Source organism: Caloenas nicobarica, chromosome 5 (assembly GCF_036013445.1).
Source record: "Caloenas nicobarica isolate bCalNic1 chromosome 5, bCalNic1.hap1, whole genome shotgun sequence".
Taxonomy (NCBI): Eukaryota; Metazoa; Chordata; class Aves; order Columbiformes; family Columbidae; genus Caloenas; species Caloenas nicobarica.
In genome coordinates, this window is record NC_088249.1 from 4,288,891 (window position 1) to 4,348,070 (window position 59,180).

Here is a 59,180-nt window from a genome sequence, read left to right on the forward strand (position 1 = left end):
TTTATGCTGAGGGTGGTGAGAGCCTGGCCCAGGTTGGCCAGAGAGGTGGTGGCTGAACCATCCCTGGAGACATCCCAGGCCAGGCTGGACGGGGCTCTGAGCAACCTGAGCTGGTGCAGATGTCCCTGCTTATGGCAGGGGGGGCACTGGGGGAGCTGGGAAGGGCCCTTCAACCCAAACTATTCTGTGATTCTACCTGAGGTCACATCTTTAACTAACATGGTGCAGCACTGACCCCCACCTTTCTCACTGCCCACAGTGTCTCCTCCAGGTTGGGGATCCCCCCTGACCCCCACCACATCAAATCACCAGAAACCAGGATTGAAAGGATCAGCCCATCCTCACCCAAGGCAGGAGTTGTCTTAACCTGTTCTCTGGAGCCAGGTGATGCTGGAGCAGAGAGCACAATAATTATGTACAAAATTCATTAAATTCATCTGTATTTTATCACTCACTTATGCCTGGGAGCATTTTTAAATCGCCAAGAATCACAGTAATGCAAACAACTGTCACTTTATTCTCATTTCCAGCTGTACTGCAAAAGGCACACAATAAACTTCATTGGTACAAAATCATTTTGCTGAGGGGTTTTTGTATAGTTTTCCTTGTGGTTTTTTTTTTTTTTTTTCTTTTGCAACACAGTCACTGGCTCTCCCATCACCCCCGATGGGAAGATCCTTTCACAGAAAGGACTATTTCGTTCCTGCAGACAGATAATAGCTCATTATTGCAGGGGGGGAAGCGGCATGAAGGGCAGGCGGGTACGGCCGCCCCGTGTCCCCCGGGACCCTACACAGCCACCTGCGGGATCAATGGCACCTCTGTGTCCCCCCTGCTCCCCGGCACGGCTCGGTCAGCTCAACCAGCTCCACTCCCCCTTGTTCCCTCGCAGCCCCCAGCATCGCTCCAGCCCCCTGGCTGGGATGCTTTGGTCTGGGTTTGGCTGCAGGATAATGGGGGGGTGAGGAGGGGGAAAAAATGGTCTAGCTGCCCCCCCCATGCAATGCTTTCTGAACTGCACTGAGCATTTATTTATTCAGTTTACTCCCAATTTACTCCAACTATGCATTTCTGCAGAGCAGCGGGATGAGGGTCCCATGGAGAGACCCCAGTGGAGGGGGGCCAGCAGCAACCCCCAGCTGGGTGCTGCAGCCCCCCCACCTCGCAGGGGCTGGCAAAGGGGAAAAAAAAAAGAGGCTGGGGATGGATTTAGGGGATTTTCCTGCCCATTCCAGCATAGATGCTGGTGCACACACTCACCCCACTGCACACTGCAAACCCGGCCGTGGAATGGGGGTCTGGAGTGGGGGTGCCACTAGCGAACCCCGACATCCCACCCTGGGATGTGCTGCCCACTGGAGAGGTTTTTGGGGTGCTTGCTGCGATCCCCCCAAAACCAGAGTGGGGCACGTAGCCCTGAGGCCCGTGGGCAGCATCAACCCAGCTGCCCTGGGCAGGTTTCCTTGGCAGCTGGTGGCCCTGGGTGGCCACTTGGCCACCATCGTCCTGCTCCCCTTGCCAGCATCTGGCTATCTACCTCATTTTCCCATAATATCCCTCATGCCAGCTCCCCTATGGCAACAACACCCAATTTTTTCTTTTTTGCACTGTGCCAATAGCTATACTCCTTTTCTTTTGGTACCAGTTCCCCCTTCTCGGCTCCCTCGCCCAACATTTCTTATAAAAATAAGATTGTGCTTATTTATAAAATATTTTTTTTAAGAAAAGTTTCCAGTTAAAAAAAAGGTGATATATCAAAATATGGCAACACTTTGGCTGTCAATCGCTAAACTCTAATTAAAAATATCGACTAAAAAGGCATTGTGCTATGAATATTAGCTGCTGTAATGCTTTATCCTCCGGTACCGATGGTCAATGTTACACCTGGGCAGGTTAAGCTTCCCTAGGACATGCTCAGAAGCCACCTGTGTTTTTTTCTAGCACATCACCATCATCCTTTAGCAGAATTATTCAAAGTGTAAGAGAGTTAAAGACACATGAAAAGCCTTGGTAAAATACAACAGAGACTGCACTGGGAAGAGCCACACTTACAAGGCAGTTGCATACTGATTCTTCTCAAGAGCAAAGTCTATTTCCTCACCTTAGTGCTTAGAAAAAAATATGATTGTTTATACAGTTCATTAAAGAAGAGAGGCAGATCCTTTGTATAAAAGGTATTTTAGAGCAGAAGTAAAAATGCAAATGGGTCTATAAGATCCAGACATATATAAACATACATACCTCGATCTATTTCTATATGTAATTTCTAGCTATTCAAAGTTTGGGATGCATTATTGCAATATCCTTACAGGTGACCTGTTCTTTTCCATTCTCATTTGCTTTTGGTTTGCTTGGGTGGGGTTTTTTTTGCTAAAAAAAAAAAGACAAAAAAAAACCCCAAAAAACCAACCAAACCAAAAAAACCCCACTCCAGCCTGACCTCCAGCACATGTTTCTGGAAGAACTGGGTTGATACTCAGCCCCAGCAGCCTCCATGGTTCATGACCTGCACCTGGAGCTCCCCAGCTGGTTATTGCTTAATTCTCCCCTCCCATACTGGCCTTTAGGGTATTTACATTTCTTTGGCTTGACTTTGAAACGCAACAGTCTGGCACTTTTCTCTCCAATGTCAGTTGTCACTAAAGCCACCAGTGGAGCCATCAGCATCATGCTGAGGATGAGGACAAGGAGGAAAAGAGGCCACCTCGTCACGAGGCAACGAGAAAACACGGGTTGGCTTCTGACAGCTCCGAGTCGTGCTTCTCCCAGGCGATATAAAACAACTTGTGTTTTGCCCAAAATCATCTGGAGAGGACAGGACACTGGGGCCCACCAGTGAGACCATGCCCAGGGGTCTCCATCCCACCCGCCGCCGGGCTGATCCTCCGAGCGCAATGGTTTGCAGGGAGCGGTGCGGGGAATGACGGCGTTGATGTCCCCCGATGCCGGGCAGGGAGCCCCAGGGTCCCACGCCAAGTACGGGGAGCCAGTCCTGCCCCCCATGGCACTCAGACGACGAATTCAGGGACTTCATCATGGGTGAGATCCAATGAGAAGTATTTGCTGGTTCTTTTGCCGGGGAAGGTCTCCTGGATGTTGATGCACTGCTGGGCCAAGCAGCCGTTGCAGTAGAGCCCGTCCTCCTCCAGCCCGTGGGCGCAGCCGAAGGTGAAGCTCTGGGCCGTGTCCTGGCAGAGGTTGGCCAACTGCAAGAAGTCCTTCTGGTAGAGCCGAATGTCATCCAGGCTCAGGCTGTGTCGGTCCGTTGATGTCTTGGGTTTCCGGCATGTTGTCTAGGCAAAGCAAGGAGGGGGCTCAGGACCTGCCAGAGAGCCAAGGAGATCAGGGAGACCCCAGAATCCCAGGGCCAGAAGGACTTCGGGGTTCCTCAAAGCCCCACCAGCACCACATACCTGGGGTAAGGAGTCGGTGCTCTGTCCCCGCAGCTTCACCACTGTCTCTGAGGAGCTGGAGGTGGAGGAGCTGATCTCCTTCACAATAAGCCCTGTGTGGGGGAGAGAGCAAGAGGAGGGTGCAAAGGTTATTTTGAGGCTTCTTAGTTCACAGGATCCATACCTGCTGCCCTTGGGGGCTTGCCCTTGCTTTGGGGCGAAGGCATCCGCAGCTCAACCAGACCCCAACGGCTCTGCTTGCAACCAGTGTTACCTAAAAAGCATCTCAAATTTGCACTAAAACAGCTTCTCCACAGGGAGACTGGCACTCCGGAGACCTCCCAGTAACAGAGGTCTGTGATTTCAAGAGCTGGAAAACATAAAATCATTTTGGTTGGAAGAGACCCTCAAGATCATCGAGTCCAACCATTAACCCACTCCTGGCACCGCCCCATGTCCCTGAGAACCTCATCTCCACGTCTGTTCAACCCCTCCAGAGATGGTGACTCCACCACTGCTCTGGGCAGCCTGTTCCAATGCCTGACAGCCCTTTTGGTGACATGGGTGACTCTCTGGGTGCAGGCACAGCTCCAGAGAAGCCAGGCTCACACGTGTGATAACAGCACTCGTGCTCATAGAAACAAGTGAGTGGTTGTCATGAAAACAAAAGTGGGGGCCAGCAATCGAGAACATGACCAAAATTCCTTCCAGTGCCCATGGGCAGCTCCTGCCATTGTCCCCTGGTATCTCCAAACAATCTGACGTGCCTGGGCACACACCCCCGTGCCATGGGCTGGCTGCTCGGAGCATCAGCCCTGCTCTGAGTAAAACCTGCACCTTTCCCCTGCACCAAATTAACTGCATCTCTCCTTCAACCCACTGGGCAAATGGCTTTTCAAGGTGTCCCAAGTGGACACCTCGGGCTAATTTTGTTCTGCTGAGCACCAAATGTGCAACTTGCATTGGGGAATCGGAAATAAAAGCAGCCACCGCCTTACCCGAGTGCCCGTTGAACTTGCGGGACAGCAGCATGTCCTCGGTGATGTAGACGCACATGTCAGGGCTCACCTCCATCTCGCCAGCCTGCTCCAGCTCCCGGGGGTCGTCCACCAGCATCTCAATTTCTGCAGGTGAGGAGAAGGTGGGACAAGTCATTGATGTGCATCTCCAGAGCATCCTCCAACCCCAGTTCCCTGGTGAGACCCAAGCTGGATCCCTCAGCACAGGACAGACATGGACCTGCTGGAGAGGGGCCAGAGGAGCCCCAGAAATGATCCGAGGCTGGAACAGCTCTGCTGGGAGGACAGGCTGAGAGAGTTGGGGTGTTCAGCTGGAGAAGAGAAGCTCTGGGGAGACCTTAGTGCAGCCTTTCCTTACTTAAAAGGGGCGAATAATAAAGATGGGGACAGGCTTTTTAGCAGGGCCTGTTGCGATGGGACAAGGGGTGATGGTTTTAAACTAAAGGAGGGGAGATTCAGGCTGGACATGAGGAAGAAATTGTTGGCCCTGAGGGTGGTGAGAGCCTGGCCCAGGTTGGCCAGAGAGGTGGTGGCTGAACCATCCCTGGAGACATCCCAGGCCAGGCTGGACGGGGCTCTGAGCAACCTGAGCTGGTGCAGATGTCCCTGCTCATGGCAGGGGGGGCACTGGGGGAGCTGGGAAGGTCCCTATCAACCAAAACTATTTTATGATTCTATAAGCTGGAAAGCTTAGCTGGTGTCTCACCATCATCCTGGGAATCCTCCTCCAGGCGGTCCTTCCCCCCACTCTCCACCCCGGAGGTGTGGGAGCTGCCATGGCTGGTCATGGAGCTGCAGGTCTTCAGCTTGCGGTGGGCGCCGGCACCTGAGAAGCCATCCTCGGGTCCCATCTCCCTGGGTTTGGGGTCCGTCTCGATGCCCGAGGTGTGGGAGCTGCTGTGGCTGGCGGTGGAGTGCCGGGACAGGCGCTTGTGCCGGATGCTGCCGGCGCTGCTGCCGCTGGCGCGCGAGCGCTTCTCCAGCTGCTCCATGTCCAGGTCCAGGGTGTCACTGATGTAGGACTCGCGGTACTGCTTCTTCTCTGCGAAGCCAGCAGCACACCGTCAGCACACCAACGCCTCGGAGTGCCACGGCCACCCTCAGAACCCAGGGGCACCCAGAGACACTGTCGCCCAAGCCCAGCGGGGTGGCACACGGGGAACCAGCCCTGTCCTGGTGGCATTTGGGGATGGTGAGGTGGGGTGGGGAGACTCAAAGCTGCTGTGCTCTGTGCTGTGCCATCCGTCCGAAGGAGGAAGAGGAGGAAGAGAAAGAAGAGGAGTAAAAGAAGAAGAAGATGATGATGAGGAGGAACAAGATGAGGAAGAGGAGGAGGAAGAAAAGAAGGAAGAAGATGAGGAGGACAAGGAGGAGGAAGAAGATGAGGATGCTGAGGAGGAAGAAGAAGATGAGGAGGAGGAAGAAGATGAGGAGGACGAGTGGAAAGAGGAGGAGGAGGAGTTGAAAGAGGAAGATGAGGAAGAGAAAGTGGAAGATGAGGAGAGGGAAGAAGATCTTACGTTGGCACAAGGACTTTCTGAGCTTGGAGACGGGATGTGGGGCACTGGCAGCGCTGCATGGAGGCACTGGGAGGAACTGGGCCGCCAGAGACCACAGTGGGGCTTGTGCCCATCTCTAAGCAACCAGGGGAGTCTGTGAGCCCCCAGCCCAGCCAGGAGAGGGTTTGCCCACTGGGGACAGCCAGAGTCGAGGGGGACATGGGGACACCCACCCCCACCACGCTCCCAGCCACAGAGCTGGCACAGTGACCAGGTGCTGGTGCAGACAGTAAAGCCGTGTGGGTGCTGGTGGGATTTACACCCCAGGGGGGTCACCTACCCTCGTTCTCTTCCAGCTTGCGGACCTGGCGCAGGACGGGCTGCAGGTTCATGTAGAGCCGGTGGCTGCTGCTCAGCAGCTGCAGGAGGTGGCGGGAGCGGAGCGGGCAGCCCGTGTAGTAGATGAGCTTCCTGGCCGAGGGCAGCCCGTCCGGCAGGATCTCAAACTTCTTGCCCTACGTGTGAGAGAAAAATACTCTAATTGTCACCTAGAACTATTGTAACCCACCTGTTAGAATCGTAGAATGGTTTCGGTTGGAAGGGACCTCCAAAGCTCATCCAGTGCCCCCCCTGCCATGAGCAGGGACATCTGCACCAGCTCAGGTTGCTCAGAGCCCCGTCCAGCCTGGCCTGGGATGTCTCCAGGGATGGTTCAGCCACCACCTCTCTGGCCAACCTGGGACAGGCTCTCACCACCCTCAGTGTCAACAATTTCTTCCTCACGTCCAGCCTGAATCTCCCTCCTTTAGTTTAAAACCATTACCCCTTGTGCTATCGCAACAGGCCCTGCTAAAAAGTCTGTCCCCATCTTTCTTATCAGCCCCTTTTAAGTACAGAAAGGCCGCAATAAGGTCTCCCCGGAGCTCCTCTTCTCCAGCTGAACAGCCCAACTCTCTCAGCCTGTCCTCCCAGCAGAGCTCTTCCAGCCTCGGATCATTTCTGTGGCTCCTCTGGCCCCTCTCCAATCCCCCTGGATTGCAACCACCCTGCCTGGGGTCTGGGCAACACCCTCCTGTGCCCAAATCAGAGCCCAGGAACAGCGATGCTCTGCCTGGGGACAGTGACACTCACCACAAACACCAGTTTCCCCACGTTGGTCCAGGGGAAGTCGTAGAGCAGTTGCTTTTCTTCATCCAGGTTCTGCAAAAAGAGAAGGGACAGGCTGAGGACACCAGCAGCGGGCAGGGAGCCGAGCTGTCACCCTCACTCTGCTGCCTACCTGGAAGATCTGGATGCCCCGTGTCGTCAGCCCCAGCGTCAAGGAGGCTTCCACCTCCCTTTTGTCCTATCGGGAAAAAAAAGATGCTTTTAAATACATGATTTGCACTGTGAAGTGTATAAATCTGCCCCTCCCAGCCCAGGTATCCTCCTGTAGTCACCCCAGTTGGTGTCACATTAATCATAGAATCATTTAGGTTGGAAAAGACCCTTAAGATCATCAGGTCCAACCACTTGACTAATGATGCACACACACTGCACAGCCGCATCCTTTAACAGTCTCACACCCAGGCGCCTGCCAGCTCCCTCACTGCCCAGAAACACCCCAGGTCAAGGGTCTGGAAAAGCAGTTTAACCTCAGAAAACTGGGAATGACCTTCAGAACCAGAGCTGGGGCACTTTTATGCTTGAACCCAACCTGCTCCTGCACTGGCACAGAGTGGGTGGCAATGGGGCAGCCTACTCTGCCCTGTCCCCCATGCACATCTCCCCAAGGGGCTGGAAACAAGCTTTTTATTTTTTTTTACAGCCCCCTTTAACAACATACCCCCTTGCCATTCCCTGTGCTCTCCCAAAGGCTTCTCCTCTTGAACCTAAGGATGCTGCAAAATGCTCTGCGAAGCACCAGGCTCCCAGCAAACAAATTGCTTTGTTTCCAGGAGAAAAACCCAGCCTATATTTCTTAGAGGGGAAAATACCAAAAAATAAGATCCCAGAAACCTTACGGCTGCCTCCTCACACCTCAGCACACCTCTCACCTCTCCATCACTTGTAGAAAACGGCAGGACTATAAAAAGCTGCATATCCTTGAGATCTCTCTGCTCTGGCCAGTGAGTGCCAATTCAAACGCAGCAATTCCCAAAATACCTTAGAAATTGCTCAGCAGTTGATCCTTCTAATAAAAACCTGCCCTGAATCCAAACCCCAGCCTGGGCTTACCTTGTACAACCTGTAGTAGTGCACGGCCACGTCGTCCAGCCGCACGGCCTCCTTGATGTACTTGAGATGGGCTTCGGATGCTGTCAGCGCAAACTGGTCTTTGTGCATGTTGGGGACGTGCTTCAGGATGTAGTCCTTGCCCCTCTTGGCAACCACCTGTTTGGAGGAGAAGAGAAGCTGGTCCAGGGGAGCTGCTCCATGCCAGCCCCGGTGCTCCCAGACAGCAGCGATTTCCAGGGGAAAAGGGAAATTGGAGCAATATGCCCCATTCCTGGAGACATCCCAGGCCAGGCTGGACAGGGCTCTGAGCAACCTGATCTGGGTGAAGATGTCCCTGCTCATGGCAAGGGGGTTGGACTAGACGAGCTCTGAAGGTCCCTTCTAACCCAAACTGTTCTATGATTCTGTTCTATGCTCCATTATAGAGACCTGCAAGCAAAAATAAAATAGATACAGCAGCCAACGACTTCTCACCAGAAGGATTTCCCACTGGGAAGTGCTGTCCCATGGAGCTCCCACCACCGGTGACACCTGTGCCGGGGCAGGGAGAACCACACACAGGGTCCCTGCATGGCTGGGGACATGGCCCCAGGGCCATTGCTCCTCAGCGATGTGTACAACGAAAAGAGAAGCTGGCAGATTTCAGGTAAAACCCCGAAAGCACATAAAGTAGGCAATGGTGCCTCCAACTTTTATTAAATCTTCCCCTTGCCAGCACGTGCTGGCAGCCCTGGCTGCAGGGAACCAACGGTTGGACGCGATGATCTTGAGGGTCTCTTCTAACCAAAATGATTCCATGATTTTAAGAACCATGGGGCAGGTTCAGCTGTTTGGGGTGCAAGAGCACATCACACGTGGCCATGCAGCCCCTCGCTGCTCCTCTGAAACTCATATTTACCTGTCTGGGAATAAATGGACTTGTTTCTGGGTATTGCAGATGGGTCGGTGTCAGGCACTTGCTGTGGGGATGGGGGTCCCTGCAGAAGGGGGTCCCAGCCGGGAGCTGCCTGTGCCACTGCTGTGCCATGAGGAACCGGTCCCTGCTCTGCTCCTGCATGAAGTCATCACGACGGCATCGCCCCAGTGCCCAGCTCTGCCTGCTGGTCGGAGGTGACCTCGGGCTGGGTGTCGTCCCATATCCTCCCTCGGTTTCCCTCCAGAACTATCCCATAGAGTCATCGAATCATTTGGGTTGGAAAAGACCCTCAAGATCATCGAGTCCAACTGTTAACCCAAGCCCGGCACTACCCCATGTCCCTGAGAACCTCATCTCTGTTCAACCCCTCCAGGGATGGTGACTCCACCACTGCCCTGGGCAGCCTGTTCCAATGCCCGACAGCCCTTTCCGGGAAGAAATTGTTCCCAATACTCAACCTAAACCTCCCCTAGTGCAACTTGAGGCCATTTCCTTTTGTCCTATCACTTGTTATTTGGGAGAAGAGAAGTTGCCTATACCCATGGCTGCTGCCAGCATGGAGGACACCAGTTCCCAAAAGGCTGCAAAGCCTGTGTGGGTGCCCACCATGATGGCTCGGGTGATGCCGCGATGGCACGTGGCACACAGAGAAACCCCCACGAGCATCTCTGCAGCACGCAGGGAAATCCCAGCCAACCCCCGACCCCAGCCCTCCCTGTCTGCAACTATTTGCAGCCCTGCAGTTGTCAGAGGTTATTAATAATCAGGATTAAGCCAGAGACAGGGATGCAGCAGGAGCACTGGCTGCCCGCGGAGCCTCCAAGCAGCCCAGCATCAGCAGCCTCGCAGGGATTCATGTGAGCTTAGAGCAGGGACTCCATTAAATTTGCCCAGAGAGGTGGTGGCTGAACCATCCCTGGAGACATCCCAGGCCAGGCTGGACGGGGCTCTGAGCAACCTGAGCTGATGAAGATGTCTCTGCTCATGGCACGGGTGGCACTGGATGAGCTTGGAAGGTCCCTTCCAACCCAAACTATTTTATGATTCTGTGACCAAAGCGCACTTACCCAGGCAGGGAAATAGGCTTCGGGCTCGAAGTACTTCCCATAGTGCTTGTTACGTTTGAAGTCGCCCAGGTCGGCTTGGAGGGCGAAGGCAGTGAGGAGGAAATACGCCTCCTCGCGCAGCACGCACTGCGAGTGCAGAACTTGCTTCCGCAGGTGCCAGTAGTAGTAGTAACGTGCGGTCCGGTCACTGTGGAGGAGCAGAGGAGAGAAGGGAGGAGAGAGGAGTCAGCGAGACTCCCACCCACTACCCAGCCAGAGGGTGAAAGACAAGTCTGGCACCTTCCTCCTGGTACAAAGCTCTTATGGAGGGAGCAGGGCCGGGTGCGGAGTTGTTTGCTCCCTTTTTCCCTGATCATTAAAGCTCAGGATCCCATTAGGTGGTGCAAAACCACAGCTGCTTTGTTGTGCTGAAGTTCCCAGGCTTCTCACAGCCAGAATAAATCCCCCTGAAAGCATCCTTGCGTGGCTGCAGATGCCATCATGTCCCCACATCCCCAAGACCTTGAAAATCATTTTTGCCCTGAAACACAACCTGACACTCCCTCCCAGCACAAGCACATGCATGAATTATAATCAGGCCATGCCGTGGGTTAAGCTGTGACAAAAGCCTGAACATGATGTCCCTAGCCCCTCAAAAGGCTTTGTCATTTCTGGCTGAGAGCAGTGTCCCCACCTGTCCCTGTCACAAACAGCCCCAACAGAAGGGGTGAGCTTTTGGGTGCACAAGCAGCATCTCCCAGTGTCTTGCAGTATCCTACAGCATCTTGTAGCATCCCACAGCATTGCAGAGTATCCCACAGCATCCCGCAGCATCCTACAGCATCCCACAGCATCCTACAGAATCCTGTAGCATCCCGCAGCACCCCACAGCATCCTAGAGAATCCTGTAGCATCCCGCAGCATCCCAGAGTATCCCGCAGCATCCCAGAGTATCCCACAGCATCCCATAGCATCTCTCAGCATTCTACAGCACCCCAGAGCATCCCGAGGCTGTACAGCCCCAGAGAGTGGTGCCTCAGCCAGGGGCACCCCTGGGTGCTCCCCAACCAGCCGCTCGCCCTGGGGGGGTGCCCACCACGAGGAGGGGGGTGTGCACCCCACCTGATCAGCCTGCCGTTCTCCACGTAGTACTGCACTCGGAAGTGGATGATCATGGGGGGGCCAAACTGGTCGATCCCCTGGAACGGAGGAGACATTCAGGGCTCCTGTGGAGACCCCAGCATTGTGCCCCTGCCCCCAGGCCCTCACCTCAGTCACCAGGGGCCAGGTCCATCACAGCCACCCCCTTGTCCCCCATGGGGTGAAAGCCGTGGGCAAGAATTCACTAGCTAGCACCAGTCACATTTTTTTCCCGAATTGAGTTTGACACCCATTTTTTACCCCTAATATACTGAAACACGAAGAGGATTTGGATTTAAAGAAGCAGGCGGCTGGGTTCAAGACCACTGGGGGTCTGCAGCCCCCCCACGGCCACTGTCCCTCTCCAGCCCATCTCCCACCAGTCTCCGTCTCAGCCCTGGCACAAGGACCCTCATATCAACCCCCTTGGCACATTGCACTGAAATAATTAAAAGGTGCTTTGGGGGGAAAAAAAAGCCAAATGCTTGATTTTAGAAACTGGAAGAAGGGATACCTTAAAAATATAAGGAAACGACGGGGGGAAAAAATTCCTATCGACAGGGTGGGGAGCGAGAAGGACATGTCCCCAGCTGGGGCGCTTGGTGACACTTGGATTGACAGTCACCAAACACTATCTAGGTTTTGTTTTGCACACCCACCTCCCTTTCCCCACGGTGCTAACAGCCAAGTGCCCTCCCCACACCCCTCAGCTGCGTTCCCATGTCCTGGAAGTGACCTGCGACGGGGACAGAAGTGGCCTTAGTGCCGTCAGCTCTCCATGCAAGACCTCACCGCTGACCTTGCTGGCCTCCTTCTTCCACTCCTTGGGGCAATACTTGTAGAGTTTCTGGGCCAGGTCCATGTACACGTGCTCATTGTCTGGGTGGGACAGAGGTGGCATCAGCATCCCCCCGCGTGTCCCCTGCATCCCACCAAGCCCTGCCCTGGCCCCCATAACCCACCAGAGTGTGGTGTGGTGGGGTCCATAACCTCCTCGTCACCTAATGACAAGCCACCAAAGGGTTGGGTAAATTTGCACCCACTTTTGGGCAAACATGCACCCCGTGCTCGGTGGCACTGCGCCTTGCCAAGCTGTGGTGGCATCATGCCGGACCCACGGCGTAAAAGCCCCTGACTTACTCTGGATGACGCTGAGCCCAAAGAGGTGACAGTCCTTCAGCCTCAGGAGGTCACACACCTGCACCAGTAACTCATGGCACAAAATCTTCACCTGCAGAAAAAAAACTACATGTGGTCCCCTCTGCATCTGCACCCAGCCCAGCTGAGTCAGGCAGGTGCCACCAAAGCCCCCACCAAATCCCTGAGTAGGACCAGGGGGTGACAGGCCAGGCTACGGGGCTCATTTCTGCATGGGGACAACATGGCAGTCCCTAAAAGCAGGTTCCCACCCTGGGGTGCAGGACCAGAGCTCCCCCGGGGATGGGATGCTCAGGGGACCATGGGGCAGCAGGTGGTGGTGGAGACCTCTCTGCAACCAGCTTGTGCTGTGGAGGTGGCTTCAGGGGCACACAGCAGGTCATCCACCGAAAGTCCCAGTGCTGCCAGCAGGGCATCGAGTCAGGAAGAAGCAGGAGCATAAAATGCTGCCACAGCCTTCAGGGGGAATAACTCATGTGTATTTCTGCGGCAGGGCAAGAGCAGGCAGGCTCCAGATTAAAACCAGAGCTTACAAATGCACCTGGCTGCAAGCCCCTGGGTGTGATGAAAACACTGGTGCTCAGGGAAGGTTTCATAAAATCACAGAATAGTTTGGGTTGGAAGGACCTTCAAAGCCCATCCAGTGCCCCCCCTGCCATGAGCAGGGACATCTGCACCAGCTCAGGTTGCTCAGAGCCCCGTCCAGCCTGGCCTGGGATGTCTCCAGGGATGGTTCAGCCACCACCTCTCTGGCCAACCTGGGCCAGGCTCTCACCACCCTCAAGGGCAACAATTTCTTCCTCATGTCCAGCCTGAATCTCCCTCTTTTAGTTTAAAACCCCAACTCTCGCAGCCCGTCCCCCAGCAGAGCTGTTCCGTCCCCCCATAGCAAAGGTGTTTCCCTGGCCCCCGCGCTGCCTTACATTGATGATGATGTTGAGGGAGTCGTCGTTGGGGAGGAAGATGCAAACGCTGCGGCGGTCCTGCATGACTCTGTTGTTGTGGAAGGTCAGTTTGTTCATTGTGGTCCGGGCTGGGGACTCGGGTTGGGCGGTGGGCACCTCACCAGCGGGCCGGGGCGGCCTCGGTCCCCGCGGGTGCCATCCCTGTGGGCGAGAGGGGGGCTGAGCCCCATGCACGGCACCCCCAGCTTCCCACATCCATCGCTGCGTCCCCCCAGAAACAGGATTTCCCCCAAAACCCCTGAGTGCACCACGCCACGGCGACCCTGCATCCCAGCCCTGGCACCGCGGTTAGGGCAGCGCAGGATCGCAGCTGAGACCAAAAAACCTGACCCAGCAGTTTTATTCTCCCGGCTCGGGTTCAGAAAAACCTTAGGAAAGGCTTTACTGGCATAATTTTTTTAAAAGATAAAAGTTTATCCGCTGGTAACAGCCCTGGCTCTGCCCAGGAGGAGCAGTGCGGTGGCACGGGGGGTTTTGCTGCCAGCAGGACCCCCGTGTCCCTTCCAGCATCACCTCCCCCAGCTCCAGCTCTTTAGGGGGGTTAAATAAAACCAACCCAAGCGCTAAGAGCGATTTGCAAATGGGATTCACCATTTCTTGCCACTTCCCAGCAGTTGTGAATCCATCCTATAATAGCACTAACCCCAGGCAATTCTTATTTTCAAGAGCAAATATTCCTTAAGCACTTTTTACCCCACGACCATCCCTAGGGACACAAATGCACGCACGACACCATGAGCACGGATCTTTAAACTCTAAACTAGTTCCCCCTTTTTCTAACCCACAGATTTCTGCTGGCACTGAGGACAGTATAGTATCTCTCTCTTCATCAAATATTTGCTTTGGTCTAAATGAAAATGCCTTTGGCTTCCAAAACAGTTTAACTTGCATATTTGTACAGCGGGGAAAAAAGTGCCCTGAGGTGACTTTGTGTTCAGTAGTTACTGGGGTTTTGCAGAAGTTGGGAAATCCGGAGACGATGCCACTCTTGGTTTGCAGCACCGAGGCCCCGCGCAGCCGTGCAGCCGGCCGTGCCTTGTAGCCATGCATTGAATCCATACATTCTGGCGGTGCATCGTGGGCATGCATCGCACCCATGTGTCTCAGATGTGCATCATGGCAATGTGTTGCATCTATGCATTGCATCAATGCATTGTGGTGATGCATTGCAGCTGTGCATTGCACCCATGCATCGTGGCCATGCACTGTGTCTGTGTGTTGCATTTGTGCATTGTGGCCGTGCATGGTGACCACGCATTGCACCCGTGCATTATGGCCGTGCATTGTGGCTGTGCATTGCATCCACATGTCATGGCCATGTGTTGCATATGTGCATCGCGTTCACGCATTGCATCTGTACATCGTGACGATGCACTGCCTCTGTGCGTTGCATTTCTGCATTTCATCCGTGCATTATGGCCACTCATTGTGGCTATGCATTGCATCCATGCATTGCATCTGTGCATCATGGCCATGCATTGCATCTGTGCATTACATTTGCACATTATGACCATGCATTGCATCTGTGCATTGCATTTATGCATTATGATCGTGCATCGTGGCTATGCATTGCACCCGTGCATTGCGGCCATGCATTGTGGCTGTGCATTGCATCTGTGCATTACATTTGCACATTGCATCCATGCATCATGGCCATGTATTGCACCTGTGCATCACATTCATGCATTGCATCTGTGCATTGCATTTGTGCATTGTGGTCATGCATCATGGCTATGCATTGCACTTGTACATCGTGGCTGTGCATTGCATCTGTGCATTGTGGCCATGTATTGCACCTGTGCATTGCATTCATGCATTGCATTTGTGCATCATGGCCATGCATTGCACCTGTGCACTGTAGCTATGCATTGTGGCTGTGCCTTGCATCTATGCATCATGCTCATGTATTGCATCTGTGCATTGCAGCTGCACATCATGGCCACGCATTGCATGTGTACGTCGTGGCCACGTGTTGCATCCATACACCGTGGCTGTACATCGCAGCCGTGCCCAGACACGACTGATCCCAACTGGGAGCAAACAGGGCAGCGCACAGGTTGGTTTCAAGGTTCATTAAAGATCACAACGGTGAACGAAACAGGGCTGAAGGTATTTGGCATATGTCCTGGCCCAGGCCGGCTGCCCAGCAGCTCTCGTGCACCGACATGGGGCTGGGCATGAAGCAACTTGCACGGGCCGTGGCAGGGAGAGTGCCGCATCCCTGCCGAAGCAGCCGTGCCCTGGAGCACCCTCCAGTACCCTCCGCATCTCGCTCCCACCCAAAGCTCTCCTGCAGCCCCAATGGGTGCACACGAGCATCCTCCCACAGGCTACAGCCTGCTCAGAACTACACCCACAGGCACAAAATACCCCTGATTTACTGGCAAAACCATCACCACGAGGTCGTTCTCTGTCACCAGCACCAGCCCCACACACCCAAGGCCGGAGCGGCCGGTGGGGAACGGGTCCCTCCTCCATCACAGCCTTTGCTTGCAGTGGGATCCCCAAGGAAAACACCTTCTTAAAAGCACTTGGCAATGAAATCCAAGTCTTCAAGGTGCTGGCAAAAACCCCAGTGTCACAGCTCATCACCTCGCTGCCTCCAAATTGCCTTTAAAAACCAGGCAGGGGCTGGGCATCCAGCCCCACCGTGCGGCGTGTGTGTCCCCCGGGAGAGCTTCCCCGCGGCACCACGCTGCTCTTGGCATCTCGGGGCTGTTTGTCCCCATGCCAGTCAATATATTTACTCGTCTTCCTGCGGCCTGACTTGGTCCCTGAGCATCAGGGATTAAAACACACAAGCTGGCATCAGCGGAGCACGGGCATCGTGCGGCTCAGTGGGGATGGCAGCGCTGGAGCCAAAGAAAACAGCAGCTCTGCAGGGTCCTAGCTCCAGAGGAAAAAAAACCCAAGTATTTTGGTATTTGTAGAGAAAATCGTCCAGTTCCTGCTGCTGAATGACAACACCCCATTGGACCACCACATGGGGCACTATGGAGGTGGCTGGTGAGACCCCCCTCATCTCCAGGAACTTCCCCCCTGGGCTCTGCCAGCTCTCTGCAAGCCGGACCTACGGCAGATTTAGCAAATGGGCACAAAAAAGCCCTTTTCCAGGACGATGTGCCTCCAGGAGCCTCAGGCCAGACGCCGGCAAAATTCTTTCCGAGCATCTGTTGCTCATTCCGACAATGTCAGCTTTGATTCCCCGGGACCCCACGCTGCTGCCCTCCCCTAGTCGCTTCTGCTCCAGTGCAAAAGTCGACATGAGGCACGAACTTGCCTGGTTCTGAGATGGAAAAAGCCTGGATTTCAGGGAGAGACCCCCTGGAACGCTGCAATGGAGGTGGGGGACATGGGTCACTCCATAACCTAAGCAGGAACCTCCACCCTTGGCAGTTTTGCGAGGGGATTTCCAAAGAAAACCCCTTGCAAAAACCAAAGCAGCTGGAAAAAATTCTGGGAATGAGGACTCGGGCACGGACCAGCCTCCACAGCACTGGGATATCCAGGTTTTCCAGCTGCGCTTTCCCTGCTCTAGGCAAAAAAAGCTTTAAAACTCCATAGGAATGCACCGCAAACCCCTTATGCGCTTTGTAACTCCACAGCTATGCCGAGAAAGTTCCTCGATCCGCTGCGTTTTTCAGCCCAGGCTGCTGGAATATCGTCTCCCTCCCTTGTACCAACGCCACGGGATAAACCCCGTCGCAAAGCTCTGCTGTAAAGTAAACGTCGCGCAATAAAACCTGTCGGGCTTGGGAAAAGCAGCTGGGGCCGTCGCTGCTGACTCGGCGAGGGATTTATTCAGCACAGGGTCTCGCAAACACGGCCGAGGGCAGGCGGAGGTCCCGGAGCAGCCTGCCAGGCTCTCATAGGAAATATAAATTCAGATGCAGTTCCAAGGTTGGGGATTTAGCATCGCTTGAACTTGCCAGCTGAGGTGGGTTTTTCTTCCGAAGAAGCAAGGGCGCAGGCTCTGTGCATGCCAAGTGAGGCTGGTTTTCATGTGCAGCGTTCCCGCCCCGCTCCAAGGATTTTATTACATTTAAAAGAAGCGGCTGAACCTCCGTGCCCATGGTTTTGGGTCAGGTTCGTACCCCCATGCTACCCACCAACCATCACAGCACCGATGGCTCAAGCCAGCCCCAGTTTCCAGCCCCTAGACAGATCCAGCCCATATATCCATCACCCAGATTCATAACCCCCTTGCCAAAATACCAATTTGAAAAAAATAATCTACTTTATCAGATATCTAACCCATCACCCAGCTTTTGTTTCAGCCCTCCTGACCCACAAGAGGGGTGAGGGAAGAGATTCGGCACGGGCCGTCCCATGGTGAGAGGCAGCCCAAAGCGCCGGGCAAGATGGGAAGATGAATTCACAGGGCAGGAATTTCTTGTTTTTAAGAGTTTAGAGTCGGTTTTTACCCCACATCACAGGGCATAGGTATGCGCGAGCTGTTATTACAAGTTTTCAGGCCATCACTTAATGCAGCTTCTCCTAACCCAAAAGCTAGATTAATTCCTGCCTGTGGTTGCCCCGTAATTAAAATTGTCTCCAATTCTTCATGAACTCAACAGTTTCCTCCTAATGAAGAGAGGCAGATGAAAGAGACCTTCACTGGGAAAAAGGACTCGGTTATAAATATTACATTACTTCATCCACCACAAAAGCTATTTATTTGGATGCTGGAAACTCAGCCTGGGCAGCCGGAGGCCAACCCCACCATCCCCAGAAAATGCCCTCAAGTGCTGGAGATGTCCAAAAAAGCCTCTGGAAGGAAGGTCCCCCCAGGAGCAAACCTGTCTCCAACTCTGCAACACTCCTCCTCTTCCTCCTCCTCCTCTTCCTCCCCTTTGGCTGCTGCAATGGGACAACAGCAATGGGCAGAGTGGGTGCTGGGGACACCCAGGGCCAAGTGCATCACCCCAGAAATGGGATAACGGCTCCTTTGTCACCTCCTATTTGTGTCACAGCAGCAATCGCAGCCAGCACTGGGGACAATCCCCGCAGGACATCACACCAGGACGTGGGGAAACACGGGCTGAGCCATGGCAGCTCGGGAATTCTCTCCCCCCGCCTGTTCTGCCACGCACGGAGCCGAATCCCGCCTGGAAGCGGGGATTTTCCATCCGCCTGTGACCAACAGCGCAGCCACCCCAGGCCTCTTCATTCCTTTACTTTGGCGTACTAAAATATAAATAAAGCCGCCCGGCCTCTGCGGAGGATGCATGCAGAAATGGATTTCGTTGGCGCAGGCTCCAGCGAGGGAGGGACGGCGCCTGCTCTTCCTCTTCCCTCTTCTGTGACTGAACCAGCCCCTTCCATTTGATTTCCTTCCGGAAAACTTTGCCCCAAGCCTTGGGGACTAGAGAAATATCTGCGAAGAACATCTAGTTGCATCAAGAACACACCATCCCAACGCTGCAGAGAGCACAGCCCTGAGTTTCCAAAGCATGGAGCTCTCTATGTAATAAACTGCCCCCCAAGATGCTCCAGCCCTGGGCAAACCCTTCCTTCCTGGGGAAAAGCATTTTTGGGGAGCCCCACTGCCAGCACCCAACTCCCAGAAGCGCTCTCACGTTTGTGATCAGTGCCCAAATCCATCCCTGCTCCGGGACATACACACATGGGGAGGAAAAATAAAGGATGTGCAGCACTCTGCAGATAGCCAAGAGCCCCCAAACCATCTCCATTTTATGCCAAAATGCACAAAACTGTGCATGGACCATCCAGAGCATCCTCGCCTCCAGCTCCAGATTCAGCAAAATGAAGACAAACAATGTTACTTGTTTTTAATCCTGAAGCAGGCAGAGGGGGGATTTGTCTTCCCCTGGCAGCGCCGTTCCCCGGTTCTCCAGCTGGGATTGCTCCTCGGCCACGCCAGAGCCTCCATAAACTTCCCTGCCCCAGCAGCAACAGGGAAAGGCTTTTTCTTTTTTCCCCTTGAAAAAAATCCTAAGCCCACTTTTCAGACAAGAAAAAAAAAAGCCTAAAACTCAAATAAGAAGCAGGCAGATATTTTAACTACCGCCATCATTTGTATACTCCATCTGGAGTCCAAAGGCTGCTTTTTTTTTTTTTTTTTAGGAGGATGGAGCTGACATCATCTTAATTTGAAATTCACATTTATTTTTACATCTGGTCTGAATTAATCTTTTTTCAGCATACTGACTTTCATGTAATGGAATAATTGCTTACAGACTCTGGGTTTAAAGAGCCTGAATAAACCCAGTTTAAAAAAAGAACCCCCTTTACAAAACGATAGTAAAAAGCCAGTACCTTTAACCAAACCCCAATATGTTTTCGGGACTGGGAGTTTTAAACAAAACAACATTGCTTTCAAGCAAGAGAGCTCAAATTAATCCCCACTCTGGCCAAGAATCGGAGAGGGCGAGCGAGCTCCGTGGAAAAAACACCGTCACAAACCAGCCCGGGAATAAGGCAGAGCAGCAAAGCTCCGCGCGCCCGGCTCCATCACCGCCACGCAGAGCATCTCTGGAAAAGCAGAATTTGGCTTTGAGGGAAAAACATCCTCATGACCAGGAATGCAGGAAAAAAAAAAAATCTGATTCAGGACCGCAAGATGACAGCAAAAGGTGGCGGGGGCACGGCAGAGACGGGCACTGCCTTACGCCCACGTGTGAGTCCAAGGACACGGGAACACCCAGAGTGGTCCTCGGAAACCTTGGCCCCAATTTCCCCACTGCCACAAGGGCACCATGTCAGTTGAAGCCCAGCTTAAGAGCTGCATGGGTTTACCCTTGACACCTCCAGAATGTAGCAGGGATTCGCATCCCCGGTGGGAAACATGGAGAAGAGCATTAGTGGTACTACCAGGTACCAGCTTGCACACCGAGCCACAACACCCCCACAGCCAACCCACGGTTGAGGGGCACCCATGGGCAAGGGGATGCCACAGGTGACTGTGACCCAGACACAGAAGGATCCGTGGATGAGAGGACCCATGGGTGAGGGAACCAACAGATGACAGCACCCATGGGTGAAGGATCCCATGGGCAAGTGCAACCCATGGGTGAGGAGACCCATGGGTGAACACAACCCATGGAAGAGAGGTCACACAGACAAGAGGACCCATGGGCGAAGGGACCCACTGGTGAGCATGGCCCATGGGCAAAGGGACTCACTGGTGAATGTGAACCATGGGTGATGGGTAAGTGTGACCCATGAACAAGGTGTCCCACAGGCAGTGGGACCTGTGGGTGAATGTGACCCAGGGGTGAGGGGACCCATGGATGAGTGTGACCCAGGGATGAGGGGTTCCACAACTGAGGGGTCCCATGGGTGAGTGTGACCCAGGGGCGAGGGGTCCCAGACGTGAGGGGATCTGTGGGTGAGTGTGACCCACTGGTGAGTATGACCCATGGGTGAGGTGACCTGTGGGCAAGTGTGACCCACGAGCAAGGCAACCCATGGCTAAAGAGATGCATGGGCAAGTGTCACCCAGAGGCAAGGTGTCCCAAACGCGAGGGGACCCATGGGTGAGTGTGACCCATAGATGAGGGGACCCAGGGGTAGAGTGTGACATGCGAGCAAGGGGTCCCACGGGCAAGGTGACCGGTGGGCGAGTGTGACCCACAAGCAAGGGGTCCTAGGGGTGAGAGGACCCACGGGCAAGTGTGACCGATGGATGAGGGGACCCGTGGGCGAGTGTGACCCACAGATGAAGGGACCCATGGGCGAGTGTGACCCGGGGATGAGGGGTCCCGCAGATGAAGGGACCCGAGGGCGAGCGTCCCCCCGGGTCGCCGGGCGAGGGGCGGGCGGGGGCGGCGGGGCCGAGGCGGCGGCGGGGGCGCGGGCGGAGGTCCGGCGGGGCAGCCCGGCCGCCGTTCGCCCCCAGCTCCCCGCGGGCGGAGGAAATGACTCGCATTCCTGCAGCCGGAGCCTCTCGCACTTCTCCGCCACTAACTCATCCCCCAAAGCGCAACAAGCAGCCCCCCCGCCGGCCCCCCGCCGGGCCCACCCGTGGCAGCCCCCGCGAGGGGAACCGCGCCGGGCCGGGAGAGCGGCAGCTCCGCCAAGCCGAGTCTAACCGAGCCGGGCCAGGCTTAAGCCGGGCCGGGAGCGCGGTGCGGGGGCGCCGGGCGCGCACCTACCTGCGGCTCCGGGGACCGTGCTGCCTGCCGAGCCCTGCCGAGCCCTGCCGAGCCCTGCCGCGCCGAGCCGAGCCGCGCCGAGCCGAGCCTAGCGGAGCCGTGCCCAGCCCAGCCCAGCCCGGCCCAGCCCGCCGCCCCCGCCCCTTCCCGGCCCGCACCGCCCCGAGCGGCACCGGCGCCGCCTCCCGCCTGAGCGCGGTCCCCGGGACAGCCGGGGTGGGGGGAACCGGGCAGCCCCGCGGAGGGGACCCAAGCAGCCCCGGAGGGATTCGAGCAGCGCCCCTCGCTCCGTCCCCGGCGAAGGGAGCCGAGCGTTTGAGCCGGAGGGGGACTGGGAAGTCGCGCATCGCCCCCTCGCCCTGGTCCTGGGGGTCCCGTGCTCCCCTGGGGAGACACGAACCTGCCCTGGAAGGGACCTGAGCATCCCCTGGAAGGGACACGGGCCGCACCCCTGGGGGATTTGTGCATTTTCCAGGAGGGGACCCAAGCTCCTCCAGGGAATTATACTGTCCCCAGAATTATACCCGCCACAGAAGCCCAGAAAGAGGAGCTGAGCATCCTCATGGGGGGACCAGGACATCTCCCGGGGAGGAGACTCACATGTCCTCGGTGGGGACCCGAGCATCCCTAGAGAGAGGAGCCCAAGCTCCCCCTGCACCCAGCCCAGTATCCCCGGCCCTGGCTGTGCTGCTGGTGTATTAAGCCAGTACTTAAGAGTTGGGTCGAGGCAGGAGTAGAATTAGGACCCAATCCTGTTCCCATTAAAGCCACCGCCGATGTCCTGGCAGCTGGATCAAAGGTGAGTTGGGCTCGCTCGTGTGACGACCAGCTGCCACTCAGTGAAGGGAACGGGGCCAATGTGCACACGGGTCTCTATAGGTGACTCAGGACAGGAATCTCAGCAGCAGCGTCAGAAACACCATAAATTAGCAGCAAAGCATCTCCAAGCCGCTCCTTCCTCAGAAGTGACATATGGTGAGATTGTTTTCGAAGTAGTTATTTATTCCTCACTTTTAAGTGTCTATAGGCATTTTTTGGGATGACCTGTGAGGCTGCCTCTGCCCCCACAGTCTTTACAAGGCTCCGGGAGAAAACAGCCGCTTGTCCCCAGACCTAAATAAAGAGCAGCTCTGCTGCAAATACCCTGACACTCGTTTCTGAAATCCGTTTGCAGCTCAACAGATCGTGCTGGGTAATTACATTATGCGAGTGCGCGGTACCAGCACTGGGAATCCAACATGCTGCTCTCCTCATGGAAAAAGCCAGCCTGGCTTTCAGCAGAGCCAGGGCTGGAAAACCCTTGGCTTTGGGCTCATTGTCGTGCTCTTGTCCATCCCATGTGAAATTCAGAGAGCGTTTCTAGCCAGCAGCTCATTCCTTCTTGCGTTGTACCGCGTCCCCGCGAAGCCACCTGTGCCGAATGCCACCGCAGCCAAGGGCATGGGCAGCATCATCTGATCCCTGTCAGAAAGGTCTTTTTTCCCCCAAAATTCACTCTGAAAACACCCTTCCTGCAGATAACATGAGGTGATAGCCAGGTAGGGGCCAGGCATGTGGCAGAGCTGCGTTTCGGCTCATTTATTCCAACTCATAAAATATTTCAGGGGTCGGGAGGGCGCAAGCGGGATGCAGCCCCGTCACTTTGTGGAGGATGAGTTGGTCCTGCTGAGCATGTCCTGCACAGCCCCTGCCCCATCCCTCACCCCCCGCCCGGCCTCGTGTCATACAGAAATACAGAACACAGTGCTTGCCTTGCCGCAGAGGCTAAATAAAGCAGCAGGAAGAGCTCTCAAATACCAGCAAGGCGATATATAAACATGTATGCGGATGGCACGTATGCTAATGCTGTTCTATAGCTGAAGAGAAAGGCCGTGTCGCGAATTGACGTGAGATGCTCTCATGGTCGGAGATGAGTCTCCGGGAAAAGCCGCATGAGGTGCTCCAGACTCTGATTTTGGGAGAGCTCGGAAAGATGGACAATAGCCAGTGTCCGGTCTGCCTCTCCTCCTTGGGAAAGGAAAAGCCCAAAGACTCCAGTGACATTTCTCTTTAACAGTTCTGGAATTAATCTTGCTCAAAGTCCGAAGAAGCGGAAACACAGATGGAAAATGTAATAAATGGAACACTTTTTTTTTTTTTTTTTTTTGGACAAGGTTTAACTGAGCTAATGGCATTGCTAGGCGTATCTAAAAAAAAAAAAGGTGTTGTGGTTATGACTGAAAATACCATTCATATAAAATATACAGATTTTTCTAGCACTGGATATATTTATATTGAGAGGACGGGAAACAGCAGCTGTTCACTGTGATCCTGCGTTATCACCAGCCAAGTATCTTCCATCCCAGCGTTTCAATAACAGCATTGTTACTGGCAGGGATGGTTGCACAAACGTGTGAGCTCTCTTATCTTGTACATATTTTCCCTAGGATTTTGCTAATGGGATAAAAATTATAAACAAAGCAACAGAGTAACAACTAAATCCAGCCGGGTCTCAGCATCCCGCTCCCTTTCCCAGGAGCTGATGCTCTTACAGGGATAATTTGCAAATCTGGATCTGTGCCGATCAACTTGTGGTCGCTGTCGGTGCTCAGCATCCACCCAGGTGATTTTTAGGATGTTCTGTTCAGAAAATTTACCCCAGCCCAGCATCACGGGGATGTTGGTGTCTGTCTGCGATGCTGGGCTTTTGGGAGGGCCCTTTTGGGGTGCATTTGGGGACACAGGTGTCACTGCTACTTGACAACACCTGGCACAGCATCAGGGCTCCGGCTGCAGATGAGGTTTAGAAATTTTTCCCTGGACCAGACAGGAAAACAAATCCCAGCTACTGTGAAGGGGCCGTGCTCAGGCTGGGGATGGTTTCTCAGCCCATAATGGGAAGAAAATAAATAAAGAAAACCCCAGTGCGGAGCCACAACAGCCGGCGCGTTGCTATAAACTCCAGAGAGGAGCTGGACCTTGCTCCGTTTCTTGCATTTCATGAGGAATTTCCAAGGAAACTTTTCCTCCCTCCCCATCCTGGCTTGGGGTGACATTTCGCCCCCGGTAACCTGAATGGAGGGACCTGATCTGCATGCTGGGGAGCGGGTGCTTCCTCCAGTGCTTGCTGGGCCTTTTGGGAGAACGACCTCGGATTTTTGGCCAGAAATACCCACTTCACAGAGACATGATCAAGCTTTTCACTTAAATTTGGTTTATAACGAAATTCCTGGGCAGACACTGGGATCCCTCCGCAGGGTTTTTGCCCCGATGCTGCTCCACTTTGCTGTTAGAATCACAGAATCATAGAACAGTTTGGGTTGGAAGGACCCGCTCCCCCAGTGCCCCCCCTGCCATGATCAGGGACATCTGCACCAGCTCAGGTTGCTCAGAGCCCCGTCCAGCCTGGCCTGGGATGTCTCCAGGGATGGTTCATCCACCACCTCTCTGGCCAACCTGGGCCAGGCTCTCACCACCCTCAGGGTCAAAAATTTCTTCCTCATGTCCAGCCTGAATCCCCAGCTGGCCCCAGAGAAAGTGGGAGTTTCTTGGGGGGTGGCCTGGGGACACCGCAGCTCAGGACCCGGCTGGTGGCCGGCGGCAGGGTGACCCATTGAGCATGCTGGGGCGGCCGGCCATGGCACGCAGCCATCGGCGCCGGAGCAGGAATTCCAGCAATGCAGAACCACCCCCGGCTCCCCGGCCATCCCGGGGGAAGCTCACGGAGCGGGGGCTGCTGTCAGGTTTTGAACAGGGCGGTCATTAGTATATTTAACTGGAACCTCAAATCTCGCTCTGTATTTATGCTGCTATCCTTGCTCTTTGCCTGGGAAGTCAGTGAGGATGAAAATAGAAAGGGGTTTTATGAGAGCTAAATCAAAACAGGGCAGGAAAGAGAGAAAATCCAGCCTGAATACACAATATTGGAAACACGAAGAAAATTTAAGCGTGCATCCCGGTGGGCAGGCATCCCCCCTGCTTGCTGCTGTGCCAGTACTGCTGATACGCTATATTCTGCTAATCTACCCCACGGTATTTACAGCTGCCTATAGCCTGGGATCCTCTTTAACATCCAGCTGGACGCGACGCGAGCCTGTGGGATTCCTCGGGATGGCCGGATGGAAAACGGGATCACCTCCCCTCCACCAGACCCCCATCTCCTCATCTGGCCTGGGACCCTGAGCTGGGTTTTACTCCGAAGTTATTGATAAACCTGGGCTGAGATGGGCAGGGACTTGCCGTGGGGCAGGTCTGGCTTTGCTGCAGCCCCCCCGGCCCTTTGCATGGCGAAACACTTGTCATCTCTGCAGCCCCCCATAGAAAAGCCTGTCACAGCCCATCCCCAGTCTCCCATTCTTTCCCTTTCCTGGGGTCCTAAAGGGGCTTTTTTGGGTGCTCTGGGCCTGGGCGTTATTCCCAGGCTTGCTCTCAGCGTCTGAAAAACCCATGGAAATGTGCTATAATTCAGGAAAAGCAGCGGCCATTGCGGGGGGTGGTGCAGACGGGGAGGAAAAGATCACAGAAGCAGGGGAATATTTTTAGCCCGTCTGTGTGTCTGCTCGCCGAGCTTCAGAGCCGCCCGGCTGACTTCAGTCACATCAGATGGAAGGACAGACGTCTCTGGGATGCTCCCATCCCCCAAAACAGGAAAGAAAGCCCAGCGAGGGCCCCCCCAGTGAGGGTGACCAGCAGCCCCAATGCTACGAGACATCAGAGAATCCACAGCAGGATGGTGGAGCGGGTGGAAAACTGGTCTGTGAGTTTCTCTGCTGAAAAATAATTGCGATTTGTGCAAACAACAGCGACATGAGAAATGAATCGTGCACAAGGGGTCATGGACCAGTCTGCCATTGGCACTGGGGGAACTGGAGATCTTCCAATGCGCTTCCTCTGTTGGAGCGACTCCAGTCACACCCTCGTGCCCTAAGCCAACGCTTAGATTAGGCTCTTGCCATAAATATATTTAAACTAGCCCCAACTCCAGCACAGGAGGACACGAAAGGCCCCATTGCATGGGGCAGGGTGGGCTCAGCATCTGCTCCATGCCCAGCGTCGTGCCCCGGCGATGCCCCAGCATGCTGGGGAGAGGCTTTTCTTTGCCCAGCATGGTTTAAAGCACCCAAGGCAGGCAGCTGGCTGCAAACCCAGCAGCTGCCTGTGGCCAGCACAGGTTTCAGGAATCCATTGCAAGGTGGATGCTGATTTTAGGTGTCACCTGTATCCCTAGGGTGGGTGGGCAGCCAGGGGTGTGGGTGGGCACCTCTTTGCCCAGGGTAACAAGGCTCTGGCCTCCAGCTTCACAAATATGCAGGATTGCAGCAGAGAATCATAGAATTATCCAAAAGTTTGGGTCGGAAGGGACCTTCCCAGCTCATCCAGTGCCCCCCCTGCCATGAGCAGGGACATCTGCACCAGCTCAGGTTGCTCAGAGCCCCGTCCAGCCTGGCCTGGGATGTCTCCAGGGATGGTTCATCCACCACCTCTCTGGGCAACCTAGGCCAGGCTCTCACCACCCTCAGTGTCAAAAATTTCTTCCTCATGTCTGGTCTAAATCTCCCCTCCTTTAGTTTAAAACCATCACTCCTCCTTCTATCCTATGCTATCACGTCTGTTCCCATGTCCAAAAACAAAAGCCAGCCCAAACCACCCATTGTCCCCCCAGCCCCACCAGCCCCAGGGACAAACACCCCGGCGTGCCCAAGGCAGTGAGGAGCTTGGCCATGGCCCGATGTATCCGTCACCCATCTATCAATGATTTACTGCTGCTGTGAAGGGCTGTTTGTGCTGCTGGCGCTTCCCAGCGGCCCCAGCCAAGGTCAGCGCTCTGCTCAGGGGACAGACGGACACCGAGGGGGAGAAGGGCCAGGAGCCCACACAGTGCTGTTGAGGACGAGGCAGGGGCAAAGCAAAGCCCCCTCACATCCCACCAGTGCAATGGGTTCACCCCAAGCATCCCTCCTCCCCAGCATCCTTTCTCCTGAACATCCCCCCCCTGCCATGCTGGGGAACCCTGGGACAGCTGGGGACATCCAGCTAACGCTGCTCTTACACCCCAAAGGGTTACAGGTGCAAACAGCCCTCAGCAGGGCTCTGCATTACAGGGGAGTGAAAACATCTTTTGGAGGCACCATCTGTTGCAGCCAGGGCTGGGAACCGCTTATCGCCAGGGTCACCAACACAGTGGCCATCACAGCCTGAAACTGTCCCTGTGAGCACTGGTGGCTGCAAGGTGCTGGGGCTGGATGGTACCAGGTGCCTCGCACGCAGAGTTACAAAATGCCGGCGGTGCAGGGCAGGATTTGTGCAATTCCTCTGCTTTTTGAAGCAGCCGCGGCATCCTTTAAGTGCCTGACCAAATGCAAATTGATTTTTAGGAAATGGAGTGAGCAGGCCTCCACCAGGATCCATAGCTTGGCTAATATTTATCTAATCAGCTCTCACAAATAGCTCGTTAATCCCTTTGTATTTAATTAATGGTACACAGGACCCAGCCTGCTGCAGCTGAGTTCCCCAGACATGTTGCTGGGGTCCCTGCAGCCCCGTGTCTCTTCGCCCTGGCCACCTCTTCTTTCCTCCCCACTCCACCCAGTGCCTCTCCTTCCCCGCTTCCTCGCTCCATCTCACCCCCATCTGCACCCCAAGGAGATGCCCCTCTGCTCCACTGTCCCCTGGGGCCAAAAACCCCATTTATGTGGCCTCAGAGCAAAACAGGAAAGTCTTGAAACCTCATGGCTTCAGGCACCAACTGCAAATATCTCACCTGTCTTGCAGCAAATACTTCGTTTATCTGTTTATTTACTTATTTAGCTGTGAGTTAATACCAGAGGCTCGAGAGCATCCTTGCAAACCTACGACATGTGAGCAAATGCATTGGAGAGGTTGCAAAACTGCAGTGCATTATTTCAGTGTATTTGCCAAGGCAGTATTTTGGGGTGCTCCTTTTGCAGGGAACGCACATGCGTACGCCTGTGTATACGTGTATGTATATATATATACATAAGCACACACACACACATATATATAAAGGCCATGGAACTCAGCATTTTCCCAGTGAAACACACTGTTTTGTTTTGGTTTTAAGGGCAATTTTCAGTGGAAACATTTCCCAGACATGCCATTTCCCTGGGAAGCAGCAGCTGTGCAGCCTCCATCCCGCCGCGTCTTTCCCCTGCCAGCTCACACATGCAACTCCCAATTAATTGGACAAAGAAAAAAAAAACCAGAACATGTTTAAATGGTGAGTCAGGCAGGCGCAGGCAGGGCCTGGGCAGAGCACCACTGGATTTAAACTTGCTGGAAAAATATGGCCCTGAAATGGCATCATCTCCCCTCGGTTCTGGGGCGTGCGAGTACCCGGGTGGGTTGGGGGGACATGGAAGCCGGGTCGGGCTCGGGGACATGTTCGGGGAGGACCAGGTGGTTTCCATCCTGGATTCCTCCAGCATTGTCTGATGTGGATGGGAGGCCCCAGGGTGAACACAGTGCCAAGGCCACTCACCTTTGGGTGCTAAGGGTGCCCTGGCACCCTGCAGATGGAGAAGCGGACCCAGCACTGACGCCAGCCCAGGGTCCTACATCTCCTCTGCTCAGGTTTCAGACCCCTGAGAAACCCCCTCCCTCTCTCCCCAATCACCCTTGGGCTGGAGGAAGCCGGGGTGCTCCGCGGGAGCACAGGCGCTGGTTCCATTAAAGCAAACTGGGAGGAGAGGAGTCAGCTCACCCTTCCCCAAGGCTGCATCTGGGAGCCAGCGCAGGGTGGGAGAGAAGAACCACGGCTTTGGGGACCCAGCTGGGCCACCCCCTAAATGCCACAGCCCCTCCCCACCCCACCAGGCCCTTACACCTTTTTTGGGGTCCCACCCCAGCACTGGGTGCCTGGCAGAGGGGGGATTTGCACAGCAGCACCTGTGCCCCCAGGCAGGGCGTTATCAGTGCAAGCCCTGATCTGCAAAACCCTGATCCAATCTCACGTGTGCTCATGTTTTCATGACGCCTTGAAAATCCCTGGGAGGTTTTTGGGGTGCTGCATGCGGCCGGGTTCCCCCCATAAACACCCCCCGGCAGCAGCAGCAGCCAGGAGCACTTTGCAAACCCAAGCTGTTTATGAGCTATATGAGCACAATAAAGCAAAAGCAGCTGTGGCTACTACCTCCTTTTATGTGATTTTTTTTTTCTTCTTCCCCCCTCCTCTGAATTTTTATGATCCAAATATAAAACCCTGGGAAATACAGGTTTAGAGCACTGACACCCCTTAATGCAGGAGCATGAAATGCAGCGCCCTGACTCTCATCCGCCCCTGGAGCTGGACGTAGGGATGGGGATTACAGCGGTTTCCACCGTGCCAGTGTTCACAGAGCCTCTGTACCCCAGGTTTTCCAATGATTTTTTTTTTTTTTTTTAAAGAAAATACTAAAAATAAAGTGCCTGTAATCCGGTGATGGGCGCCAGGGCAGAAATCCCAGGTGTTTCTCATTCAGCCGTGCCACAGCTCCTGTTTGCACAACACCGCCCCTTGCCAACATTTCTTTGCCTGAGCTCTTACCTGAACAAAGGCGAAGGGGTGAAGGATGCTGCAGGAGTCCCAGGAAAGGACTGAGAGATAATACTGTCACCCTCGCCGAAACCCTGCTTTCAGCACCACTGCTGGCTCCAATTGCTTTGTCAGCACTAGCTGTATTTAGGATTAGTGTATTTTTTTCTCTTGTTGGCTTTTTGGAGAAGCACTCTCAGCTTCGGAGCTGCGAGCAGGAGAGGAAAGCGGGACATTAGTATTAAAACATCACCTCGTCCCTGCGGGAGGGACTGCGGGACAGGGTTTACCAGGGGCCATGGCCTGGCAGGGGAAAGCATGCTGTAACACATATATTTTTTCCAAAGTAAACCAGAAAACCGGGATTAAGCTGATTTTCCCCCCTGTCCCTTGCACCCCAGGCTGTGGCAAACCTGCTGTTTGCTCCCCTGGAGCCGCTTGGTCCTGGGGCTGAGCTGACTGCAAGTGGCACCGTGGGGACCATGACACACTGGTTTGGACACTGGCTCTGCTCCACCACCTGCCTTCTGGCACCTACGAAATATTGGAACTTTTCTAACTCAGTTGAGCAGGTTCCTAAAATCTGCTGCGAACCTGCCCGGGTTGTGGGTCCATAACCCATGGGCAAGCTCAGCTGTCCTGGTGCTCACCCTCCACAATCCCAGTGTTATCCATGATCTTGGTGTTGCCCCCTCCAGCTCATGGCAGAGGCACTGGGGTCCTCCTGCCTTATCCCACCCAATAAACCCCATTCTGCTGACCCACACACCCCGTCCTGCTCCAAAGCCCAGAGCAAGCAGCACAGATGACTCCTTCGTCTCCAGCCACACTTCTCTCTGGTACACAGCACCCACTTTGCACCCTCCCCTGTGCAAACGCAGCCCTTAGACCCTCAAGATAGATCATCAAGTACAACCATTAACCCAACATTGGCACTAAACCACGTCCCTAAGAACCTCATCCATACATCTTTTAAACACCTCCAGGGATGGTGACTCCATCACAGGTAAGGTAACAGCAGCAGCAGCATCCCCTGGAGCAGCCGGGACCCCCTGAGCCCGGCACAGGCTGTGTCCCCAAGGCTGTGCCGGAGAATGTCCCTGGAGCAAAGGCTGGTGCTGCCTCTCCCTGCCACCCTCTTGCCTGACCAGATGGGTCAGTGGGGACACACCAGTGCCAGGAGGCTCTGGGTGTCCCCAGCAGGGACTGGCCAGGCTTCATCAGCTTCATCAGAGCCCCCGTGCCAGCTCCCAGCCTTTTTGTGATGGTACTAGTACAGGGGGCTGTGGGCAGGAGCACCCCTCTCCCAGTGGGACCTCCCACCACTGCACCCAGACCAGGAGGGAGCAGCCCCCAACCGTGATGGGGATTTTCCCATTTTCACAGCACAGCCAAGAAGCAATGTGTCCCTTGGCTGGGGTTTTCTTAGATCTTCGGGGGTACGGGACGCTGCTGCAGATGTGCACTGGCCCAGCCAGTGATTCTAGTAGGTGATCAGGTAAACAAAGTAGAGAAAATAATGTTTACAATATATTTTTCCAAGTATAAGTCCCTATTTTTTATTATGAGGGTGGTGAGAGCCTGGCCCAGGTTGGCCAGAGAGGTGGTGGATGAACCATCCCTGGAGACATCCCAGGCCAGGCTGGACGGGGCTCTGAGCAACCTGAGCTGGTGCAGATGTCCCTGCTCATGGCAGGGGGGGCACTGGGGAACTTGGGAGGTCCCTTCCAACCCAGACCATTCTGTGATTCTATGGTTTTTCAGGTATAATCAGGACAGTAAAAGGCCTCTTCTATTTCTCCACCACCAAGCTCAACAAACAAACCTACCTGTGGAGCAGGATTGGATGCTTTATCACCTTCCCCTGTTTGTGTTTATGACAGAGCTGGTTCTTAAGCTGTTGCATGAAAAACACCAGGCCTGCCCTCCTTTGCATGGGGCTTCACACCCAGCCTAAGCCGACACTGCACCTCCTCCTGCCCTTGTCCATCAGACACCCCAATTACCCTCCGCAGTGATTGCTCAAGGCTCTGCGGCACACGGGCTTGTGCTGCTCCTTCCTGATCTGGGGGGTTCAGCTGGAGAACAGGAGCTGAGGGGAGACCTTCTGATCTCTGAACTGCCTGAAAGGAGCTTGGAGCCAGGGGGGGTCAGGCTCCGCTCCCAAGGAACAAGCAACAGGACAAGAGAAAAGGCCCTCAAGTTGTGCCAGGGGAGGTTTAGATTGGATATTGGGAACAATTTCTTCCTGGAAAGGGCTGTCGGGTATTGGAACGGGCTGCCCAGGGCAGAGGTGGAGTCACCATCCCTGGAGGGGTTGAACAGAGATGAGGTTCTCAGGGTCATGGGTTAGTGGCAGGGCTGGATTAATGGTTGGACTCGATGATCTTGAGGGTCTTTTCCAACCAGAATGGTTCTATGATTCTACGATCTATGGGACCAGCAACGTCCCATCCCAGCACTGCCCCATCCCAGTGGCGTGGGAAGCTTCCCATAGCAGTGCCCGGGCCAGCCGGCTAGGGTGAGCCTGGAGAAGACATTTAATTACAGAGCACTGGGTGTTTTTCCAGTTGCAGAGGGCTGGTTGCATTCCCTCTACCTGCACCGGGTGCCATTAGTCCTGTTTAATAACTAATTGGCAATTAATAACATCTTTGCGTTGTGCAAATGGGTTATGAATATTCTGCAAATCAATTTATTCAATGCCTTTGCATTTGCTTCGAAGTACAGTGGTGTTTTGGGGCTTCAATTATAAATATTTCTTTTTTTGCCATGAGCTCGAAAAGCAGGTGTTTAGGGATGCAAAAGAAGAAAACCCTTCCCACAGCATCCAGCATGAGTGTCCAACCCAGGGGATCGCTGGCATGGGAGTTTTCCCGGCTGATGGAGCACTGGGTGACGGCTGCGAGGCAGGGCTGAGCCTGCTGGCAGCGATGCTGCCGCTGCTGCCGCTGCCCGGCTGATGAAAGGCCATGGGGACGCGTCTGTCTGTCCGCCGAGACGTGCTGGGCTGGCCTCGTCACTACTGGTAATGCTTTAGGTGGCACATCGGAATAGGAAAGAGCATTAAAAATAGCCTCAAATACCAATAGGAGCAGCAAGAGCTTGCGGTCAGCATCCAGCCAGCTTAGCTTTGCTTATGCTAATGGGGGAGAAGAGGACGGCAAACAGCTCGAGGTGAGAAGATGGAGCCAGGTGGGACTTTCCATGGGCAGACAGCCAGCACCAGCCCTTTTATCTACTGTTGGGGAGCGTCTGGTTCCTCGGGGAGCTGCACCCTTGTACGGGTGCTGGGGGTGAGCTGCTCCACCGCCCGCTTTCCCTGGGTTGGGGTATCATAGACCCGTAGAACCATAGAATCATTCTGGTTGGAAAAGACCTTTAAGATCATCGAGTCCAACCGTTAACAATGGTTGATACACAGCTTCTAGAAGGATGATGCCTGATCTCAACAGAAAAAGGAGGTTTGGCTTCCCCAGAGCATCTCGTACCTGCACCCATCTGTGAGAGTCTGGGGAGAAGCTGGACAACCAGTATAGGGTCAACCTGACGTTCTCCAGCAGCTTTGAAAATGCTGCACATGGGGTTTTCTGGGAAGGGCAGGAAACATGGTGTAATTTATTTTGTTTTCTATTTCCAAGGGCTTTAATGGGGAGCCTTGTGTAGAGTGGTCCTTTCTCTTCCATCCTCAAAGCCCCATCCCAGCAGGACCCCTGGGCTTGCAGTAAGTAAAAGCCATGGCAGTAACAACCCCTGCTCAGCCGTTGGGCTGCTTTAAATCCATTGGGATGCAAACCTGAGATGCATTTTCGTAGCAGTGGCTATTGTGCTCAAAGTTGAGGTCCTGCATTGCCATTACCTTTAATTTTGGGGGAGCAGACAGTTTGCATCAGCCCTGCTAATGCTGCTGGCTGCCCAGCAAGTCTTGCTTGGAGCTTAAAGAGGCGTCTTTAAGAAAGATAAGGCAGATAAAGACATTAAACCACCTCAAATAATAGGAAGAGACATGCTGAGAGCAGTGTGAACACCTGCACTTTTGTCTCCCTGACGCTGGGACTGGTTTTGCAATCATATCTCCTAGCACATGAACTTAAACAAAGAACATGGAAAACCGGTAAAAGCCCCATTTTTCCCTAGTCTGGGCAATTCCCAGTGATCTGTTTGCAAACCCAGAGACCAGAAAAATGTAACTCACTTGTAAAATTGTCTGCACAATGCTGTCAAGTGCTCAGAGAGATGTTTCACAGGGAGGAAAGCTATTTGGGAAAAAGCAGAGCTAATTTTTTCCCTGCCTCTGCCCACACGCTTTGCCTTACACTGAACAGACCCTCCTCAGAGGAACACCTTGAGAAACACTTCGCTTCCCAGACTACTCATGAACTTCTTAAAAAAAAAATCTGTGTTCCTTTGATAAATTGTTTGCATTTAAGGTAATTAAACTTTAATCAGCAAAGCCAAAGAAACTGAGATTTTTTCCAGCAGAAATGATATAGAGATGGACATGATTACCTATCAGATGTAACATGCCCCATTAAAACAGCCCAACTCCTGCAGGTCTCTCCTTCCCTCTTGTAGTGTGAAACAAGACAAGGAAGAATGAAGGACAGGGCGGAAACAGCAGGAAAATTCATGCATTTTCCAAGTGAAATGACATTGCTTAGTTCATGGAGATAAATATTACCTGCTTGTTCCCATCTGCTTTCTCATGCCTCAGTTGCAAACCCTCAGTGCTGGAAAAATCCTCCCCACCCAGGTGAGGAAGCTGAGGCACAGGTAACCTGCTTATTAGCTGAGCTGGATGAGCCAGCGAGCAGGCAGGACTGCAGGCAGCACACGCACCGCGGGCAGGAGGGTGCTGCCTTTCCCTTCCTCCATTCCCTTCTTCTTCCCCATCCTCATCCCCATCCGCATTCCCATCCCCATCCCTATTTTCAACCCTATCCCCATCCCCATCCTCATCCTCATCCCCATCTCCATCCCCATCCCCATCCCCATTTTCTACCCTGTGCCCATCCCTGTCCTCATCTTCATCCTCATCCTCATCCTCATCCCCATCTCCATCCCCATCTCATCCTCTTCCCCATGGGGGAAGGATCCTCTCCTCCAGCAGTCAGAGTGAGATTGCAGGGGTTTTTTAGCAAAACTTGGTTTTTATTAGGTTTTTACCAGGAGGACAAGGCTGGCTTATGCGCAGGGCTCAGCCAGGCACCCGCCCTGTCTGTGGGACCCAGCACACAGGTGACAGCCCTGCTCAGCCAGTTCCCCCAGGATAAAACACCCCAAAAGCAGAGTGTAGCATGGAGAGTGAAACCAACCCTAGGGACAAGCTGTTTGCAAAGCCACTGAGCGTTCCTCCTCTTCCCTGCAATCCTTTACACATGTCCTTCTCTGCTAATAACTCGTCGGGACACCAGAATAACAGCGTGCACCCTTCCTGCGGCATGGGGTGCGCTGGCTCCTTGGCCAGCACCCTTGTTCTGGAAAATGGGTGTGCTGAGAAGGGCCAGAAAATAATGGCCCAAAAAGCAAGTTAAAAAAAGGTATTTTGGGAGTTATTTGAAAGGCCAAATGTGGGTCTCAGGCGGGGAAATGCACCTCCTTCTGGGAGCAACATGGGTCTTGCTTGCAACCCACTGCCTGCGCAGAGGACTGAAAACCGTGTCTTGGGGACTCTCTGTGGGAAGCTGAGGTCAAGGTTGATGCTCTTGGATGCTGGGGGTGCTTATGGGGTGGAGGTCCCCAGAGCACAGGGGTTTACTTTGCCTCTTTGCTTTGAGCAAGGGGCAGGTGAGATTAGGGAGAGGGCTGGCTGCAAAGGGAAGGAAAGAGAGGAGGAGGAAATGAAAACTAATTAACTAATAAATGTGCGGGGTTGGCTCAGGGGCAGCAGGAGAGCAATCCAGAGGACTGACTCACTCTGACTCAGTCTGCAAAGAGTGGGTTGAAATCTGGTGCTGGCACATCTCCTGCCCCAGCCACATGAACGCAGAGCTGCCGAGGCCCAAGCATCCCCATGGAGACCCACCTCATACAGGTACTGCTTGGCTTGCAGGAGAGAAATCGCTTTCTCCAGGGAAATGGAGCCAGATGGAGCTCACATAGAATCACAGAATGGTCTGGGTTGGAAAAGGGTTGAAGGGACCTTCCAAGCTCATCCAGTGCCCCCCCTGCCACAAGCAGGGACATCTGCACCAGCTCAGGTTGCTCAGAGCCCCGTCCAGCCTGGCCTGGGATGTCTCCAGGGATGGTTCAGCCACCACCTCTCTGGCCAACCTGGGCCAGGCTCTCACCACCCCCAGTGGAAAAAGTTTCTTCCTCATGTCTGGCCTGAATTTCCCCTCTTTAGTTTAAAGCCATCACCCCTTATCGTATCACAATAGGCCCTGCTAGAAAGTCTGTCCCCATCTCTCTTATTGGCCCCTTTTAAGCACAGAAAGGCTGCAATAAGGTCTCCCCGGAGCTTCTCTTCTCCAGCTGAACAGCCCAGCTCTCTCAGCCTGTCCTCCCAGCAGAGCTGTTCCAGCCTTGGATCATTTCTGTGGCTCTCTGGCCCCTCTCCAGCAGGTCCATGTCTTTCCATGGAGCTGGACCTTTTGGATGCATCTCCCTGTTTTCCTGTTTTCACCTTAAAACTGACCAGGCTGCAGGATGGGTGGGAAATCCCCCTGCACACAGCCAAAGCCACCGTGGCAATGGGAGATGTTACCACCAGTGCAATGATCCCGAACACTAACTGCAAAGCTGGTAAGCATGTCCTGAGCCATGACAATGACCAAAGGGCTGGCATTGAAGGATGGATTGAGCCCTGCCCGCCTCACCGAGCAGGGACCCCAGCGAGGAGGCAGTGCCAATGGTGCCAGCTACGCCGCCCGGCATGTAAGTGCATGCCGGCAGAGAGGCACAGCCTTCCCCTGCACTACCGCGTTCCCCCGGCTTCGCCTCGTTCCTGCCTGATGACTGGGTGCGATTGCTTCACCCCACAGGCCATGGGGTGAAGGTCCCTCTTTCCTCCCATTCCCTGCTCCCTGGGCGGGTACAAGCAGAGGGGCGCAGGTTTAGATGCAGTCAGGAGCATTATTCGAGGCTAGGAGGGTGTCACCTCTCTGTACCTCCATTTCCAGGGGGCTGTGACAGTGTTTTGGGGGAGACATGGCTCCTCAAAGCGGGCCACAGTTCCCATCTCCCCCTTCCAACCCACCCGGGACCGGGCTCAGCCAACACTGCTGTTTGAGATGGCTGAGTGAGGTGAGACGAGTCCCACCCTCTGCACAGCCATTAAGAAAAAGGGCAAGAAAAAAAGTTCTGCAAAAAGTTCTGTAGTCAAGTTGGTTTTTTCCCACCCCCGGAGGCTTTGGCACAAGCTTACTGATTTTTTTAAATTTTCTTACTTTTTTTTTTTTTAAATTTGTTCTCTCGCTCTTTTTCTTTTTTTTTTTTTTAATATTTTCAGCCAATGCGTTACTGAAGTCTCTTGCCTCCTGACAAAACCCAGGCTCCCTGCCAGCACATATTTTTGATAATTCATCCATTATTAAATGAAATCAAAGATATGAGTTTAAAAAAAAAAGACACATGACTGTCTGCATCCAAGAGAGGCTGCTTACAGCTGGGCTGGGAGTTTCTTTAACTGCAACAGGATCTCCTCAAGGAAAACCCACCCAAAATTCTTTCTCTGCTCCTCAAACTGCAAACATCTCTGGGTGGCCATGCCAAAACCTGGGGATCCTACAGTGTTTTCTTGCCTGGATAAAGGCAATTTCCTCCTTGCTGTGGGCTGGGCTGATAGAAGTCCTAATTCAGAGGGGTTGCTGGATGAATACATCCCATCCCTGCCAGCGGGCTCCCTGGGGAGAGCCTGCAACCCACGGCCAGAGACAACCTGACTGGATCAGCCGGTCGTCTCCAAACCGGAGAGAGAGGAAAATCTGATGGAGAGGGAGGGGCACAGCAATTACAGCCTTTTCGCTTTAATAACCCTTGCTGCTTCCCCGAGTCCATATTTACATCCTTCTCGGCACAGAAGTAGTAATTAAAGTCTCTTTGCTCAGGTCTAAACAACAGCAGACCCTCCTGTTATGAAAAGCAGAGAGGCAAAGCTGAAAATAAACTTGATTTTTATGGCTGGAGAGCCTCAAACCCCTCTCTACAAGTTGGCTAATCAAGGGAGGCAGCAGGATTTAGGGCCACCTATTCATCCTCTGCCAGAGCATCAATACACTGCATTTATCTCCATTGGATGCCAGGGATGGAAAAACACTTGGAAAACATCTCCATGCTGCTGGTCCCTTTTCACCCCACTTTTTCAGCTCTTTCCACCACCCATCATGGAGAAAATGGGTGTCAGGGTCTGTGGGCACCAGCTAATGGGCAGAGCCACGGTGGTGCCGGGAGCGGCTCGGCGGCAGCTTGTGCCTTACTGGAGCCTTGCTTTAAAGAAGCTATCAAAAAATTTGAGAAAATTAATTATTCACTAAGACTACTAATTAAGTTGATTTCTTCTGCGAGGGCACGGAAGTAAATGAGCTGGAGAAGCTTTTAATTGTTTGAAAAGAGCCATCCTACAGGCGTTCCTCCCAAGCTGCTCTGCCTGTCGAGAGCACCCAGCTCCATGTTTCACCAGGTCCGGAGGAGTTTGCCGGTATCAGTGCCAACCTCACGCCTTGCAGATGCTTTCAAAGAAGCAAAGGTCAGCAGTGAGCCACAAAGGGCTCCTAAACCCCTGCCTCTAATGCACCTAGCACCATGCTCCTTGAGGAGTAAGCAGGGGCTGCGGGATGCTCGGTGGCTGAAACCAATCCAGAAGAAATAACACCTTTCTCATGCAGATTATTTCTAGATGGCCCAAGAACTCAAGGAAGATCTCATCCTGCCCTGGGATCCAGCACAATGTGGCACTGTCTCCTGATCAGGTCTGCACTGTGGGCATCCCCGGTCAGGAGTGGTCCCACCTCCCATGCCATGCCTTGTCCTCTCACTCCCACCACCGATTCATTTCGATCCCCCTTTACCAGGACCTTCCCTTCTTGTCCTGTAGGGGTTGAGGGAGAAAAACACTCCGGGATCTCACATGGTGAAGAACAAAAGGAGTTGTTTTAAAACAAATGGATTCATCTCCGAGAATGCGGCAATGCTGCACCAGCCTGGCCTCTCCTGTGGAAATCAGTCCCGGCACAAATATGGTGAGCACATCCTGTCCACCCCAACACTTCCCCCTCTGGCAGCTGCCAGGACAGAAGAAATTCAGGGCTCAGCGCAAGCAACAACCAGAGATCATGCAAAGAAAACTGAGGGAAAACCGAGTGGATCCAGCCAAATGGCATCACACCAGGAACTTGGGGCTTTCCCAAAACAGCACCATCCTCAACGAGCATCCCTGGGGACCTCCACCATTCCTGGCACAGCTCTTGTACCAAAATGCCATGGTGAAGGAAAAGGTGGCCCCAAGAAGCATGGCTGCCAATGCTTGGCTGACTGTGTCCTCACTAGGGGAAGACAAAGCTTGGTAACACCATGATTGCTCTCTCCTCTGCTGAGTTTCCAGCAGCTGGAAATCATTTACAACCACTCACAAGCCACAAGTAACAAATGGACAGGCACTTCTCAGTCAACGCCGCAGACCCACATCTCGGCTGGGAGCCAGCTAAGATGGCCTCTCCAGCACCAGGTCACCATCTGCACCACCTTTCCTTTCCCTTCTGCAGCTCAACACCATCTAAAAACAGACACTCATTTTCCTACCTGGTGCTGGGAACATCTACGAGTCGGGTTCTTCCAGCAGCTCCATGGCGAGCTTGGGGTGATCTCAGCAAAGCTGGAAGATAAAACCACCAAGAGAAAAGCTCAGTGTCCCTGCAGAGGTGGAACACTTCAAGGCAGGTTACTCCTGTGTGGCTGGTGAGACCCCATCCCGTGGGAGCCAGTGGGACCGTGGGGCTTTCCACGTCCTCCTGAGCTGGTGAGGCACCAGGATCCCTGGGAATTGTGCTCTGCTTCAAGAGACCTACCCTTTTTTGACTGGTGTCCAACCCTAAAATACATGTTCTTACCTGCTCGGTGGAAGACGGGGGAAGGCTTGAGCACCTTTCCGAGAAACACATGGGTCTCAGCAGGGTGTGGATCTTGCCCGGTTCCTCCTGCTCTTCAGCCAAATGATGGTTAGGAAAAAAGGGGGACACAAAGTTGCAGCAAGCTGGAGAAAAGAAGCCAGTGGTGCGAACTCCCCGCAGCTGGTGTCTACACAGCTCTGCTGGTTGGTTAACAGTGGAGCTCTGATCAACAGGTACATTGATGTCAAGCTGGGACTTGTTCTCCTCGGCGAGGAAAGGGAACAGCAGAGATTACTAAGCAATGCAGGAATGTGGTTTGTTTAATATGAGCCATCAACACAGAAGAGTAAAATAATGACAGATGTGTAATCACATTTCCTGAGTCTAAAACCATGAGATAGAGAATTTAAACACCACTTTTCCCAAGATCAAGAAGAGGAGCTGTTTGGCTAAGAACTCATTTGGTTACTAATTTCCTCAGCATTAAATCAGCTGTTTCCCAAATCTCTTGACATACTTTGCTGAAGTGCTCCAAGGATGGGGCTGCTCCCCGGCTGGCTTTGATGTGAGGGTAAGCCAGGCGAGAAGATGCTTTGGAAACATGGATACACCAGCTGACCGAGCTGGCCCAGATCAGAGGTTCCTGAGCGTTGCTTAAGTGGTTTATTTTAATGAAAGATGTTGAGATAAATTTCACGTGTCTCTTTATTGGGGGAGTGGCGAGTGGTGGGAGACAGAAAGCAGGATCTGGGTTAAGTCAACTCTTCTAGGGCAGGCTGGGGAGAAAATGGAGCCCTTTTCCCCCAGGAAAAGCCTGGAGATCTTGGAAAGCCAGAGGTTGCTTTGTTTTGGTCTCTCCTGCAAGGCTGGTCTTCAGAGGGCACGTGGCTGATGGACACTGGATCTGAAGCCCACCAAGACGGGGGAAGAAATCGCTGCTCAGCCTCAGTGTTTGCCTCCGGCCACAGCAGCTTCCTGAAGTTCAAGGGTGCAGAACCTGGAGGGGTCTGGTTAGGTGACGTCCCTGCACTGTAGATGGTGGGGAAGGGCTGGAAGGGAACCATGTCATTTGCTTGTCAGGTGTTTTTATTTATGTCCTAAGATCAAAAGTGGGAAAATCACCGAGCCAAGTGGAGAAGGTGCTGCCAAGTGCAGGAGCCAGCTGTTGGTGGACTCCGGTCTGACTCTTCTCCGGATTTACTAAGTGTGTTGTATTCCAGGCTGAGAGGTTGTTCACTCTGGAGAAGAGAAGGCTCCAGGGACACCTTATTGTGGCCTTTCTGTACTTAAAAGGGGCCAATAAGAAAGATGGCGACGGACTTTTAAGCAGGGCCTATTGCAATAGGACACGGGCTTATGGTTTTAAACTAAAGGAGGGGAGATTTAGACAAAATTTAAAGAAGAAATTTTTGGCACTGAGGATGGCGAAACACTGGCCCAGGTTGCCCAAACAGATGGTGGGTGCCCCATCCCTGGAGACATCCCAGGCCAGGCTGGATGGGACTCTGAACAACCTGAGCTGGGTGAAGGTGTCCCTGCTCATGGCAGGGGATTTGAACTAGGTGAAGGTCCCTTCCAACCCAAACTCTTCTATTATTCTGTGATTCCCCTGGCCAAATTATCAGCCTTTCCTCTGCTTCCCCTCCCCATCTTTGCAGGGCCTGTGGTCCCAGGTCGCTTCACTCATGTGCATCCACGGGATTTCTCAGGTGTCCTCAGATAGTTGCAGAAACAGTGCTGGAGAGGAAAAGGTCCCAGTGTATCCCACCCTCCTGCCCCAACACTGCAGTGAAGGGCAGGAAAGCAAAGCTCTGCAGAGCCTGCAGTGTGATCTTCTGAGAAATGGGGGCCTCCAAAGCATTCCCTGGCATGGTAGTGGCCATGGAAGAGTCACTGTATCATCCTGAGATGTTGCAGAGGACACTGTCAACATCAGACCTAGGTCAGGTTTATTTTTTATGCCCCAGGAACAGGCCTGGGCTGCATGGTAAGCCAGAGCCAGAGCAGAGCAGTACTTCTTGATCTTGGACCCTCCAAATTCAACTTCATCTTCTGGATACTCAGATCTCCTGGGGACTCTATCTCCAGGAAACCCAGTCTGGTACCAGAGAGGTTTGCAGCTGGCCCCCACACCAGCTCTCCACACCACCAAAGCTCCTAGACACTCATCCAGAGATCCTGGAGAACATCAAGAGAACAGCTGGTAGCCCTGTGTCCTTTGCAAACCCCTCTCTGCCCCTCCAGGAGCTTGATGGGGTGTCCAGTCCTGCCTGCTAGTTGTTTCAGGGAAGCAGCATGCAGATGGACAAGGATTTTGCATGGCACATCCCCAGCCCAGAAACGCTGTGGTTGCCAGACTCTGGCAAAGATGCCCAAATCTGGGGATTTAGGGAGCTGGAAGAGCCGAAAAGGAGGTACCCAAGGGTGCGGGACCACTCTCACAGGTCATGGGAGACCTTGCAAGGTTGCAGTTTGTTGGGGTGCAGCACACAGAGAAAATACATGTCCTAACATGGAGCTCAGCCAGGACAGAATTTATTCATTTATTTTATATTTTCGATCATGTCCCTGTGTTGGACATCCTTGCCAGTGCCGGCAGGGTGAGGTCCCACCGCTGCCAGAGGAGGTGACCATACAGCCAATGTCCTTACAGATCAGTGATGCCATCAGCTCACATCTCCCTGGTGTGAGCAGGGAAGTGGTTCTTTATTTCCAGTTAATTGAAAAAACAATTGTTCCTCCCCCAAAGGCGCCTGATGAGCAGTATCCCCATACCCATGACCACATCCGTACCTTCCTCCCTGACTTTATGTGAGTGCATGAAGCTGCTGCCTCCTGCCATGGGAAAGGCAGCTCCTTCTCCTAAATGGACATTAATCAGCCTGACTGCCTGCCAACAGTTATTCTGGTGACACCCATGCTCCAATTAAGTCTTGGTTTCACCCCAAATTGTGCAGAACCCAGGCACAGCTTGTCCCTGGCTGGTGGTGCAGAGAAATGCCCAAGGTGGCGCTGGCAGAGCTCAAAGGCCATGTTCAGTCTGGAGAATTGGGGGACAAATGCTCCCTTGGCCAGCACTGGGGTGGTATCACTGGCCATTGCATGTGACGCAAAGGGATAATTCAGGATATGGGTAGATGGGGGACATGGTTTAGTGACAGTGTCGGGTTAGCGGTCAGACTTGATGATCTTGAGGGTCTCCTGCAGCCAAAATGACTCTATAACTTGATGATATAGGGAAAATGGCCCATGCAGTGAATTAGGGAACACTGATGGAACATGAGCAGCCATGGAGGCAGAGCAACCTGACAGCCCTGCCTGCGCGGAGCAGGTCGCCCCATGCCCGGGGCACAGACGGGTTCCTGGGTACGTCTGGCAGCCCCGTGGCTTCCGTTCAGGGCTGCAATTTCATCGCCACCGACTTTATGAAGAGTCACCTTGGGTGGGATGCAGATGTCGGCTGCGCACTGAGCTGAATCACACCCTCCCAGCCGGTCCTCTCCACACAGGGAGTCTAGATGGCTGGCTGGTGTGGAGCCATCTCCTCTCCGAGATACCTGCGTGAGGTCTGGGGCGCTCCCCACATCAAAGGGCCCCTGAGCTACTCAAGTGAGGTTATAATTAAGCCACCCTGGGGCGAGAGAGAGAGAGTTTCTCTCAGCACTGGCTTATCTCCCTCCATGGCTTCATCACTTTGGGGTGGTGTCTTCTGCCATCATCCCAGGAGGTTTTTGCAGCTGTAGCAGGGGCTCCAGTCCCAAGTCTTGCAGGGTTCGTGCTTGCTTCATGATGACTCCAGTCCAAAACCCAGAGATTCAAACCCTCCTTTTCAAGCAGGTCATGCTCCCATGTCAGCTTCTTGCACTTCGAGAAGGGAGCCTGGAGAGGGCAGGGGGACACAGATGCATCAGGAGCTCCTTATACCCATTTTGCTGCCAAATTGCTCCAGAAGCCAAGGGACAATCCTCGGCAGCCATGGACTGTGGGAAGAGGTGTCCCAAAGAGCAGAAGGAAGCTGAAACCCAAGAAATCATAGAATCACAGGATAGTTTGGGCCAGAAGGGACCTTCCCAGCTCATCCAGTGCCCCCCCTGCCATGAGCAGGGACATCTGCACCAGCTCAGGTTGCTCAGAGCCCTGTCCAGCCTGGCCTGGGATGTCTCCAGGGATGGGGCAAACGCACACACACACGCATGAATCCTTGCAAACACCACCACAGCCTGACAGTAACTTGCACCGTTGGTGACCAAGTGTTGTAATGCAGAAGGGTGCAATTTTGGCTTCAGAGAAAGTCCAGGAAAGCAGCCATTGAATTAACCTGCTTTATGTCACTCCTTGCTGTGGAATGCATTGAAGTCTCATCTTTAGTTACACAAAAAGCCTCAAGAAACCAAATGCCTTGCGGGTGGGAGATGCCAGATAATATTCTCCTCTTTTAGTGGGGTTTTGTCCAACTGGACCTTTTCACAGAGCCAGATGGTGACCACAAGAAAGGAGAAAATGGGCACAAGTAAGAAGGCCATAAGCTTTGGTGGGCAGGGAAAGATGAGCCAACCACTGATCCTACCTGCCAACATCAGGAGGGCCAGGTGTGACGCCTTAACAAAAGCAGGGACATGCTCCTCAACTCGCTGGTAAAGCTTAAGCTCTATAGAGCATCAATAAAGCCCATACTAAAGGACGAAAAACTGTCGAGGAGATCCCAGGAAGCAATTGTCCACCAAAAAGCCTCCATGAAGCACAACATCGCTCCTGGGGGTTTCAACAGGCCAGGCACTGAGCCTTTTCATCTGTAATCTGGAGATCACTGCAAAATCACAGCTGGGAAATGGTGTGTGACACCCCCCGTGCACACAGCAGAGTGCACCCTAACCAGCGGGGGGAGGTTTTTTGTAGGGAGCTTAAAAATAATACAAATGTAAATAAATTAATGGACTAAAAGGGGGATCTCTCATCCACCCAGCTGGCTGTTCAGATGGCTAACCCTCAAAAAAGGGGCTATTTGGTAGGATGACTTTCCCCTCCACACACACAGTGACTTGCTGGTCCTTAATCGACGTGTCCAGCATCACTCCAGGCAGCCTCAAGGCTGAAAGTCAAACCCAGAGGTCCCAGTACATCCCAGCACATCCTCCCAGCACACCCCTCCTGCCTCACCAGTAACTACCTCTGCGCCAGGATGATGCCTGTTCCAAAATGCAGAGCTGGCTGCTCAGGCTGTAATTAATCTCCACGCAGGAAAAATCATGTCGCTATTATTGTCTGGCCGTCCCCAAGCAGACACGCCAAGATGCACCAAGGTCTGCCACCTGCAGAGCCACCGAAGCCATCTTGCTGTCCCTGCACAGCCCTGATGGCTTCATGGTCATTTTCTCTTCCCACCATATCATTCACTCTCTGGATTGCCTTGGAACTGACTTTCCACTTTCCAAGAGAACAGTTTTTGCTTTTTTGTTTCTTTTTTTTATATCAGCTGTTACATCCAAAACCTGTTGTGAAGACAATTTGGGTGCACGCTCGCAGCTACACAACGGCCTCATTTCCTAACAGAGCCAACTGGGGAAGGTTAACTTGGGAAGCACGCTGAGATAAACAAAGAACACCTCTTTTAAATGTGGAAACCTTGCTTAAAGCTGAGGAAGGATTTCAGGTTAGTGATATGCAAGGAGCAAGCCAATGCAAAATTACTTTTATGATTCACTCTGTCTCCAACCTGGTCTAGAAGTTGTTGCAGACTTTGACTCACATGATCAGCGACATTGAGATGAGAGGGACAACATAGATGTAAAGAGAATATAAGGTGTAGTGGCATGGATTTATGGGCTAATTCATATTAGCCTCTGCCCAGACAGAGTTCACCCATGGTTTGCCGTGCTCATCCCATATTGTGCTGAAGGGGATGGGTTAGAGCAGAGGACAGGAGCTGCAGATCAACATGTGCCCTGATCCAGCAGCGTGAAGGGCCAAGGGGCAGCGGCATGGGGTGACCAGGAGAACCTTTGGATATCCTTTGGCTCACAGAGCCATTCCCCTTCCTCCCACAGCTTTTGCAGATCTGCTCCTTATATAGCAACACTGGTTTGAATTTGAGGCAAGAGGAATTACCCAACCTCACTACCCTGAGCAGTTCCAGGGCACCAGGTAAAAGCAGGAACTTGTCAGTGCTGCAGTTGATTTGCAGATTATTTATTTGCTTATTAGATCACATTTGGCTAATAGTTTCTCTGATGCTCCATAGTACAAGCTAATTAATCTTCCCTGGAGACCCACTAGCATCTTGCTTGCTGGCCAGCTTGAAGGCATCCCTAATTAAACCAGTTTTGCCTTGCTAACAGAGCCCTAAGAGTCAGCCAGCAGAGCAGGAGGTGTTTACCTACTTGCCACCCTTTGATGACAGAAGAGGAGGTGAGGAGGAGGAGGCTCACCTGCCTGATGCCATGTCACGCGTCTCATCACAGCCCTGACCTGCTGAGACCTCTCTGAGCTCGGGTCAGCATGGATGTATGTGCTGCATGACTGTGGACGTGGGTCCTTCCATGGCTGGTCCTCTTCCACCACCTCTTCTTGCATGGGATGGGGCAACAGGGTCTGGGTGGAAGAGGGTCTCAAGGCAAGGAGGGGATGTGGGAGCCTTGCACACAGGCTCCAGGCAGTATTTTCCCAGGGGAAAGGCTTTGTGTCTGCTCTGTGGGGACACGTTAGCCTCTGCTTGCCTCTGAGCCATTGTCCCAATGGAACATCCATCTATCCATCCATCCATCCAACCATCCATCCATCCATCCAGGAGAGCCTGCCCACCTTCAATGCATCAGCCATCCTCTTCCCATCCCAGCTTCTTCCCGCTTACAGCACCACTGATGAGCTCTTCTCCAGGAACCTGATGTCCCTCCCAAAACCCTGTTCTTCCCATCCCACCGAGACCTGTGCTTTATCTTGTCTTGCCCCATCGAGGCTGTCACCCCTCTGACATGGGAAATCATAGAATAGTTTGGGTGGGAAGGGACCTTGTAAGCTCATCCAGTGCCCCCCTGCCATGAGCAGGGACATCTGCACCAGCTCAGGTTGCTCAGAGCCCCGTCCAGCCTGGCCTGGGATGTCTCCAGGGATGGTTCATCCACCATCTCTCTGGGCAACCTGGGCCAGGCTCTCACCACCCTCAGGGGCAACAATTTCTTCCTCATGTCTGGCCTGGATCTCCCCTCCTTTAGTTTAAAACCATCACCCCTTGTCCTAGGACAACATGTTTCTCCTTGACACAGCTCAAGCATTGCAAAAATGTGTCCTGGCTGGCTGGGGCTGAGCGAGCAGCACGCTGCAGGCAGGCATCCCAAATCCACCTTTTCTCCAGCCTGGGGCCAATAGCCCATCCCTCGCCCCTTCCTCGTCTGCCTCTTCCTCACTCCTCACCCCCGCCTGCAAAACAAGAAGTCTTTGTCTGCTCCCCCGTTCAGAGAAGCACAAATGGCTTGAACTTTCCCTGAGTGAGTTTTTCCCCGCCAGCAGGACTGCTTGCTGTGTCGGTGCCAGGTATTAACTAAGAGGATGACTCAACGAACCGGTTCAGACCAAGCAAGAACAACTCTTCACTTTTCTTCCAAAACTCCAGCTCAGACCAGCACAGGCTGTTCTGGGGCATCAGAAAAGGTTATTTAACTTGAAATATAACTTTTTAAATGGTTTATTACATCTCTTTTGGGTTGCAGCTGGAATGGGAGGATGGTGGAAATACAATCAAGGAGATCATTCCAAGGTAGTTTTTCCCTAAATTTTTGTGTCTGGTTTTGAGGTTTCCCTGTGAGATCTTGGCATGTAGTTCACAGAAGAGATGTGCTACATGGCATGTACTATGAGAAGTGGCACATGGCATGGAATGGCGATGGGGCTTCAGGAAGGATGATCTCCCCACTTGATTTGTGGAAAGGAAAGGAAAGGAAAGGAAAAGAAAGGAAAGGAAAGGAAAGGAAAGGAAAGGAAAGGAAAGGAAAGGAAAGGAAAGGAAAGGAAAGGAAAGGGACTGCAAAATGCATTGTGGGAGATGGAGGGACAGACTCCAGTTTTCATGTCACAGCCTCTCCTCTGGCCAGTGGTGGGTCTGTGCTGGCCTCAGAGCTGCTGGCGTAGCTGTTCCCATGGGCACTGCTCTCTGCATCCTGGCCACCATCTCTGCTGGCCCTGCAACATCCAAGTCACTGCAGGGTGATAATGTTCCCAGGAGACATCTCCTCCCTTGGCTTTCTTATGGATGACATGGACGAGAAGAAGGAGGCAAGACAGGAGCATGGGGTGTGAAGCAGCAGCACCCAAGCGTGGGGCAGAAAAGGCTCCCCAGGTTTGGGAGCATCAGAGGATGAAGGGTTGATTTGTGCATGCCAGCTTGCTGGAGGTTCGTGCCACCTGTGGCTCACCAGCATTTGCAGAGCAGGAAGCCAGTAGGTTTATAATGGCAAGGTGATATCTATGCCCAGCTCTACCAGGAGAAACTCTGCAGTCAACTGGGACTGTCCCAGTAGAGAAAGGAGCAAGACCAGTTCAGGAGGATCATGCCAGACTGGCCGGAAGTGTAACCCAGAGAGAACAACTTCAAAGCAATGTGGAGGTGGGAAACCAGCTGCCCCTGCATCTAAAACAGGGTCCAGACCAAGGTGGCACCTGGAGGGAGGCTCTGCAAACTGCGTCCCAATGGCCAAATGGAGGATGGAGGGTGAGGACCACCCAGCCCCGGGCACAGCTGCATCTTGGGATGTCCCCAGCCTTGCAGAGCCCAAGCAGAGCCATGCCCCATCCCTGGAGACATCCCAGGCCAGGCTGGACGGGGCTCTGAGCAACCTGATCTGGGTGAAGATGTCCCTGCTCATGGCAGGAGTTGGACTGGATGGGCTTTGAAGGTCCCTTCCAACCCAAACCATTCTATGATTTTATGAAGCGCTCAACAAGAGGGATGTGCAGTGGGAAGATGCCTCATGCCCCGAGCAGAGCAGGGGACCAGGGCTGAGATGTGGGTTTGCCATGGGAGAGGACCAGGGCACAACAGAGCTGCTCCAGCCGAGGGAGAGCTGAGCAAGGTCAGGGTGGAAGGGTAGGTTTCTCAGTGTCGAAATGTTTTGTTTGGATGTTTTTTCTACATGAAGCTTTCTGCTTCCAAACAACCAGAGCTTTCTGTTCAACTGCTGACCTCAGTGGGAAGAAAAATTGCTGCACAAAAGGGACAGCAAGCCTGACGCCAGAAGCATAAACTCAGCGCTGGTCCCACAAGCAGATCTGGGTGGGTCCAGACAAGGCATTTTTTCAAGCTTTTGTTAAAAATAGGGAAAAAAAAGCCTTAAAAATCTGATTTTTTTTGAGAACTCTGAAGCATGCTTGATTTGGACCCTCTACACTAGCACCCTCCCAGTTTTCTGGTTTACCCCCTACACCAAAAGCATCCACAACTGCCCTGTTACTTTGTCTTCTCTGAGATTCTTTTGCTCATTCATGTTAATAGAGAAACATCACCCTAGTTCATAAACTCTGCAAGAGCCACTGAAATCCTGAGTACTTCATCAATCCTCAGAGCACTAGTGTTTTTTTATTCCTCTTTCGGCATTATTGCTTCCTTCACTTGACTGTGGAGATTGTTGCAATTTATATTTATGTTTTTATTAATAGGAGAGAGCACATTTACCTGTTCTGCAAAAAGCACTGGCTGTTTGGTCCCTCTGCCCACACAGGGCTCCTGGACACACGTCTTTTGGGAGGACATTAAAAATAAACATGCTGCCCAGGGGCAATAGCATTTTGGTGGCTGCTGATGGACCTTCTCAATAATACCTTCTCCAGAAGAAAGAAATGTTTCCCAAAAGGTGCTTCACAATTTTGACCCATGAGCAGTCATTCTGGGTTGAATTGCCATGTTTTGCTGTCCAGCAAGGCCACCACGGAGCACATGGGTGGTGGAAGAGACCCAAGACGTGGTGGCTGTGAGTAGGTTTCCCATTATGCCAAAGAAACTGAGCAAACTGCACACTCAAAATGTCTTAAAGAGGGTTCTGGACTAGCTCAAAAGTCCTGTTTCTGCATGTGGTAAATAAAAATTTGTCTGGCTTCTTTTTTTTTCAAGGCAGGGCAATTATTTCACTCCAGCATTCCACTCAATTAATTTTAAAATATGCTTAAGAGGAGAAAGGAGAGAAGATGAAACCTGCACTCAAATTTTCCAAATTCTGGGCCTGTGCCAAAATACATCTGAGCTAAGCCACCCATGACATTTGCTTCCCAACCCCAGGCTGGGAGTTTTCTGAGGGATGCATGGGCAAGGAAACCTAGACTGAGAAGACCACTGGGATTCAGGGGTGGCTGCGGGATCAGCCTACTGGGTCATCTGGATGCTTCTTTTTGGGGGTTTAACTGCTGGTTTGGGGATTGAGCTGCAGCTTCTATCATTGGATCCCAGTGCTTGGCATAGCTAGGGTCTCCGACATCCTTCCAAGCACTTCCCTGGAGTCCCAAAATTGGCATCTAATAGTGCCACTGCTCACACTGGCCATCCATCCAAAGGTCCAGACATGGCAGACAGGGATGCACTCAGGGGATTTCCAAGAAAATGTCAATTAGGTACTTTTCTGCCCCAGACTGAAGTGTGCATTGCTGCGCCCAGGTCTGGGCATCTCTGACTCTCCTGGGCTGCCACCATGCTCTGTTGTGACCTCACTTCATTAATTTGTGGTGCTTGCATGACCCTATGAAGGTATAAATCACTGTACCCCCCAACTAGGTATTGATGCCATTACTCAAAGGAGTTCAAAATGCCTGTAAAGCTCCCTGAGGCTCTTTAATGACAAGAAATAAAGGAAAGCCTCGGCAGCATTGGGTGATATTCTGCACCGATGAACTAGTGTGTCGCTCCAGCAAGAAATGATCTCCTTATGGTCTCCCTTAATGAACTGTCTCCCAGGAGTCAGCCAGGCTTCCTCAAACCTCAATGCTAAAATGCAAGATGTCTTTTTCAGCCATAATCCTTGGCCAAAAGTCTTTATGTTCATAAAACGCTGAGAAGCAGCTGGACCACAGGTGATGCAAGAGGGAGAAGGTGAAGGCCCTTCACCTGCCCGGGCTGCCCTGAGCTGTCTGAGTCTCTCAGGGCTGAGACCAAGGTGATGGGCATGCACAAGCATAGCATCCAGGCACTTTCTCAGTTTTCTCGGTCCCAGCAGCATCCCACGGTGATGAGCTGCACGGCTCAATGGTGTGTTGAGTGCACAAATACTCCCTTTGGCATGATTGGGGTTGCAAGTTGCTGTCTTTGGTTCTCCTGTGTGTTCCTCAACAGGGACATTAAAAGATGCTCTTGCCTTGAGGAAGCACAGCCAGGCTGGATCAGTCATGCTGGCTGGTAATGGTACCTGCCTGGACTTTATTTCTGACTCCAGGAGCTAAATCCCAGACTCTGAAAGCAAGAAGAGAAGCGAGTGTCTGTAGGCAGCAGCTTTGGGGCTGGCTCTCGAAAGAAATTGGCTCAACTGTGTGCTTGTGCAAATCCTGGCTGGGTCTTCAAATCTGAGCTTTGGTCACTCACATCCATCCAGGCCCTTTGGCCACCCACCCCGCCGAAATCCAGGCGCAGGACCCCAAAGAACTGAGGGCTTCCCAAATCTCCTCTTCCCGAGGGTTATTTGCAGGGCTGAGGAACCAGCACCAGCTTTTTGCCTGGAAAAAAACTTTAGGAGAGGAAAAGACAGAGGGAAAAGCATCAGTTGCAAGAGAGGTTTTGCTTGGGTCGACCTCTAGCAGGAGCCCTTTTGTCTCAGTATCACTGGCATGGATGAACTGTTGCAAGTGGAGAGGTTTTCTCCATCCCTTGGATGCTCTGCTGCAGCGAGTTTGGAGCTGCTGTCTGCCAGGCTTGCTAGGAGCGTGCTCCACCATTTCAAACTTGCTTCAAAAACATTTTGAAATTCCTCAGGAAAATAATTTCCAAAGAGGAACTGGACACTGGGGTGGATCTGAACCTGTTATTCCAGTTCTGATTTAAAAAGATAATCCATCTTGTCATGGAGAGGAAAGTTTGTCTCTACAGGAAAAGTTGAAATGTGCCCTTGCAAGGAGGGTCAGCCACGTTCCTGCAAAACACCGCGATCTTGATGAAATAATAGTTTTCTGCCAGGAAAATTACTTTGTAATAAAATACTGGCCCACAGGAGATGGGATGTGGCAGAAATCGTCCCTCATGGCTATGCCGGGGAGTTGTCACCGCAGCGAGCTGGTACCAGGACCTCGCTGCTCTGCAGGCATCTGGCGGATCACCCCAACTCCCCAAAGTTTTCCTTGGCTCCAGAAGACTCTCTCAAGCAATTAATGTGTTTCTGAGCTGACATTTAAAATGTTGGGAGGTTCTGGCTGGCTACAGAGTTCTTCTCTAATTACATTCCAGTGCGTTGCTTGTCATGAACTCGTTACTGGACTGATCCAGCGCGGACAGATTGCAAGAGTCAGATTTTGTCTGCAAACACTTGGGTTTTGGACCTCCTCCTTGTCAGAGACTTACCCCAAGAGGGCTGCGAACAAAAGGGACTTTTTCCAGTTTTCAGGACTTGCAATGACTTCATCGTGTTTTCTCACTGCAGATCAGAAGTTGAATGGCAAAGAAAAAAAAGTTAATCCAGAGATTAGGTTAGCAGGGAATGTGAAAGAGCAGTGATCTGGGAAAAAAGAGGTATAAGAAGGCAAGAGAATATCAGTTCAATACCACAAGCTTTGAAAAACAAAAACAAAACCAAACAAACCAAAAACCAACCAACCAACCACACACACACAAACCCCAAACAAAACAAACAAACAAAAACCAGAAAATGTGAAGATTTCCCACTGCTATTCACAGGAATTTTGTTATGCCTTTTTTTTTTTTTTCCCCAAGACTAATATTTTGATTTTACAGCCTATGCCATGAGAACAGGTCAAAACACCCCATGCCCAGGAGTAACCAGCCAAGCTTTGGACGTGATCCCTTTGAATGAACCAGCAATGGGGTTTTAGGAGCTGCCCAACTCCCTTGGCTCTTCTGGGCTCCCCCCACCCGTGGGTGCAAGGCAGGAGAGGAGCTGCAACACGGTGGGTTGTGTCTGCAACAGGCTGTGATACATCTAGGTGGTGATTTGGACTGGAAAGTAAACATTTGAAGAGTTTGCTCACAATGTGCAGATACAATCATCTGTCTTGGACCAGGATGCAGGGTGTTCATCCCAGCTGTCAGTCAAGTGGAGTTTAAGGATGGTGTTGCTTCTGCTTAGGCTGGAGACTATACAAATAGCCTCAGAAACTTGTCAGAAGTCAATGGGGGCTGTGCAATGCTAAGCTCAGCCCAAAAAGGAGTTGCTTTGTCCTTCCTTCTTAATTACGATGCTCCTGAGCGCCAGCAGCATAGGAGCAAAGACTGCCTTTCTCTCCCCAGTCATCTCTGTGCCATCTATCTCCCAACAGTTCATTTTAATTATGCAATTACAGTGTGTACGAAGCCTTCTGTGAGCTTTAGTGGCTAATTAAAACAGATGGTGAGCTTAATGGGACCAACTCCTTTTTCTTCTTTTAATTAATGTGTTAACAGTTTATGGGCCAGCCTGTGGAAATCTGTTATTCAGCAACTCTGTGGGTCTACAAGCCCTCCTTGGGTGTATGGCTGTGCCACATGCATAGATGTGCACACATGGACATGCTGTCATGAGCATGGTGGTGGTCTTGATCAGGTCTCCACGAACCTAATATGTCACCTCCATGGTGGCGTGTACCTCACTGGGAAGACACAAGAACCCTCAAGGTGAGATTGGATGGATCATAGAATCATAGTCATAGAATCATAGAATCATAGAATTGTAGAATAGTTTGGGTGGGAAGGGACCTTCCAAGCTCACCCAGTGCAACCCCTGCCATGAGCAGGGACATCTTCATCAGCTCAGGTTGCTCAGAGCCCCGTCCAGCCTGGCCTGGGATGTCTCCAGGGATGGTTCATCCACCACCTCTCTGGCCAGCCTGGGCCAGGCTCTTACCACCCTCAGGGTCAAAAATTTCTTCCTCATGTCTGGTCTGAATCTCCTCTCCTTTAGTTTAAAATCTGCTAAAATGCAGGTCTTCCAGACACGCATTGACCTCTTGCAGGACCAGGACACTCAAGCATCTCTGAAGAAGCTGTTCATCTCAAACCTCTGCTGGAAGCAATGGGGGAGGAAGAGGAGGAGGCAGGCATGTGTCAGGCACACAGATGAGTCCCACAGCACAGTCTCCTCCATTTCCAACCTGCGAGCAGAAAGGGGGATGCAAAATGTTCTTGGGTTCCAGGTGTTGGGACCAGCAGTGGTTGAGGAGCAGCAAAAGGGATTCAGCAACTGGTAACAAGGGCCAGTCCTCCAAAATGGAAGAGCAGGGAGGGGATGAGGCAGGATAAGCTTTGCCAGAGGCTGAAATGATGCACCGGCATCCTAATATCATGACATATGGCCAACAGCAGCCTCCAGCCACTTTTGACACAAAGTGTGGGTTGTTCAAGGCCAAGACAAACTGCAGATCTCATGGTTCCTGGATGAGCTACCCCACCATCAAACACCAGGCATCAGGATGGACATGGAGGAGGAACAAATGGGACCTTGAACCTGGGGTTACATCAGGAAGAGAAGCTCAAAGATGTGCAGGGTGGCACAGCGCAGGGAAGAAGAGAAGAGCAGGGCAAGGATGGACGTTTCCAAAGGAGCCCTCTGTTTGCCCTTGTTCCTCAAGGCTGCAAGACAAGGCAATGGCAGGCTGTGAAATCTTGGTGGTCCCAGGAGGGCCTGTGACTGGTCTCTGCTGATGCAGGACCAGGCAGATAGCAAATGATGCCAGCAGGAGCCCTGTTCACAGCACCCAAAAAGGAGGCAGCTCCACAAACAGCACGTATTTAACTTGCTGAGCTCTGCACTGAAGGACACTGTGGATGCTGGCCTATGTTGCCCAGAGAGGTGGTGGATGCCCCACCCCTGGAGACATCCCAGGCCAGGCTGGACGGGGCTCTGAGCAACCTGAGCTGGTGCAGATGTCCCTGCTCATGGCAGGGGTTGGACTGGATGAGCTCTGAAGGTCCCTTCCAATCCAAACAGTTCTGTGATTCTGTGATTCTAGGATTCTAGGATTCTAGGATTCTATTCTGCCGGTTACACGGGTTCAAGAGGACAGTTGAGGAGTTTATGAGACAGAAATCCACCGGGTTGCTAAATTCACAGAAGCCCCATTGGGAAGCCCTTGAGCTGGCTGTGTACGATGAAGTATCCATTGCTGAGTGGCTCTTACGAGCCTTTGGCAGTGGGACAGGACGGGCCAGGAGGATTAACTTTAGCAGGGCAATGCTCTTTCTGCAGTCAGAAGTGCAAAGCCGAAGAGGAATGAGCACTTCCAGAGCTGCTTCCAAGCCTGTGCGTTGCTGGCAGGCATGTTACAGAAGTGACTACCCTGATGAACTGATAATTTTTTTTGTAAACTGGCCCTGGTTATGGTAACAAACAAGACACTGGGCACATCTGGAAGGGAATCCATCCAGCCCACCATTGAGCTGGGGAAAAATCACAGCCAAGGCACTGGCTGCACCCTGGGCTCAGTTGTGCCACTGGGATTAATTTCTTGAAAGATCAGCAGCTTCGTGGGATGGATCCCTGAGCAAAAAGGGCCACTTGATGCCATTTAGCAAGAAAACCTCCCTGTGGAGGTTTGCTTTGCCCAAGCCCTGATGCTCTTCCAGGAAGTGGGACACTGAGCCACCCTCCCCGCTGTGGGACAGGGACAATCTCTCACCCACCAGGCAGGACACGAAGCTCTCGCTGCTAAAAGGATGGCCAGAGGATGAGCACCACGGGTCCGAGCAAGCTGGCAAGATGAAATAATTCCCTGCTCAAGGGGAAAAACAACGTCTTATTTCTGAGAGCACCAGGTTTTGTCTGGTTTTTATCTCATGCTGTTTATCGCAGACTGGACTACAAAGTGGCTTTTCAGCCTTGTGGAGGGATGCAGAGGTGCAAGGTGCCGTGCAAAATTAATCATGAGCCCTATTCGAGGATGCATCCCCCACATGCACAGGGCAGACAAGTCCGGAGGGGACAGGGACACACGTCCATGCCATGGGCTGGCGTGGGCTTCCCCCCCGACATCTGCAGCCCAGCTGCTGGGCTACGGCTCGGCATCGCTCAGCATTTCCATACCTCACTTTAAAATGACATTGAAAAATGTTAATGGCAGGGAGAGGGACACGTCGGCGAGGAAAACACGGCTCAGAAGCCACATCCCAGCACTGGAGGCGTTTGGACGTTGGGGCAATGGACTTGCAGGAAAACCACCCAACTCTTTCCAGGCCAGACCACAGTGATGTACTCACCCACACCAAGCATGCTGTCCCCAGGAGGGACACACAGACAGGGCAATATTAATCACCTTGCTCTGAGCCCTGTCCCCCAAGCCGGGCTGCCCCAGCTCCCCCTGTGCCCCTCACCGGAGGACCACGCGCTTCCCAGACCTTCCATTGCATAAGGAGCTTGTTGCTACAACAGAAATTGCAAAAAACCATGGAAACTGCTTGTCTCAGCCAAATCCAAACTTAACTGTATATACAGCATAAAATTTAGTTGCTTGAAACTTGCATTTTTTGGCTCAACTCTCCTGGCCACATCCTGAGCTCAAATGGATTGAATTACCGAGCACAAAATAAATTCCATCTGAGCAGGCTGCGGCCATTGTCTCCCTGAACAAGCGCCGAGGTGTTTGCTTTGCTTTTTTTTTTTTTTCTCCCCCATTTGTTTTTGTCTTCTGAAAGAAAATGACCTAGTTTTGTCCATGTGGAGGAAGAGAGTCTGGGATGCTGGGGAGAAACATGTTAGCTGTGATTCCCTGACACCAGCCACCTTCCCTACAGCTCTAGACCTGGGACCGAAGGTGAGCAGAAGCAAAGAATCACAGAATGGTTTGGGTTGGAAGGGACCTTCAAAGCTTGTCCAGTGCCATCCCTGCCATGAGCAGGGACATCTTCACCCAGATCAGGTTGCTCAGAGCCCCATCCAGCCTGGCCTGGGATGTCTCCTGGGATGGGGCATCCATCACCTCTCTGGCCAACCTGGGCCAGTGTCTCACCACCCTCACTGTAAAAAATTTCTTCCTCATGTCTATCCAGAGCAAAGGTGGAGCAGAGAGCACCATGCCATTGCCTCTGGATCATCCCCAAGGGCCATGGTGCTGCTGTCTCCAGCATCCTCCTGGCAGATGTCATCTAATCTGACAGTATCCCAGGAACGCCTCTTCTCCTTTGGACCAGGAACCAGGCACTGCACAAAGAGTGCAAAGAGTCTTTGGGAGGGGGAGTAGCAAGGGACAGGGCTGCTTGGGGGGTCTCTTTTATCCTTAAATTGGGCAGGAGAGTGAGGAGGAAGGAGGAGGGAGAGGGAAGTAGAAGGTGGTGGCAGAGGAGCTGGAGAGGAGCTGCAAACACCCACCAAGCGCCAGCATCCTCTGCCAGCTGGGGGGTGTCTCTAAGCCCCCACCCAGCCACGGTGCACGAAACCTGGACACACAGGGAGGGAAATACCCCCAGCAGTGCCCAAGCCACCATGGTGGGGCAAGAGGAGTTTGCACATCGGGGGGTCCAAGAGACCCCCATGGTGTGAATGGGCTGGGAGGGTCCACCTGTGCAAACAAGGCATTGCACACCCCAGGTGCATCCCACTAATTCCCAGATAAACTGAGGGGGTTCAGCAGCCAGACCCCTACCATCGTGCCCAGCTCTCACAAGCATGGGGTGAATGTGGAGGAAGAAGCCGGAGAGAAACTCCTGGTGGCCCCTCACCGCTGCCTCCAGCCCAGGGCGTCTCTGCATGCAGGCGTGGGAAGTGGCTCAGCCGGCTCTGCCTGTCCCGGCTGCACCTCACTCATCCCAGCAGCCGCTCCACCCCAAAGCCGACATTCCCCCAGAGCCGACATTCCCCCGGCCTTGCGGTGCTGGAGGGAGTTCAGTCTTCTGGCTTGTAGACCTGCTTCATGGTCTCCTCCATGGAGGACATCTCCATGTGGTCTCTTCCCACAGGGCCACAAGAACCCCTGGTCTATGCTCAAATAAGCCCACAAGGAGGGCTGACCCCAAAGCCATCCTTAATCATAGAATCATTTCGGTTGGAAGAGACCCTCAAGACAATTGAGTCCAACCGTTAACCCAACACTGTCACTAAACCATATTGCTAAGAACCTCATCTACACATCTGTTAAACCTGTCCGGGGATGTCACCACTGTCCTGGACAGCCTGTTCCAATGCCCAACAACACTTTCTGGGAAGACTTTCCCGAATATCCAATCTAAACCTCCCCTGGCAAAACTCTCATGGGACCTGGTCCCAAAGCCCACTGGCGCTGGGAGCGGGGTTCTGCTTGCCCCATGCCCAGTAGCCTATGGAGCTGGCATGAGATGAGAAGGAGACTTGGGACAAGCTCTGCTTCAGCAGCAGGAAAGGTGCATCCTCCATGGGAGAGGATGGAGGAAGACGGACCTTCTCAGCAGAACTTTCCAGAGACCAATCCAATCAATTCACCGCTGTCATCCCAACCTCAGCTGAGTCTGACAGCTGCCTTGGGCTAAAATGAAAAGGTTCCTCCTCACCCTCCCCAGGAGCATCCCATCCATTGGCAAACAGGCATTTGCTTGTGGGGAGAGATGATCTGGAGTCTTCGCTAGCCCCATGGTCCATGGACAGAGTTGTTGTCCTCAGTGCATGGCTTTTCCCCAGTCACAGCCACTGATGCAGCACGACATCAGGATGCACCACAGGTGTCCAGGAAGGAGAAACACGGCTGCAGACGTGTTATTTTTGCAGACAAGAAGCATGAAGGATCTGGCCTGACCCCTCATTACACACGTCTGAGGAGTGACGTGCATATTTAAATAATCCCTTCAAAGGGACTGGTGAGGGGAGAGCACTGAAGTATTGATGAGCCAAGCTGGCACCGGGATTGATCTCAATGCGTTTGTGAATTTTATTAATGACTTCAGAGAGGCCGCACAGCATCCCAGTGGCACCGCACACAGACATGTCCCCCCTGCCAGCTGCCCCCCGCCGGGCTGTGACAGGTCCCTGTGTCCTGGCCATCAGCCTTGCTCAGCTGAGGATGGGCCAGGGGTCCCCGCGTCTAA

At 53.0% G+C, this 59,180-nt stretch overlaps 1 protein-coding gene across 3 annotated transcripts; it reads right to left on the reverse strand.

Moving 5' to 3' along the window:
• Positions 1-443: 443 nt before the first annotated feature.
• On the reverse strand, positions 444-21,586 carry FRMD6 (FERM domain containing 6). 3 transcript variants are annotated; one of them, XM_065636457.1, is made up of 14 exons: positions 21,470-21,586; positions 13,311-13,493; positions 12,370-12,460; positions 12,029-12,108; positions 11,212-11,288; positions 10,111-10,297; positions 8,128-8,283; positions 7,190-7,255; positions 7,042-7,110; positions 6,251-6,425; positions 5,118-5,453; positions 4,391-4,516; positions 3,414-3,505; positions 444-3,293 (listed from the first exon to the last, which is right to left on the reverse strand). In XM_065636457.1, exons 2-14 carry the CDS (start codon positions 13,407-13,409, stop codon positions 3,009-3,011), a joined length of 1,839 nt encoding a protein of 612 aa, XP_065492529.1. In that variant the 5' UTR covers positions 13,410-13,493; positions 21,470-21,586; the 3' UTR covers positions 444-3,008. The 3 variants fall into 3 exon arrangements, with proteins under 3 accessions (XP_065492529.1, XP_065492528.1, XP_065492530.1); XM_065636456.1 differs by having other exon boundaries at positions 11,966-12,108; XM_065636458.1 differs by having other exon boundaries at positions 3,147-3,322; positions 11,966-12,108.
• Between the last annotated feature and the right edge of the window lie 37,594 nt (positions 21,587-59,180).

Excerpts from the sequence above, each read along its gene's own strand:
- FRMD6 (XM_065636456.1), bottom strand. The coding sequence starts at position 13,409 with ATGAACAAACTGACCTTCCACAACAACAGAGTCATGCAGGACCGCCGC. Across the intron at positions 8,284-10,110 it reads AAGCCTATTTCCCTGCCTGG|GTGGTTGCCAAGAGGGGCAA; the intron begins GTAAGTGCGCTT and ends TCCTCCAAACAG. Across the intron at positions 3,294-3,413 it reads GCACCGACTCCTTACCCCAG|ACAACATGCCGGAAACCCAA; the intron begins GTATGTGGTGCT and ends TGCTTTGCCTAG.